General features: G+C 44.8%; 3 protein-coding genes and 1 long non-coding RNA gene across 4 annotated transcripts; 1 reads left to right on the plus strand and 3 right to left on the minus strand.

The window, feature by feature from the left end:
• Window positions 1-10,633: 10,633 nt before the first annotated feature.
• LOC127346862 (hydrophobic protein LTI6B) lies at window positions 10,634-11,379 on the minus strand. The gene is made up of 2 exons (XM_051373116.2): window positions 11,191-11,379; window positions 10,634-10,976 (listed from the first exon to the last, which is right to left on the minus strand). Exons 1-2 carry the CDS (start codon window positions 11,269-11,271, stop codon window positions 10,893-10,895), a joined length of 165 nt encoding a protein of 54 aa, XP_051229076.1. The 5' UTR covers window positions 11,272-11,379; the 3' UTR covers window positions 10,634-10,892.
• A 2,562-nt stretch (window positions 11,380-13,941) lies between these two features.
• LOC127346872 (chromatin structure-remodeling complex protein BSH) lies at window positions 13,942-18,698 on the minus strand. The gene is made up of 11 exons (XM_051373123.1): window positions 18,542-18,698; window positions 18,347-18,435; window positions 18,166-18,260; window positions 17,959-18,030; window positions 17,826-17,873; window positions 17,631-17,714; window positions 15,123-15,161; window positions 14,903-14,982; window positions 14,713-14,775; window positions 14,481-14,574; window positions 13,942-14,235 (listed from the first exon to the last, which is right to left on the minus strand). Exons 1-10 carry the CDS (start codon window positions 18,592-18,594, stop codon window positions 14,481-14,483), a joined length of 717 nt encoding a protein of 238 aa, XP_051229083.1. The 5' UTR covers window positions 18,595-18,698; the 3' UTR covers window positions 13,942-14,235.
• An 11,170-nt stretch (window positions 18,699-29,868) lies between these two features.
• On the plus strand, window positions 29,869-34,883 carry LOC139836285 (uncharacterized). The gene is made up of 3 exons (XR_011752984.1): window positions 29,869-30,858; window positions 31,262-31,346; window positions 34,635-34,883. It is a non-coding gene; the product is annotated as an uncharacterized lncRNA (long non-coding RNA).
• Window positions 34,884-38,091: 3,208 nt separating this feature from the next.
• LOC127346882 (auxin-responsive protein IAA8) lies at window positions 38,092-39,657 on the minus strand. Its single transcript, XM_051373129.2, has 4 exons — window positions 39,327-39,657; window positions 38,988-39,184; window positions 38,779-38,887; window positions 38,092-38,433 (listed from the first exon to the last, which is right to left on the minus strand). Exons 1-4 carry the CDS (start codon window positions 39,533-39,535, stop codon window positions 38,373-38,375), a joined length of 576 nt encoding a protein of 191 aa, XP_051229089.1. The 5' UTR covers window positions 39,536-39,657; the 3' UTR covers window positions 38,092-38,372.
• Between the last annotated feature and the right edge of the window lie 32,131 nt (window positions 39,658-71,788).

Raw genomic sequence — 71,788 nt, forward strand, 5'->3', positions numbered from 1 at the left:
TTGTTTGTCTACATATCACACATGTACTAATGTTTCGGTTAATACAATTCTAGCATGATATATAAACATTTATCATAAACATAAAGATATAAATAATAACCATTTTATTATTGCCTCTAGGGCATATCTCCTTCACTATTTTCACCGGAAGCATCCAGAACACCCGGGAAGGACCAGAGGGGGGGCACTGGGCCCCCAGACCATAGGCCGGCGCGGCCCAGGCCCTGGCCGCGCCGCCCTATGGTGTCGTCGCCCCTTCGACCCTCCTGCGCCGCCTCTTCGCCTATATAATGCCCCTGGATCGAAAACCCTGAGGCGTTGGACGAAAACCACAGAAACCTTCCAGAGCCGCCGCCATCGCGAGGCCAAGATCTGGGGGACAGGAGTCTCTGTTCCGGCACGCTGCCGGAGCGGGGAAGTGCCCCCGGAAGGCTTCTCCATCGACACCGCTGCCATCTCCACCGCCATCTTCATCACCGCTGCTGCTCCCATGAGGAGGGAGTAGTTCTCCATCGAGGCTCGGGGCTGTACCGGTAGCTATGTGGTTCATCTCTCCCATGTACCTCAATACAATAATCTCATGAGCTGCTTTACATGATTGAGATTCATATGAGTTTTGTATCACAATTTATCTATGTGCTACTCTAGCAAAGTTATTAAAGTAGTTCTATTCCTCCTGCACGTGTGTAAAGGTGACAGTGTGTGCACCGTGTTAGTACTTGGTTTATGCTATGATCATGATCTCTTGTAGATTGCGAAGTTAACTATTGCTATGATAATATTGATGTGATCTATTCCTCCTACATATGCATGAAGGTGACAGTGTGCATGCTATGTTAGTACTTGGTTTAGTCTTTTGATCTATCTTACACTATAAGGTTACTTAAATATGAACAAATTGTGGAGCTTGTTAACTCCGGCATTGAGGGTTCGTGTAATCCTACGCAATGCGTTCATCATCCAACAAAAGTGTAGAGTATGCATTTATCTATTCTGTTATGTGATCAATGTTGAGAGTGTCCACTAGTGAAAGTCTGATCCCTAGGCCTTGTTCCTAAATACTGCTGTGTTACTACTGCTGCAATACCACCACCATCAACTACACGCCAGCAAGCTATTTTCTGGCACCGTTGCTACTGCTCATACTTATTTATACCACTTGTATTTCACTATCTCTTCGCCGAACTAGTGCACCTATTAGGTGTGTTGGGGACACAAGAGACTTCTTGCTTTGTGGTTGCAGGGTTGCATGAGAGGGATATCTTTGACCTCTTCCTCCCTGAGTTCGATAAACCTTGGGTGGTCCACTTAAGGGAAAACTTGCTGCTGTTCTACAAACCTCTGCTCTTGGAGGCCCAACACTGTCTACAGGAAAAGGAGGGGGAAGTAGACATCATTCGCCGGATGATACTTCTGAGGGGAGAGGCTCCTCAATCCCCGTAGATTTTCACACTGTCGAGCACACAGGCCCAGAGGACGAATATAATGGTCCGATAGATTTTGAAGTTGCTCACACCGACCTTCCTTCCTCATCCGATGATGCTGGCGTCACAGATGGATCAGTGCGTAATGACGACGCTGATCGTGATACCTTTGTTAATGCAGCTACGGAGGAGGCCAGGGCTTCTCCTGCGAAGAGATCAACCGGCGGCTTTGCCGATGAAGATGATCTCTTCGACATGTAAGCAGTTTCTTTCCTGAAGTTACATTTTGCCCTTTTATTTTTCATACTCCTTTTATAACCATTGTCAATCATCCATCTTTGCAGCGACGAAGGCTTTATCGAGCCTCCGTCTAAAAAAGCCAAATCTGGCGCTGCCCCGCCGGTCGTAGTGGCTTTCGAAGCTTCGGCTCCTAAGGCAGCCCCTGTGGTTCAAGCATCGACAGCTTCTTCCCTTTCCAAGGGGAAAGATGTTCCTCCAACTGCTGCCGCTGCGACTCCTCCTTCTGTAAGTACTTTTCTGATTGTGATGCAAATCTCTTGGAGTGTGCTTTGCTTAACAATTTTTGGTAAATCATCCTTCTTTCTTAAGGACCTGCGAGGCGTTATTTCCTCTTTGGAGGCCTTCGCCTCCCAATTCACTTCTCTGAAAGCTGACAAGGCTCGGCTACAAAAGGAAGTCAAATCTTTCTCTTCGAAATTGGATGGCGCAGTCAAGATAGCTGCTGAAGCTCGCCAAGAGGTCGACTCTTTGAAGGAGGAACTGGGCAAGCTGAAGGAGAAGCTGAAGGAGGAGGAAGCATCCAGGCTGGCTGCCGAAGCTCAGGCAGCCGAAAAGGATGAACTCCTTCGCGAGTCTTCCTTGGCTTTACTTGGTAATCTTTTTTGTGCACCTCTGTCGATTGATGCGTTTATGGATTCGATCCTTTTGCCAATGTATTTTTTTTCTTTCTTTCCTCTCCAGAAGCGGCGAACATCCCTGCTGATGCCCTGGACAGAGTTCCAAATAATTTTCCGGCAAATGCTATGTCGATGACTCTTGCCTCTCACCAGCTTACGCGGGAGCTTCTTGTAAAGAGAAAGGGTGCCCTGGCGCGGATGCACTTGATGATTTTCCCCAAGATTAAGCAGGACAAGACCCTGGGGCAGCTGATCGATGCCTTCGCGGTTGACACCAAGGAGGTTATCGAGGTATTCAAGCGTACATCGCGCACTTATGGTGTTGTCCTTGCCTTCCAGCTTATGATGGGTTACGGCTTTAAGGGTGATATTGAAGAGATGACTAAGGAGCTGCCGAAAGAGCAAGACGGGCAGCTTGTTGACTTAAGCGCCTTTAAAGCGTCTGCCCTTACTTGTGCTCGCCAGCTTCTTGAGCTGGTTTCATCAAGGAAGTCGTCGGCTGGACCCAGTTTATCGACTCAGACCCAAGCCCCTTGATTTTTGTAACAAACTTATGCTCGAGCTGATGTGAAACATTGTTCTGCTACGAAATTTATGCTTGTAATAAAACTCCGTGCTAGCAATGTTGTTAGCACACTTTTGTTATGATATTTCTTCTTGTATTTCTCCCGATGGGAGTTACTTCGGATGCTCAGCTGTACCATATCCATCATCCTTTTTAACGGCGTATCCTGCAGGTCTTCCCAGTGCCCTCATTTGTCGACGACTCTTCGGGTGCTCTTCCTCAAGATGATCGGATCCAGCGTTGATGAATATGTACTTTTACCATGTTGATGCCGTTGGTAAATTTTGAAGGAGCAAATCTTAATTGCCCGTTAGATGTATGTATACTAGTTGGTTAGCAAATCATTATGAGTGATCAGCTCGTGTTGCAGGTTTTGCTAAACCTGTTGTATGCGCAACTTTGCTTTCAACTGATTGTAAGTTTCGACAGTCACTCCCGAATATTTCGGGTACAATGATTCTGCCGATGAGCCCGTTGTTCTTTGATATTTCCATAAGTAAAATATCGAACGTGGGTTGCGTTTATATTTTCCAAACTCTTGCTTTGTGCGGCACTCGTAGAGGCATCTGAAGCAGAGGGAAGTATTAATGTCCTTGTTTTTCTTTGCAGCACTCGTAGAGGCTTTTCCCTTGGGGCGCGATCTTCTGCCGCGCGTTACGTTGTACCGTTGCTTGTAAGCAAGGTTCACGGTGGCGCGGTCATAGATGCTTTAGATTACTGCAATGCTCAACAAGGAATCGAAACTTAAGTTCTCATTAATAGGGTAAATACAAAACTAGAGGGCGAAAAAGGGAGGCCCTGTGTAAAGTAAAGGGAAAAAATTTAAAGGCTAAGGAAGTGCTTAATCAAGGAAGGGGTTCTTCTCATCTTCGACAGCATCTTCTGACTTCTTCGCCATGCTAGTGGTCGCTGCAGCGTTGTTGATTTCGCCAGGGGTCTGGGCAGTGATTGCCAGCGTCTTGCTGTTTCCTGTGCCTTCTATGTCGTCCTCTGCCGAAGCTTTTGTTGCCGAAGCTTCTGCTGCCGAGGCTTCAAGAGCAAGGTTGGCTGGCTTCTTCCTGGTTTCCCTGTCATGTTTTTTCCTCCTTGATTTCTCGTATCGTCAGCTTGGGCGGAGGGTCGACAATTTCTCGTTGTGGCCCAAACTTTGCAGCAATCCTTTGAAAGTCGCGATCACAATTGTCCGAGCGTGAGAAACTTCCATGGACTGTGATGTTCGTCCCGTTGTTCCCAGGCATTTTCAGCTTGAGGTATGCATAGTGCGGCACAGCCATGAACTTGGCATAAGATGGTCTCCCGAGTATGGCGTGATACTGTGATTCCCAGTTCACTACCTCAAACTCGATTTTCTCCTTCCTGAAATTATCGGTTTTGCCGTAGACGACGTTCAGGTACGCTTTGCCAAGAGAGTACGCTGGTGAAGTAGGGAGGATCCCATGGAAGCGGGTGTCTGATTCTTCTAGCATTCTCATGGTGATCCCCATACTTTGGATTGTGTCAAGGAATATCAGGTTGAGTCCACTTCCTCCGTCCATGAAGACTTTGCTCATCTTGAACCCTTCTATCTGTGCTTCGACCACTAGGGCAGCGTGTCCTGGTTTTGGTATAGTCATCGGGTGATCCGCTCGGCTGAACGTGATGTTCTGAGACGACCACTCGACATACTCAGGGATGTTCGCCATGATGCTTTCTGCCAGATTGATTTCTCGGGTGAGCTTCTTCATTTCTCTCCTTGAAACGCCTATCCTGTGGATCATACTCATCTGCCCACGTGGTGGTGGAAATGCCTCGTTTGGTTGATGAGGTTGAGCTTGCTGGACCTGGTGTTGCGATGGGGGTGGTGGTGGTGGTAGGCTGTTTGGCTGCTGTTTGGATGAGTTTATGCATATCGATGAACTGCCGACAGTCCCTGAGCAGGTGGCTAGACTTTATTTTACCATCCTTGGAATCGGTATATGAATGCAGGTAGCAGGGGGCGTTGATCTGCTCAGCGTAGGGTAATTCGGGGGTTCTCTGTTGTCGTGGTTTATAGTTGCCACGGTTTCCAGAGTTGTTCCGATTACCGTCCTGTCGATCATCTCGCCTGTCATCGTACCGATCATCCTGCCGATCAGAGTAGCTGCGGTTCTTCCTTCTCTTGTTGCGATCCCTTCGACCACCCGAATCATGTTTCGGCTGGTCATCTTGTTCGTCGTCGTTGCGCTGTCGTGGCTTTCGAACGTTGTCTTCGCCATCGGCCCAGCTGTTGGCGATTTCCATTAACTTGGTTATGGTTTTCGGCTTCTTGCGTCCAAGTTCTTCTATATAGCTTTCACGTCGGATGCCATCACTGAAGGCGTCGATTGCTCTGTCGACAGATACGTCTTTCGCAGCGTTCAGGAGCTTGGTGAATCTCCCGATGTATGCGCGCATCGACTCCTTCTGCTTTTGCTGACAATGCTGTAACTCTTCAATCCCGACGGGCCTTTTGTAGGTTGCTTGGAAGTTGGCGACGAAGGCTTCTACTAGGTCGTCCCATGACTTGATGGAACCCTTCGGCAGACCTCTTAGCCAGGCTCGCGCTGAGTCCTTTAGGTAAAGCTGCAGGCACTGCATTGCTGCTATCTGGTTCCCTTTTTGCAGAATTACTGTCCGCAGATAATCCTCTATCCAGGATCTCGGCTCCTGCTGCCCATCGTACTTGGCGGCGTCAGTAGGGGTGGGTTTGAACTTCTTGGGTGGCATCGCCTCCCGAATTTTGTAGCTTAAACAATCGGCTCCCCTAAGCTCGCCGTCGTTCTCCTGGGTCTCATCCGAAGAATCGCTGTCGAGTTCCTCTCTGGCGGCGCGTCGCCGCCTTGCTTTGTCGATCCTACTCTGAGTAATTTCGTCCCGAGCATCTCTTGCGTGGTGCTTTGAGCCGCTTGCCTGCAACGTGGTCTTTTCCTTCCGTGGAACTAGATTATCTCCTAATATCGCGAGACTTTCTAAGGCACCACGGTGAGCCTGAGCCATGGATCCTTCAGGACGCTGGTTAATGAGGTATGCTGCAAGGTTGGCTGTTGCTCCCGCAACGGTTTTTGGCCGTGGCATGCCCGCGGTGTCCGTAGTCATAAAGGACTTGGTCAAGTTTGACGTTATCTCCCTTGCATCATCTTCTGAAAGCCTGGACATTCTTGATCGATGTTTGCCTCCTCCGTGGGTACTTCGAGAGGCACTTCCCTGTGAGCCCCTTCGTCGCTCGCTGGATCGGTCTGCCGCAGATAGGCGTCTCTCGAGGGTGGCCTGCTCCTTAGATAGGCGCTCCCGATTTTTCTCCATTATGGAGCGGTAAGCATTGAGAGTGCCAACCGTGGTTCCCGCCGGAAGTGGTGTGTTGTTAAGCACGGCTGCCTTGGCTGCAGCCCACTCCTCCTCTCCGATGGTGTGGTCGCTGTTGTTGTTGCTGGCGCTATTCTCAAAACTAGCTCGCCTGCTGGAACGGGGGGTGCGATCTCCATCTCCCCTGTTAGCAACATAAACTTGGAGGGGCGCCACTCTTCGGGTGTCTCCTTGGGTGATGCTGTCGGTGCTGTCCTCTCTCGACGAATAGTAGGCATTGCAGATAAACGGCGTGTCGCTCGACCCTAGCCCGTGCCTGGTGTCGCAGTTCATGCAGTAGTACGAGGTTAGCTCCGAGGATGCGGGATCATCGGATCCGATCGACATGGAGGATGCTGAACGGGGAGTCGAAGGCGCGGGCGAACTCGACGGGCTTGTCAGGCCAGCCAAAAGGTCGAGTGACGACGATGCGTTTGGACTCATCGACCTGGAGATGGGAGATTCCAGCAGTCGAAGAATTCCTTCTGAGTTGACGTTGTAGTGGACGCTCCCGAAGGTCATCTCCATGTTGCCTTGCAGACCGTAGAAAGTCGAGCGAGACGAATCGCTATGTGGGGTGAACTCGTAGGAGCCAAAACGAATCAGGCTTCCCAGACGAGGCGATGACGGTGTTGATGAAGCTGCCGATGACATGACGGGTTCAGCCGATGTCCGATCTTGTGCCGACAGGGTTCCCACAGACGGCGCCAATTGTCGAGGGTACTCCTCGCCAATGCCCTCCGATAGGGGCTTAGGGTTGATGGAATCCTGCAAGCTGACACGAGACATCGGTTCACAGACAAGCGGGGAGAGCAATTTACCCAGGTTCGGGGCCCTCGATGAGGTAAAACCCTTACGTCCTGCCTGTCTGTTCTTGATTATGATGATAATGGGTTACAATGGGGTGCCGAATAGTTCGGCTGAGATCTCGTCGAGATGGCTAATCGCTAAGGTGACCTAGCTCTAAGCTTTTGTTGGCTAAGATTGCTAAGATTGATCGTGTCCCTCGGCAGCCCCTCTCCTGGCCTTTATATAGGAGGCCAGGTCTCAAGAGGTCTAACCGAATACGACTAGGTTTACAGTAGTTTTAGATCTGATCTTTTCTTGTTCGGCTGCTTCCTTGTCTTGCCCGTCAAGGAACCTTTTGGTGCACCGTCCTAGTGGGCCGCCTTGCTTCCAAGTGTCTTCATGGGCCTACAACTAGATGGTACAGGATAGGGCAACATTGGTTCCCCGAAGGGTAGTGCCCAGTTCACTCATGCATCTTAATTTTCAGAAATTTGGTTAGGACTGGAGGCTCCTAAATCAGGAGCTGCGGGGCTGCTGAAGCTTTTTGCCATCGACAAGAATGGGAGAACTCAGAGTTTTTCAATAAGAGAGATCTCTATATACAGTGGTGTAGCAAAATGGGTGAAGTTTGCCCGCTCATTTAATGGATGATAGCTAAAAGATTGAAGTTCAGGCATGTATCATGTTGGATGAAAATCATATGAAATTGCATATTTTAAGAAAATATTGGACATATTATTGAATTGATTAGTTAAGACGCGCGTGCGCGTGCATAGCTACTAGTAGCTGTAAAGCACCTGTCTCTCTGGACCTGCTGCTAGAAACGTAAGGTTTGGCCGTCCACGTTGTATCATAAGGTCAAGTCACTCGGCCCATGTCCACGAAATCCCTTGTACTATGTTTGGATGCACAGAATTTGGCCATGAAATTGAATTGCAATAAAATTACAAATTCAAAATCGAAAGGAAATGGCCTCCATTTCAACTCTTCTGTTTGGGTGTACATGATATTTGTTGTTGGAATTAAAAGGCAGCACCCGATTCTAACGTGTTTGGATGCGCAAAGTGTGGAATTGAATTGGAGAGAGGCAGGGAGAGGGCAGGAAGAGATCGCCGGCCAGGGAGAGGCCACCTACCGCTGTCGTCCACCGACCGACGCCGCCCGCCGTCCACTGCCCGTTGTTCCCCTACCCAACCAGGGAGAGGCCACCCCCGTTGTTCTCCTACCTGGCCAGGGAGAGGCCACCGTCCGCCGCCACCGCCCGCCGCCGTTCCTCTACCGGCCAGGGAGAGACCACCGCCCGCTACTGTTCCCCTTCCTACCGCCGTTGTTCTAGGGTTAGGGGAGCCGGTTAGACCGAGGTCAGGGAGAGGATTGGGAGAGGTGCGAGATGGGGAGAGGAGGGCGCAGAATGTCGGCAGGCGCGGTGGCTTACCGGAGCCATCGCTGGCGGGCGGAGCCATCGCTCGAGAGCTTCGTGCTCTGTCGTGGGTTGACGAAGGGGCAAAGCAATTCCAGGCCTTTCCGAGGTACAGAGCCCGGAAATCATCCTAGTGAAACGGTACGCGCGGGGGGATGGCTCGGAATTTGCCCACGGTTTACAGGCATCAATTCTAAAGCCATCTAAACAGCCAAATTGGGCCTATTCGCTCCAAATTCCAATTCCATGCCCAAATTATGTGCATCCAAACGCAATGTTATGTTCTTTGCTTGCTGAAACCTTATGTATCATGTAACACCTTTTTTTGTACAAAGAAATAAAATCAACATGTTTTGATGTCCCTTTGCAGAAAATTGCATGGGTATGTTCTCTTAAAACCAAATGTCAATATGGACTGTTTTCGTGTTTCAAGTTTTACATAGCATTTCAATACAATCCGCTTCTTTGCGTGTCCCGCTTCAGCAGGTGGTCCTATAATTTGGACCGACTGGCTGGGCATGGCCTTGCCACCACCTGGTTTGTCCATTCTTTGATCGGCACGATGATATACTAAGTCACATTCTCCTCGATGCATCTAGGCCTTGGTAGTTTGGCACGAGCTATTTAGCATCCTAGGTAGGGTTGAACTGGGTCTCCTCGGTTGTTGCAGGGTACTACTGGATCTCCCCGCCCTTGCCATTCCGGAGCTTTGGGGGATGTGAAAACATCGGAACGGTGCCATCTTAAAAAGATCGGTGTCATCTTTAAAAGATCGGTGGCATTGATCAAATAGCACGATAAGCTCTCCAACATAGAAAATCACTTCTATCAACCCATCCTTTGGACTTGCAACCTGTGTAGCATCAGTAGGAGAGTGATAGCACACTTAGGTGCTTTTCTCATGAACTGATCTGCATCAAATACATTACAAATTATGATTGCGGTCAGGCTTTGTTGACGCATGGATATGCATCCTACTCAGCGTTGTACCCTAAGGAGCATGACATGCTTTCCCACATAGGATAAGTTTAAGAACTTCTAGAAGCCTTGTGGAAAACCACTCCCGGATGCTATATCGCACGTTTGAAAGGCATGGGCAGAAACAAAGGACAGGATATCAACAACTCTTTCTCACACGTACATGATTCTGTTACTTCTTTGATATACCGGATGATATATCCAAAATACATAAGCAATTCATCCACTCGCAAGCATGTCACCATCGCCCTCTACAAGTGTAAAACATATCTAAGGATCGGCAAATGCTCGATTACCCACTATAGTCTCGTCGAGATCAAGCTATTCGACCTCGCGGATGTCGAGCGCCACTATCGTCGCTCTCTTAGTTGGTTTCATCATGCTTGACCTACCAATGTCTTAGGGAGCTCCTAACATCTAGAAATGCACCGGTGCCTGAAGAAACCAATGATTGGACCATCCCGCCATCGTCTTCAGACACCCTGGCACCGGCCCTAGCGACTTGTTACCGCCACCTACGGCCGATGCTGCCCCCGCACCAGCCCTAGCTGCTCAGGCCACCACCGTTGATCCACCATCTCCCCAACCTTTCCTCCAAACTTCTAATCTTCTCTTGCACATGTGAATTGGAACGCAAACCCTGCCAGGATATGATAAAGTCCTTTCTTTGCCGTTGGAATTCCGAGCTACATTGGTGTTTTTTATTTTTCATGTGTAAACCGGGATTCGAAGTATTTTGTCGGGCCTAATATCAGGCTTTCTAAGCGTGTTTTAAGTAAGGCGTGTAATCGACACTTGATGCCGGTTTTGGCGTGAAAGTGGCCACCCAAATGGGCCTTATACTCCCTCTGTTTTTATTTACTCTTCCTTTTATGTCTATAATCAAAGTCAAAAATAGATAAATTTAACCAAATATATAGTAAAATAATCAGCATTTATAATATAAACCCCACATTATTAGAATTGCCATAAAGTTTATTTGCGATTGTGTTCATTGGTATTACAAATATAAATAATTTGTATACACTTAATCAAACTTTGTAAAGTTTAACTTTAACTATGTCAAGAACAGAGGGTAATTGTAAACGGAGGAGTAGATAACTTCACGGTAGAAACCTATGGTTCTTTACTTTTATTATTATTATACACTTGAGTAAAGTTGAGCCAATCAAGTGAGAAACCTGAGCAGATGCATGTCACATATTCCAAACATCACATGGATGCAATGATCAAACTTTAACAAACTCCCAACTGGTAAACCCCATACATAATAATTACATAGAGCCTCATCTTCTTCATCACGGTCCAAGGAAACAGCAGGGAAATTTGCATCATCGCCGGTACGCATGCATGACAGAAAAATGGAGAAGGAAACACAAACAAGAACTGAAGCACACTAGACTCTATGGAGATAACATCCTCATCAACATATATTTTGGAACACATGCGAAGATTTGGTTCTACTTGGTGATGGCGTAGATGGCATAGAGGATGCCGGGGAGGTACCCGAGTAAGGTGAGCAAGAGGCAGATCCAGAACTCATGCTGCAAGAGAAAAAAACTAGAAATCAGTACCGAATGAGAACCTTCTGCTGCTCTCCGAGCAGAGGACTATCTATACATGTACTCCCTCCGTTCGTGTTTAATTGACGCTAGATATGAAGATATGCTCTGCTAACTAGCTTGTATTCCGCGTCGATTAAAGAAGAACAGAGGTAGTACCTGCAAAGAAAGGAAAGAATCTGATTTTTCAGCTTACCCCGCAACCGAACTTGAGGAAGACGCCGAGGGGCGGGAGGATGATGGCGATGATGATGTCGATGCAGGTGGCCGTGCCCATGATCGGTCTCCTTTCTTGATCTTGATGAACTCTTCCTCTCCTTGTCGATGAGGTAGTAAACTAGGCGAAGCAGCAGGCGGATGGAATAGAGAAACGGATCTCCCCTGTGGCTCCCTTTATATAGAGTATAGACGGTAAAGAACTGCAGGGTGGATGGAGGGCGACGGCCAGGTAGTAGAGGGAATGGAAGCGAAGGAGGAGATAATATTGCGCCGCCACGTGTGGGCCTGACGACGGCAACGCGCTCTTGGTTGCTGGACTCACTTCATCCACCGTCCCACGCGGCGACGGTTTGGCAATTTGCGCGTTTCCTTAGCAATTTGTCAACCTTTTTTGCTTCGTTGTTAAGTATTTGTTTTTTTACACAATACAGACGCTCGTATACTCACCACTATGAATGTATCTACCTACTCACACCCTACCCATTTTTTTAAAAAAATCCACCAATCTATTAATAATCATTAATATTAGTACAAATGTCTCCAGAAGTAAAGAAAATTACAAATTGCTACTCGGACCACCTAGCGACGTCTACAACCACTAGCACGAGCCGAAGGCACGCCGCTATCCTCGCCCCTCCATCGCCGGAGCCGGGCAAAGCTTGTCGTAGTAGTGCTTGTTGTAGTAGACATACGGGAAGTTATCGTGCTAAGGTCCCCAATGACCAGCGCACCAGAGCATCAACCATCGTCAATGACGACAACCGTAGATCTGAAGGGAATGACATGAAACCACAGTAATAAACACGAAAATCGACCGGATCCCAGGAGATCCGACGGGCACACAACTTCGCGCGCCCTCCGTCAGCGCTAGATGCACCACCAGAGCGAGGATAGAGCATGGAGGACCTTATTCCGATTCAGGATGTAGCCGTCGCCTCACCATCCAAAAAAGACACTGAAAAACTAACTAAATTAAGAAAGGAAACTCCTCGCCGGTGAGGGAGTGGTCCGCCACACCTCCAAGGCCCCAAGGCCACAGGAGGCGGAGTGAACCGGTGGTATCGCTGGTAAGGAGGATGGAACCCTAGATGGGTTTTGTGGCTTCTGCCGCCTCCTGGTAGTCTCTCTTGGCAGGTACCGATTCGTACCCTCTTTGATAGACTAAGTTCAAGAAATTTGATATAGTTGGTCTTGAAATTAACGAAGTCACCACAGTTGTCTCGCTACCGACAAAACATCCTCACATGGAAGAATATTCCACCATTATGAGACACCAAAGTGTTGAACCTGGGGGTTAAACTCTAGTGGGTTGAGGCTGCCACTACCTCCTAACCATCGAACCACAGGTTGGTTCTCAAGTACCTTGTCTCCTGCTAGAAATGTAGATTGCACTAAGCACTTGCTAGTCGTCTTAGTTGTATCATATGGTCAAGCCACTCGGCCCATGTCGTTGGATGAAAACATTATGAATTTTTCCTGTAACATCGTCACAATACAGATAAATAAAATAGTGGAAATTATATTGTGTGGCCGAGAGGGTTTCGTCCCCATGCACGATGCGATATGGTCCATCGTTTTCGGATCACATGGTTTGGATGGCAACTTTTGATCTCTCCAATCAAAATTACAAAATTGCAGGGCCTATATATACTTTCATCATGGCAACTTCCATGGGCATCGTGCCAACGAACGAGCGACATGAACGTGTCCACAATATTATATTATATTCATAAAATTGACATGCTCATGTGTACACTCGACATGTACCGATGCCGTCGCAGCCGACCACCACCATTACAAGCGATGCCCTACTACCTCTTCATCGGCAACCGTAAGGAATCGCCCAGCAGCCTGGGAATGGCGACGAGAGGGGAGGATGAGGGGGAGGATGGCGGCCGCGTGATCTAGGGTTTCACATTTATCTATTTTGGTCTAGCATTTACGTTTGTTTTATGTTAATACTCCGTACCATCCAGCAGGACACTTAGGGTATGTTTGGTTTCTGGCCTAAGCTTTAAGACCAATTGTTTTCCAGAATTTTCAACAATGGGTATAAGGTTGAATGCATCATCCTGTTAGTTGCTTCACTAATGGGACCGACATTTTAATATTCACATGATCCATGCAATATATACTCTACTTCTTTTCCCCCTCTAGTAGTCAAGTTGCAGGTGTGGAGATGAATTTTTCATGGTACGTTGGTGGCAAGCTCCAGTTTGTCAAAACTTTGTTGTGTCAAAGTTTGCTTTGAACCAAACAAGCGCTTAATACTCTGCCTTGGCCCCACCGCCAACGTCTGGTATATGCTTCTTTTCTGTTCTCCCTTCTGTCATTTATATGCTTCTCTTTTCTGTATTTTCCATTCATCTTTCCAGCAAACATCAAGCTTACAGTAGCTGATGTGAAGTGTAAAGTGTTCCTCTAACATGGCAACATATTCTCCTGCAAGGCTGCAACGCAGCCACGGGAGCTGACAACAAATACAGTACATCTGGAGTGAAAATCCCAACTCAATTTCCAACTACGTGTTACTAGGCTGGTTGGTTACTTGTACAACTTGCACGCTTCTTTCAAAAACAGAAAATTCAGACGTGCCATCTTTGACTCTAAAATGTCGCTTTCAGTACATGATAATCAGGCACTGCGCCAAATCAGAGCGGGCACTATCTAGACGATGGGGAAGCTGGACGCAGTCGACGAACCATGACCAAACACGTCGCCGCCAACATACAGACAAACATGTGAAACATTGGCACAACGTCAGAAATTTTCAACAAGATGTGGCCTCGTTCATGTCGCCATCAGCAGCAGGTATACAGAGCTAGCCTATTCTACCTCAAACCCTCACACTGCCAAGCGGTGTACTCAGTGGAGGTCCTACCTAGAACTCGTTGCCAGACAGAAAAGGACGGTTGCCAGCTGACAAGTTCTTCCAAGCAACTCAGCAACATTCCTCCTCAAGGTTCCCAATTACAGCTGGTCACGGAAACTGAAGGGGATGCTTCCATTTTTCTACAACGACCTGTCAAAATGGTTGTTAGCGAGACTTCCATTAAGATGTATCACTATATTCGGCTCTCCTGCATACAAAGTTACTTCCTATAACACATCCTTAGTATTACGCTATGAGGGACAGTCCATTACAATTGCAGAACCAAGCTCAGGTAGAACGCAGATGAAATCTTGCAGGCAGAAAACATGGAAAGTAGGGCAGTAAATAGAGTTTGATGATGGTAAATGAGCAGTACTATGTCGTAGTTATCTTACCTAGAGCTTAGCTTCATCCTTTGCAACAACTACAGTTTTCTCGTTAGAAATTACATCAACAACAGGTGCATACAGGTACCACTCCTTCCTTTTCCTGATACACAAAACAGAGCAAATTTTAAGTTTAACTCCCAAAGAGTTGCACAACCTACAAGGGGGGAGCAAACGATGCAATAAAATCAAACTATATGATTCAATTATTTAAAAGGCTTTTTAATGGAACAGATCATACCGGATGACGCTCCCTTTGCTTCCAAAATACTTGAACATGTCCACTGCGTTATTCATGGCTTTACTGCAAGAACATATATGACCACCTCAATTTAAAAATAAACATAGTTTGAGAAATTTTGCCAATCCTGCAGTTCCACTCAAAACTAAGACACGGAGCTAAAATAACACCAGTAGAGACTCGTACAAACCTATTTGAAGCAAATTCTGGTGCTCGCCTCTTCTTTGACATTTTAGCTTCTCTCATAGCTGAAACACTCTGACTAGCAATCTGCAAATTCATGTCGTCTGTTTATGTACGTCTTCTGATATGTGATGAAAGACAAAACTTTGCTCCTTTATGGAGAAAGAGACCATCAAATATATTCATGAATTTGTAAGCAGCAAATAAGCTGGAAAGGTATATCTAACCTCATAAAGCTGCTCGCGGATGGAAACAGCTATAGCAGGCTGCACATTAATTGGATTTTGTCAGTGTATAACAAAGTTGCTGAAATCTAACCATATAGGCTAATAGACCAGCTATGTACTATAAAAACATCAATCGCCTGTTCTTTTACATTTTACTTGCAAGTATAATCAGGTATCAACAGAAATTTTAAGTTTCTTGCATAGAAATTATTAGCAAGTATAGATCCAAACGCTCCTGATAAGAAACTGAAGTTCAATGATATTAAAACCATAGTCGCATCTAGGGATGAAAAGGCAGAGGGAACAGAGGAAACTAAGTGTTGTCGTATTTGTGTTTGTATCTTTTAGAGGAAGCGGAAATGACAACGGAAACCCCGGAAACAAAATACAGAAGCAGACACTGCCATGAAATAATACAGAGAGAATACGAATCAGACAAGGATACAAAGCAAAAGTTCACCGGAACTAAAAAATCTCTCTTGAACCATACAGAAAAATAGAACCAAACAAAATTGCTAAGATAACTAAAATTTATTATGATGCCTTGTGTATATATGTATAAGGGTGTGGATTTGCTACCACTGAGGATAGCTACCTCCAATGTGCCTACCATAGTACTGTTGCATGTTATTTTAAGGGGGAAAGTTTGCTGAAACACACTACCCGATTGTGCCTTTGCCGGGTACCATTACAATTTTGTGGCACATTTGCTCAAATACACCGCATGGCCAAAAACGGAAAGTTTGCCAGTTTTGCCTGGGATGACCATGCTGTGACCGGTTTTGAAGAAAATGTGCCAAACTTTCCATTTTTGGCCATGTGGTGTGTTCTGGCAAATGTGCCACAAAATTGTCATGGTACTCGGTAAAGACACAATCGGGTAGTGTGTTCTTGCAAACGACTTTAAGAGAGGCATCGAGCTTAACGCCCCTTGCCCATCTTCACTTTCGAGAGCTGATATACTATTATGTTAGAACAACGAGGGTTGATGACTCTTACAAAGCTCGCGAGAATAACAAATTATTAGACAAGCTGGCATCAGAATCGCCAAGTATGTCTCAGGAATTGACACAGGTGATGTAGTAGTTGTGGATGGCGTGACAGTCTATCTCTGATATAACTAGACATACACAAGTTCTGCTTCCAGGGTACATAGTATGAGATTCCAGCTGAGAGACAAGATGTGTTCTAATTTCTTCCACTTTTTGTAGATTGCAGTCCTCTACTACAAACGTGGTACGCTGTTACCGGCATGGACCAGTGAACATGCACAAGCAGACTCCATGTAATAATACAGCGCCATAGGTAAAAAAGATCTAGTACTTGATGAGCAATTCCTGCCTAGGTCCCTCTGCATGAGGCAACATCTGAAGGCAAAAAGGAGTGTAGGCATGTTGACCGAATATATAGTAAGGTCATGGTTGTAAGTAGCTACTGGTTGGTTCTCAATAAAACTAGCTACTGGTTGTTAAGGTGCACACTTCGTCAGAAGCGTACAGGACACGTGATCACCACAATCTGATATGACCAGAGTTCCATTGGCAGGCTCCCAACATACCATACATAGAGTGAAACAAAACTAATATATTATAGATATATACACATGTATCTAACAAATTAATATAAATAAAGACCGGCGCATCAAACAAAAAAGGGAACAGTGCATGTGTAGAGCATGATCCTCTTGCAGACAAAACCACAAAGCAGGCAGGCACACATCTCTCGATCATATGGTGGACGAGAGGGAGGCAGCTATCCACAGTGGCAGCAAACTATTTTTCATATGTATAATAAGGAATATTATAGTGCATAATTTTCTAACTTTGGCAATACAATAGGTATACTGTTTGAATAGAATGGGGATGACAAGGAGGATCAAGGGAATAGGGTAAAAATTATGTTTACTTGGTAGAGCATGGAGTTGGGCCAGAATTGTATATGGGCTAGGCTAGAGGGACTATATACAGAGGCGGACCTTCATGGAGGCCAACGTGGGGAGGCTAGAGGGGACAGCGCCTGACTATATAGCCAGATAAACAGAAATTTCCGCACTTGCGGAGATACAGAAAATACGCTGCAGACGATGTTCCACAGGAAATCACCGTTGCGTTTCTGTTTCCGCGAGAAATTTTTGCCATTTTCCACTTCTCTTCCTTGAATTTCCGTTTTCGTTTCAATATCTGTGCTCTGTTTCCAGATTTTTTTTCCAGAACAGACCAAAAATTTCTGCTCTATTTTCATCCCTTTGCATCTCTACGTACTATAGTTACGCAGACCAAGCTTAACAAAAAGAGTGACAACAACCCATATACAAAGCATAACAAAAACATCGCAACTTCCCATATCTGGCAACGGATTCAGGAGTACACTAATTGTGGAGGCAGCAACTGGGTGACAAACAAAAGCAACATCCTTAACAAGATAGATGCATTGTTAATTTTTATCATATTAAATCAAGGTTTCCAAAATGAAAATAAACTAAGCTCTTAAGAAAGTAAAGAGTTATACCCCAACTTCAGGATCTGTAATGTTCAAATCATCACATAAGGTCCTTGCAAATTCCTCAGGATCGCTTTCAAGGTTGCCTATATCCTGGTATGTGAAAGTTTATGTGAAAGCGCAGAGTTGACCAAATAGCACATTACAACAGGCCAATAAATCAAACGGGTCTGCATGAAAAATAGTCAAAAATCGTGCACGTACCCACAAGAACTGGTCTCTCACTATAGTGTTGTTCACCCGGAGGTCAATCTGCACATTCAGCATTCAATCATAAAGTTTAAAGCAGATGGTACCGGAACGGTCAGGCAATCCGCAGTTGGGAAAAGAAGCAAACCTTGAGGGGCACAATCTTCTCTTTGACCTGCATATCCTGCCCCTCGTAGGAACGAAAGTCGGCCAATTGCCCCTTTTGCGAACACACAAATAAACCAAAGAATATACAAGTAAGCGACGGAGCTGTGCAATTGCAGAATTACCAACGCAAACATAGTCTCTGTCCTACGAAAGATGAACAACAACTTGAGAACGAGAGGCGGGGTACCTGGATGGAGTGGAACATCTGGGGGACGAAGCTGGTCGGCAGCTTCAGGTCCTTGGCCGTCCTCTTGGCGAAGCTCATGATCTCTGAGTCGGGATCTGCAAGGCGCGAGGAGGACAGGACTGTAAGGAACAGACGAACACAAGGAAAGAAACAAGCGTGGAAGACAGAGGCGGTTCCCTACCGCGAGGGTTCCAGGTGAAGGCGTCCCGGTAGCGCTGGCCGTCCACCTCGACGTCGACGCGTATCGGCACCAGGTTGTCCCTCGTCGGCCTGCGCAGCACGGCGGCGCGGTTAGCTCCTCCCCTTATCCCCAAATCGATCCAAGATTCGACAGAGAGAGAGAGAGGGAGGAGGGGGAGGGAGGGAGAGGGAGTACATGCGGAACTTGACGGTGGAGGACCTGGGGGCGCCCATGCTCACCGTCTTCATCTTACTCGCCGGCGGTCCGTCGCCGCCGTGCCTGCTCAGGTTTCGGGGGCCGATGGCTGTTCTGCAAGCAGCCTACGCATAGGGCTTAATTCAGTTTTTGGAGCCCAGATCTACCGTGGACTCGTATTTGGGCCTGTCGCTGCCAGGTTGTCTTATGGACTGTGGTGAAAAGATAAAGGCCCAATTGAAAAAGGCTGATGCCCAGACATTCGTTGTGGTGTCAAAAAAAATTCTGGGAAGTGATCTCCCTCCTCACCACATGTCGCAAGAGGAAGCAAGATGAGATAATGGAGGAGAGAGAAGATAATGGGGGGCTAGATTGTGGCAGCTTTTTCCTTTTTCCTTTTTTATATTCGTTTTTTTAAATGAAATAAAACCGTAAGTCCAAATTACAAATCGTTTTCACATTAGTGATTCCCTTTTCGAGATCTTCAAAACTGGATCACATGTTGATAGGTTTCAAGATATTTTTTTTCGTACTTCCTATACTACTATGGTTGTCTTTGTGCTGTGTATCTAGGTGTACTCGTGCATTACTCATAAGTACTTTTATTTTAAATATATTTGGTGCATTTTTTCCATTTACTCATGTGCGCGACTGTACATGTACTCGTGACTGTATCTGTTCTCGTTCGTGTGCGTGACTGTACTGACTCGTGTGCGCGACTGTACTGACTCGTGTGCGCGACTGTACGTGTCTCGTGTGCGCGACTGTACATGTACTTGTTCATGTGCGCGACTGTACTTACCCGTGTGCGCAACTGTACCTGTCTCGTGTGCGCAATTGTACATGTACTCGTTCATGTGCACGAGGTACTCAATCGTCTATGTAACTGTACTCGAATGCTCACTAAGTTGTACTCGTCATCCGATGTATCCGTGCTCTGCATGTGGTTCTACGCGCGCGGCCGGCTGTACGCGCGTGGATGTAAGTACTAGAGCTACTCTACTCGCACGGGCGGACGTTTCACGCGGGCCTGACACGCGGAGCTAACACGTGTCAACCATACGTACAGTGTGCGGGATGAAGTTTCCCTTCGCGAAGGTCGATCTCTAGCTAGCGGTACCTCTAGTCGTTGCTCGTTAGCGAGCCGGAACAGCGCATCGCCTGAAGCCGATGCCGGACGGGCCGGCCCATTAGTTTGTTTGAGCGACAAAACAAGTCCTACAGAGTCTTCTTCCATTTCTCTACAACAAATTAGCCGTATCAAAGTGGTGTCAACTCCTCCTTCCAAGCCACACACCAGAGAACAAATCCCCGCTCGATGCTTCCACTTTTTTCGAACATAAACAAAATTCGGAACCGAGAAAAATTTAAATCTGAGCAAATTTTGAAACCGAGTAAAAATTCAATGTGAACAAATTTTGAAACCGATCAACATTTGAATATGAGTTACTTAAACAAAATTCGAAACCGAGCAAAATTTAAATTTGAGTAAATTTTGAAACTGAACAAAATATAAATCTGGGCAAATTTTGAAACCGAGCACAAATTCAATGTGAACAAATTTTGAAACTGAAAATAATATTTGAATTTCAAAACCGAGCAAAATTTGAATGTGAGTAAATTTCAAAACTGAACAAAATTTTGAATTTAAGAAAATTTTGAAGTCAAGCCAAAATTGAACCTGAACAAATTTCAAAACCAAACAAAGTTTAAATATGAGCAAATTTTGAAACTGTACAAAATTTGAATTTTAACAAATTATGAATCTAAACATATTTAGTGAAACTAAAAAAACAGAAAACCACAAATATTTCATATTTCTAACATATTTAAAATTTAAAAGTGTTTCCATTTTTCAATAAAAATAAACAAAAAATATAAACCGAAGAAACTGACAAAGAAAACAGAGTGAGCCGTACCAGAAGAAAACCAATAAAACCCTAACTAGAAACCAGAGGAGTAAAAGAAAAGGAGAAAAATTGTTCTAATGGGCCACGGCCTAACCGCCAGACGCGCGTGTGGAGCGTATTAAGGCGCGGTGCTAAGCGATAAATAGAATTCACCAATAAATTATACCAACGCGGTAGGCGTTTCTCTATTTGCTGCTCCATTGGACCAAAATGCCCACAGAGGGCGTAGGCCCAATAGAAGCTCCTCCGGACGGATTAATGATTTTAGTGGGTTTTATCTGTTTGTTGTTTGGTTTTTTCATTTTTCTTCTCCTCTTTGGTTTCTTCTTTTTTTTGACTTTTTCGTGTTATGTTTCTTATTTTTTTCCTCTTCATTTTTTGTCTTTATGTTTTCTTTTCTTGTTATTATTTTTGGTCTTCTTTTTAATTTTTTAGTTTATATTTTTATGTTAAAAATAAATTAGTAGTGTTTATTATACAAAAGCAAATATTTATATTAAAATATTGTATGAAAAAGTTAAAATATTTTATTTTCAAAACCCTTAGATAATTTAAATTCTATCAATGATAAGAACCGTTTAAATGAGGTAAATGTTCTTATTGAAAACCCATAAAAATGAGGTAAATCTTATTATTAAAACTATTAGCAACTTTTCTTGTTTAAATGACACAAATGTTCATATTTGAAAATTGCTCAAGTGACAAAATACTCATATTACACAATCATTTTAAAAAAGGTAAATCATTATCATTTTAAAACCGTTCAAATCTATTACCTAATAATAAAGGGAGAAGTGTTTCCGTGGTTTGGTCCATGTGGTCGTTTCGTACGTTTCCTATGTTCACGGTGGAGTTTCTGATTAGTACGTCTTGGATCGGGCCCATCCAATCAATGTAACGTGTAGAAATCCATCAAAATTGGCACGTGAAGAGAGTCACCATCGGTTACTACTACCTCGAGCGCTTGTGCTATGTATAAATAGACGTGTTGATCAATTGTGATCAATAATAGAAAATCGTATGCCCTGAATAGAAGTTTTCGTTTCTCGCGATCCGATCGATGGATCCTCTCGTCGACAGGACCTCGGCCTAATCTAGCCGCAACCAGCGATAACATGGAGAACTACTCGGCTACTCCTATCCATGGACTCATTAACTTCGGCGACGTGGATGTTCCAGCTGATAGCACTACCGGACCTCTCCTCGCCAGTCGCCACTGGCAGCGATGGCGTCAAGCTTCAGGGACGAGCTCCTGAACGTGCCAGCAAGTGGATCTCTCGTCGCTATGGCCACATAGTTGACGGCAACAACGCCAATCTGAGCTATCGCAGAACCAGCACCTGTCCTTACAGGAAGGCACCCGATCTGGTCAGGGGTCCTGTTATCGTGAGCTCCAGGGTTCCTATCAAGGACACGTCCTGGGATTTCTCTCATTGGCTGCTGAAGCTCTGATTGATTGAAGAAGAAATTTTATTGTTTGTGTTGTTATGCTCCAGTAAAGCTTCGTGCCTCAACAAGTAAAATCACCTGCAGTTCATGTGATCTATACTGATTGTGCTAAATATGCTGCCTGATGCACACCAGGTGGCCATCCATCGTTTATTTAATTGACCAAACAGGACAAGAATCCCCTATGCTACTTTGCCTCATCGTTCACCGTCTCCTCAGGTGTCTCGAGGTACTACTAGGTGCTCATGGTCATGTTCGTTACAGTAATTGTGTCTTAGTCTACTAATTTTTCTCTGAAGAGGACATGGGTTATTCTGATCATAGTTGCCGGAAATTCGGCTCGTCCGGGTCAAGGTACCGGGTCGAGCTTTGAGGGTCAACATCCCAGCGAACGAGGATCGACATCCCAGCGAACGAGGATCGACGAGGGGTATACATATCCGGTACAACTAATTTGGGACGTGCATCGGGATCCACTTAATTTTGAATCGATGAACCCATGTCGATAAAATGATTTGTGGTATGTGATCCAAATGAACGAAGAGAGGAAGAGGAAGATACACAAAATTCTAGATTCCAGATTTCAGAATTGTGTCTACGCTGCCGAGAACAACGAAGAGAGGAAGAGACCCATGAGTGCAGAACGTGTAGAGAGGAAGAGGCGCATGAGCTTATGAGGAAAATAGGTGGCATCAAGAAAATTAAGACGCCATACGCTAGGACCAACGCTATGGAATCATCATTTTTCTCATTTAATTGGGCGCTTAGAATTTGACGTTAGAAGCGAACAAACGGGATCGTGACCTGGCGCCCCACCAGGTGGATCTGCTCGTGTTCTCGACCCGTTTCCGGGTCGATCCGGGAACACGTCCTCAACCCCGTTCCCGACAACTATGATTCTGATGTTTGCCTTGAACGAATATTTTCTATACTCCTTCCTGCATTTTGAACTATAACAGAAACTCAAATTTCTAAATGGTCAGTTAAGCTAAATTGATAATGTCCAAAGCGCTTATATTCTGAATTGGTTATTTTGTAAGATGTATTTGAGGTTAGGGTCCCTCCACGGTGCGTCGTCAATGCTTTTACTTACTGACTTGGTATTTTGCAGTAGCACACTAACAGTACTACGAAAGTAAGAAATATGTTCATGTCTTCAAGATTTCTTTAGAATAGTTGTCTATGCCAGTACCAACCACAACTTAATTTGTGTGCGACGTGATACTAATTTGTTGTCTGCCGTTGCAACGCACGGGCACATTTACTAGTAATATCAAAAGGAAAAGGGAAACAAAAATAAAAATAAAAAATTGGAAATGGGAGAAAAGGGAAACATAAACTAAAATAATATCGATTGCCCTTTCTTTCTCGTTTGTTTTAATACTGTTAGATGTATATATTTGTATATTGTAGTTTCCCCATATGTTAGGGGGCTTCCTGCATATTTGCACATGTACCTGTACTATATATTGTGGCTTTTGACCCCTTGGTAATACAAGCTGTCTATTACCCTAACATGGTATCAGAGCAAAATTCGATCTGTCAGTGACAGTTCCTCCTCCCGGCCGTCGCCCGGCTCTCCGGCCGCCGCTCCTTCTCCGGTCGCCGCCCGGGCGCTGCTCCTTCTTCGGCTACCGCCGCCTCCCGGTCGCCGCCCGCCCATCCGCCCCCGTCCGCCTCCACGCGTGCTTGCCAGTCTACGTCGCGTCGTGCGCCCGCCAGTTTCCGTCGCGTGATCTGATTCAGTTTTCAGTTTCTTCCCAAAAAACAAAAATTATGTCTTCCTCATCGGGCTATCTTGCGATTCCTTGCTTCCCGGTGATTTTTGATGGCGCGAATTACCCTGATTTCGATGCCTTTATGCGCCACATGCGCGGTCTTCGTCTTTGGGGTGTGCTTTCTGGCGAGGCTCCCTGTCCGCCGCGCCCCACTGCTTCTACGGCGCCTATTCCACCGACGCCCGTTGCCCTTGCCCCCGATGCTACTCAGGAGGAGTACGCCCAAGAGTGTTGATGATACTGCTCTGGCTAAGTATGACCAGAAGGTCCAGGAGTATTCTACCGCTGTTGCGACGTACCGCTTGATCTGACTGACTACACTCAGTGGATAGATGAGGATGTTTGTGGTGCTGTTGTTCTCACTTCCAGTGTTCTGCCTCAGTATGCTGCTGAGTTTATGGGTCTTCCCACTGTTGTTGTGAAAGGACACAGATGTCGCCTAGAGGGGGGGTGAATAGGCGATTTAAAACTTTTACGAGATGGGCTTAACAAATGCGGAATAAAACTAGCGTTTACTTTGTCAAGCCCAAAGCCTATATACTATTGTTCACCTATGTGCACCAACAACTTATTCTAAGCAATGGTTCACCTATGTGCACCAACAACTTATGCTAAGCAATACAAGCAAGTATGTGATAGCAAGATATATATAACTTCAAGCACGATGGCTATCACAAGGTAAAGTGCATAAGTAAAGAGCTCGGGTATAGAGATAACCGAGGCACGCGGGAGACGATGATTTATCCCGGAGTTCACACTCTTGCGAGTGCTAATCTCCGGTGGAGAGGTGCGGTTGCTTAGTGCTCCCGAACGCCACAAGAGGCTCATCTTGAGGTGTGGTTGCTCGATGCACACCAACGCCACAAAGGCCTCACCCCAAGATGCGGTACTCACACCACACACCGAACGCCACGAAGGCGCCTCACCTAAATCTCCGGTGACCCTCGCCACAAAGGCCTAGGTCACGGTTCCACTAAGGGATTTCCTTCGAGGCGGAAACCGGGCCTTACACAAAGATTGGGGCACACATCCACAACTTAATTGGAGGCTCCCAACAAATCGCCACAAAGGCGTAGAATCCGTCTAGGGTTCCAAGAACCCAAGAGTAACAATCTTCTTGCTTTCACCACCACGAATCACCGTGGAGAACTCAAATCGATGCACCAAATGCAATGGCAAGAACACCACAAAGATGCTCAAGTCCTTCTCTCTCAAATTCCAACAAAGCTACAAAAGCTATTGGGGAAATAGGAGAGGAAGAACAAAGAGGAGAACACAAAATTCTCCAAGATCTAGATCCCAAAGATTCACTCACAAAGAGATGATTTGGTTTGGTCAAAGTGTGGATCTAGATCTCCTCTCTCTTTTCCCTCAAAATGGGGCAAGAATCATGGAGGGATAGAGAGAAAGGGCAAGCTTCTCAAGAACAACAATGGAGGAGAGAGAGAGTAGAAGAAGCAACAGCCCAAGGAGGAAGAAGGGGGGTATTTATACCCCCCAAGAAAATCGAGCCGTTGGGCAAAACCAGGGCCGGATAATCCAGCCTAAGTAAGGGCCGGATAATCCGGCCTAAGTAAGGGCCGGATAATCCGCCCCCCCCCCCCCCCCCGGATAATCCGGCCTCCGGGACAAAACCTGGTCAAAATCCGGGCAAATGTCCGGCCCCTATACTGAGCAGCAATTCCTGAGGTCCTTAGCCGATTTCGAGCGGGCCGGATATTTCCCAAATATCCGGCCCGGATAATCCGGCCCGGATATTTCCGAAATATCCGGCCTAAGCAAACTGCAGAAACACCAAAACTAAAACGGGCATAACTTTTGCATCCGGACTCCGATTTCGATGATCTTGGGCTCGTTGAAATCACAACAACAAGCTCTACAACAATATGCATAGAAACATCATAGTCCAGCAAAGGAGGATAGAAACAAATGATGAAAGGTTTGACCTATCTCAAAAAGACATACCGGTAAAACCTCCAATCTTGAAAATGCAACAAGTTGCCCATGGAAAAACCATTCTCAATGAACTAGAGCTTGTCATGAGAATAAGCACAAGCTCTAAAACATCACATGGATAAGGTCCAAATAACAACCAAGAAAGATGATGCAAGGATGCAAAGGTTTGAGCTCTCTCCGAACGATACGATCGAGATACTCACTCGAGAGCCCTCTTGATAGTACGGCAACTAAACTATAAACCGGTCTCTAACTACACTATGAGACCGGTGAGAAAGAAACCCTATCAAGAGCAAACCTTATACTTGCGCATTCCACTTGAGCTCGATGACGACGATCTTGACCTCAACAAGATGGAACGCCTTTCTTGCTTGTGCTTGCTTGACGAAGTCTTGTGGATTGCTCCCCCATAATCCACCATGGGAGAGCTTCTTCTTCGGCGCATCTTCACATAACCATGACCACCATGTGGATGGCAAGACTCAAGCAAAGGATCTCTTCGAGATGGCTCATCTTGAACTTGCACTTCATTCTTCATTCTTCATCATATTGATGTCTTGAAGTAACTTGAGGGCTCACTTCATCTTCATCTTCAAGACATACTTGACACTTGATCTCCTTCATCAATTTCTTCTTATTGCAACCTTGAAGCCAACAAATGGTTCAAGAATTGCCTATGGACAACTCCTACAAATATAACTCAATGCAAACATTAGTCCATAGGGATTATCATTAATTACCAAAACCACACATGGGGGCTCCATGCACTTTCATATTGCTTAGTAGGCTTTTCTTCGTCAGCGCTATCAGCCGTCTGGGGATGCTCTTCAGCAGGGTGATTCTACTATTGATGAGTTCTATACTCAGAGTGCAGCTATCTGGCATCAGCTTGATTCTCTTCGTACAGCTGTGTGTGCCACATGTCCCTGTTGTCTGACTGTGCGCGTGTATCTTGAGTTTCAGCACGTATTTGAGTTCTTGTCGCGGCTCCGCAAGGAGTTTGAGCCTCGTCGTGCCCAACTGCTTGCTCGTGGTCGTTTTCCGCTCTCTGAGGTATTGTCTGAGCTTCGTGCTGAGGAGACTCGTCTTCGTGGTGCTGGTCTTCTTGAGGTTCCCTCTGTACTTGCTGCTTGTGGTCCTCTTGTGTCGTCTGTTCGTGGTCCTCCTGTGTCGTCGACTTCGTTGCGGTCTCCAGTACCGCCGATACTCTCTACTCCTCCGGTCTAGGGCCAGAGTCAGCCTCAGCAGCCTCGTGGTCAGATCCGCCCTCCTCGTCCTCCTTGCTCCTACTGTGGCAAGCCTGGCCACGATTTCTCTAGCTGCTGGAGGAGGGATCCCAGTTTATGTCAGCAGTACCATGCTCGTTAGCAGGCTGGTTCTTCAGGATCTTCTGCAGTTGCACTCTCTGAGCAGGATATTATCCGTGGTCTTCGTGGTCTGCTCGCTGCTACAGACTCTTCCTCGTCGGGTACTACTGGTTTTGTGCCTAGCTCTTCTGGCACTGCGCGACCACCATCTTCTACACAGTCAGGTACGTCATCCCCGTGGTATCTGGATTCTGGAGCTTCTTTTCATATGACGTATGCGTCTTCTATTCTTTCTGCTCTTCGTTCTCTTATTTCTCATGTCCATGTTATCACGGCTGATGGTACCTCTCTTCCTGTTTCCAGTCGAGGCACCCTCTCTACTCGCTCTTTTTCTGTTCCTGACGTTTCTCATGTTCCTAGTCTTAAGATGAATCTTTTTCTGCTAGTCAGCTTACTGATTCTGGTTGTCGCGTCATTCTTGACGCTGATTCTTGTGCTGTTCAGGACCGTCGTACATAGGCCCTGGTTGGAGCTGGCCCTCGCAGCCGCGAGTCTCCGGGGCCATCGGAGGGGGAGGCAAATTTGCAGTAGTACTAGGAAATTTCGTGCAACTATAGACAACTTATAAATATCGTTAGACAACTTATAACAACTTATCGACACAGTAAGCACCTTTACAACAACAGTAGGGTACTTCCAAAGTTGAACCGCCAGGTACCAAAGTTGTGTCATCATGCACAAAATGCTTCGCCGGACACCAATATTGTGTTGCCATGCACCAATGTTGCGCTATCATGCACCATTGTTGCGACGTGAGGCACCTAATTTTCTCCGGTGGGCACCAAAGTTGCTCTTTCGGACACCAAAATTGTGCCACCATGCACAAAAGTTGCTCTGTATGTCACCAAAGTTGGGCTCCAAAGTTGCTCCGTAGGGTTCCAAAGTTGCGCTGTCAGGCACCATAATTGCATCGTTAGACACCGAAGTTGCTCCTTTGGGTATCGGAATTGCTTCGGCGGGAACCAAAGTTGCTTCGTAAGGCACCAAAGTTAGTATGTCGGAAACCAAAATTGTGTCGTTAGCCGTTAGGTACCAAAGTTGCTCTATCGGAAACCAAAATTGTGCTATTAGGTACCAAAGTTGCTCTGTCGGGGTCTAAAGTTGCACCGTGAGGCATCAAATTTGCTCTGTCGGAAAACCATGATAATTGCTCAATTCTGGCTAAAAAAACCATGATAATTGCTCAATTCTGGCTATTTGTTAGTACTATTTCGTACTAGCTAATCCTCTTGTGTTGCCTATTTATGCCAATAATTGCCTAACCTCACATAATAGTTTCCTAGATAATACTCTTGTGTTGTATATTTATGCCAATATTTTTGTCCAAAGTTGCTCTGTCGTGGAGCAAGGTTGCTCCGTTGGGTTCAGAAGTTGCTCCATCGTGTTCCGAAGTTGCTTCGTTGAATTCCGAAGTTGCTCTGTCAGACATCAAGTATATTGCATACTTGTAACTTTCAAATAAAAACTTGCTCAACTGGGCACTAAAGTGTTGTGTTGTCGGGCACCAAAATTGCAATATCAGCACCAATTTTTCTATGGTGGGCACCAAAGTTGTGTTTTCGGGCACCAAAATTGTGTCATCGGACACCAAAGTTGTGTCATCGAACATCAAAATTGCCATATTGGGCATTGTCGAACACTAGAGTTGCGCCGTAAGTCACTAAAGTTGCTCTATCGGACACAAGAATGTGCCGCAAGAACCAACGTTGCTTTGGCGTGAGGCATGCGACGGGCGGGGATACAGGGATTGGCCGCTCGTTGGGGAGGAAGAGGATGGGAGAAAAAAGCAAAAAAAAAAAAATCATGACATGCCCATGATTTGTCGGCTACAAAGTTGTGCACTAGAATTGCCCCGCCGGGTATAAAAGCTGCTTTGTCACATACATGCGTTCGCACATGCCTTCGAGAACTCAAGTGCATCAAAGTTGCGTCATTGGGCACAAAGTAGTGTTGTCGGCACCAAATTTTCTTTATTGAGCACAAAATTTGCTTTTTTAGGCACCAAAGTTACGCTTTCTACTACCATATTTATGTTGTCGGGTATCAAAGGTGCTCTGACGGATGCTAAAAGTTGATTGTCGCTCACTAGAATCATAATGTTGGTGTCAAAATTGCCCTGGGCACCAAAGTTGCCCTATCGACCCCAAAGTTGCTCCGACTGACACCAACGTTGCTCTAACATGTATTAGAGTTGCTCTGTCAGGGTTCGAACTTGCTCTGCAGGGTACCGGAAATTGCATCGTCGGACACCAAAGTTGCTCTAGCGGGCACCAATATTGTTTTGTCACACATTAGAGTTGCTCTGCAGGGTACCAAAAATTACGTCTTAAGGCACCAATATATTTTAGCACCTTTAAAACTGCGGTGTGCAACTTTTGCTGTGGCGGGCAACTTCGATGCAGCGGTCTTCAACTGCAGTGGAGCTGCTACTGGAGTAGGAGGTTGGAAACACGACGGACGGAGCTGCTGGAGATCGGCGGCGCAGTATCCGGAGCAACTGTTCCGCGAGGAGGTCAGCGTCGCGGCAGCCGAAGCAGCTGCTAGACGAGATCGTCCGGAACGCACCGGCCGATGTTGCGGCTGGAGGAGGAGGTCAGCGAGGCGGCGGCCGGAGCAGCTGCTGGAGGACATGGCGGCCGGAGCAGGAGCGACGCGACCGTGTGGATCCGGTCGAACTAAGTGGGGATTCGCCGCCAGGACGAACAGAGCAGGACCCCAAGCTCCGGTCGCTCGCTGGCCTAGCTCGTTTTGTCGTATAGCGCGTGCGCTGAGGACGTCTATCTGGCAGGCGCCCGCCCGGGATAATTTGGGTCTTTTCTTTCCCCCTTGTCTTTTTCTTATTCCTGATCCGGTCCTCCCACCAACCACCCAGACTCTCTTCCTCTCTCTGCACCGAACCCGTCCCCGACGCCGCTCCTCCCGCTCGCCTGCAGCAGCTGGCCGCCGCGTCTCCTCCCTCTGCTCACCCGCTCGACCCGAGCCCCCCGTCCGGCGCTCCCTGCTACGCCTCCTCTCCTCCAAGGTCCAGCCGCCGCCGCGCCTCCCTTCCCCTGCTCGACCCCGGGCGTCCCGGCCAGAGCCGCACGACCTCGCCGTCGCGGTTCCTCTCCGCCTCAGACGCGAGCGCCGTCGCGCACCCCGGCCATCTCGACGCCCTTCTCCATCTCGCGCGCATGGGCCCTGCATCGCCCTTGCCCCTGCGCGGTCGACGCCCCTTTCCCCTGCAGCGCCAAGCTCCACCACAGCGTCTTCCCCGCTCTGCTCCTCTTGGCCCCCCGCCGAACCCGCGTCGCCATCTCCCTACCCAACCCCAGCGCCACCTCTTCATGCCTCGTTCGGCAACAGTAGCGCTGCAGTTTTCTGTATCAAAGACCCCAGATCCCGTCGCCATCTTCACTTGGGCAAACTCCAGTCGACGCCACTGCATCTCCTTGTTCCCCACGCCGCCCTTGCTGCCAGGAGATGTTGCTACGCGCAGCCGTGGTGGTGTTGCCAAGTCCAATTGGACCTCTTCGTTGCTGCTCGTGTCGCTGCACAAGCCAGTACTAGTGGCTTATGTTGCGTTGTGTTCGGTGCTTCGTCTGTTTCCTTATTCCTGATGTGCACACATGATGGTGTTTCTGTCCATCGACAAGTCTGCCAAGTTCATCGGAAGACTACCGGCAGCAATTCAAGTTCTTCCTCCCTGATGTGAAGATCGTTCCCGAACCCGGAGGCCATCGGCTCCTACTCAAGTTTGCCATCGACCCCGAAGCCGGACAACCCAAGTTCTTCTTCACCGATTCAAAGTCCGAGACCTCGGCTTCCTCTTCTTCCTCTTCGAACCCGAATCCGGCGACCATCCTTGTTCCGATAATGTGAGAACCCAACCATAAGCCCTATATTTTCTAAATGTGACATACATCTTGTGTGCATTGAAAAATCATCCATACATGTTGCATCGCATCTCATATCTTGTGGGTTCGGGTAATAGCGAATCACCTAATATTAAATATGGAATTGTGCGGGATTGCTTATCTCTTATCCCGGTTCCATTTAAATTGTGTAGCTCACCCATGCCATGTGTTGCCATGCTAATCAACATTTAATATGCAGGGTAGAAAAACAACTTGAACCTAATATATAATTTTCGGGATTCCGATTTCGTTCAAATTGGATAAGTTGCACTGCACCATATATGCCATGTCATGCATATCATCTTGATCATGCTGGATCTTCTTTATCCGTAGTAGTAAGACTTGTATGCGTTGTGTGTTCCAGTATTTGCTTCTTCCCGGATAGGATCGTGAAGTGGTGCGGTGAGATACGCCAAGTTCTCCGGATGTCCCTCGGCAAGCTTTAACAGGCAAGCATTTCCCTTATACTCCTGCCCCTGCAGAAGTCGCTTATCTATTTTATTTTGCCTTCTCCCTCATGCTATCCTTAAGTTGCGTTCTTGTCACGTGTCCCTTCCACTTTTACCTCAAGCAGCCCATATTGCCACCACCAACCACCAACCTCCTACAGCTGTTGCTTGGTTATCGGGTCTACCTTGCGAGTCGTAGTGCATGCTAGTGCTGTTTATATCTCGTTACCGTTACCGCTATCTTATCGGATTATCTGTTGGGGATCATTGACACATGGTTTATGGATATGAGTGTGGATTTGTTGCCACCGGGTGGCAATGCCCCCCCTTTGGCTGCGGTCCGATGAATTGATGGAGATTCGTTTTCGCGCTGCCAGATATCCACAGCGATGCAGTTACAACTCATTGGTCATGTGCTAAACTGGTTTATAACCTAATTATATGCTTGAAGTGTCAGGGCCTGCAGAGCCATGCAGCGCAAGACCCGGCTAGCTGATCGCTTATTTCAGCTTTTTGCAGATGCAAAAATGCACCGAATAAATGCATGCATAGCCCGTACTGCTGCTCTACGTGCATGTCAGACTATGCTAACATACTGAGTGCTTCGTGCATGCATACGCTGTTTATTTCCCCAAAACTTGGCATATATTGTTTGATTTGGGTTGAATGCGGCTGGCCATGAAGAAGTCCAGGTCAAAGTGTATGTCTACCCGGGCCATGCTCACACGGGCGGTGGCGACACGAGCGTGAAGGCAGACGGCACATCGAGCTCTAGGCCTCCACCCCGCAGTAACAGCAGCAGAGGTTGCCAAGTGAGCAGTACGACGCACCCAAGTAGCCGCAGCGTCACCAGCCTTTCTGCGTCGGGCGGCGGCATCAGTGAAGCATGGGCCGTCAAGGTGCTGCGCGCGGACTTGGAGACTGTAGCAGTAGCACTCTGGCGGGGAGCCATGGACGTGTGTTGAGGCTAACCTTGCAGCTCTATCTTCTTCTTCTACCTCTCACAATCTCTCTTCTACAGTAACTACTGTACAAGAGAAATGGCGACCAACCAACTAAAAAACCCGGCGACCATGGACTGGCCTCCAAGCTCCAACTCCAGTCGATGCACTCACACGTACGGTCAAAACCAATCAGCAATTGCATCTAATAAGCAAACCAAAGAGAGAAACTGAGAATAGAACAACGGATCGAGGGTGGAGCATACAACAGAAGATATGCTTCAGGTGAATTAATAAGGAATTAGCTAGCGGGGGTAGAATCAACAGTAGCCTCTTCTACGTCTCCTATATGTGCGGCCTCACCGGCCCACCTCCTACAGCACACAGGCCATCCTGTTCCTCGAGTCCCTCGGCGTCGATTCTCAAGGACGGCGCGGGCGGCAGGCTCCCTGACTATCTTCACCAAAGACTGCGGCGGCGCCTACCTGCAGGAAGCCCCGAGCCGTGGCGTTCGCCGAGGCATAAGACACACGTGCGAAGGCAGCCAATGTGCTGCCGTTCTCGTCGTGCTGCATCGTGCGTAGTAGACTGAACATAGCGAGCGGCCACCGCCATGCTTCATATATGGTTCAGGTGGTCTCGTGGCAGACGCTGTTGGAAGATACGCTGGTCGGGGCGCTGGTCGGTGCGCGCCCGGTGTCGGCAGCGCTACATGCGGCCACTATGAATATGTGCTTTTCGCCTCCAGCCCCCCCAAACGTAGTTTTCCTTAAACATGTTTAACAAAAGAAACTAACTAAAATTAGTTTTGCTAAAAACCCTCCTTAAACTTGTTTTGCAAAAAACTAACTCGAAATCGTGCTAATCCAAACAACCACTTAAGTATGGAGCGAGCCTGCCACCCAACTGCACACATAAAAATCATGACAACTACTCTAAAGCAATCGACCGAATTCAGCTTGTTTATAAATTTCTAGTGGATAGCAGCACTTGCCATCAACCACATGTTTGTGGCATGCAAATTTATTAAATGAAGACAACAACCATATGTCGTGCCAGGACATTTGCAGAGCATCTATTCACATTTGACTGTGCACTGCTATTCTAGGGTCTGACGATATGACTATATGATGACTGCTCTTAGCCTGCCGTGTGTCAGGTAATTTGCAAAAGCTACACTAATCAAGAAATGAGAGACAGAGATCGATCCGAATCTTGATGATCAATCCCACGGCAATGAGAGGGGTGGCATTGCCACCGGGTGGCAACAACACATTTACCTTATGGATATATCTGTTGAGGGTATCATGGTTACTTGTTAATAGTTGTTAAGCGGAGGCATCGGTGAGTCAGTTGCTCGTTTTATGACGGCTCACTTGTGTTTCCATGAAATCTAGGACCCCGAGTTCTTGTTATCTGTTCCGAGACTGAGCGCTCTAACCACACGTGGGTATGCTTATGGGTCTCCCCTTGACCACTGCCGGAATCTACAGCTTTGTCCAGTGGCCACAACTAGTTTGCAATGTTTTACCATTTGTTGTTGCGTGCATGCCAGCTTGTTACTTATTTACTTTGGGAAGCCTCTGGGTGCCTTGTATCCCTTGTTTCTGGTATGCACGTATAGGTTTGCGGCCTGAGCGTTTATCGCATGCTGAAGCGGGTCATTCGCCCCTGTGTGTGTTCTGACCCTCGGAAGCCGTGCACGCAATAGCTAGGTCCGTTTCGGAGATACGGCCGGACTTCGATTCGGGTTCAACTTGGTTAGGTGGCTTCCTAGACATTGTTGTCGTGAAGGAGAGTGCAAGCCGTGATATCCACCTGTCGTAAGTGGATCGAGCGGTGCGTGTGGGTACATTTGGGCAACCCCTGCAGGGTGTACATCTTATCGATAAGCCGTGTCCGCGGTTATGGACGAATTGGAGCTGTATGACTCGACCATAGACAACTTACACCTGCTGTTTCAATCATAATAACTTGCGTAGTAAGTTAGCACAACTCTAATAATAAATGGTTAAAACTTGACAACCGTGTGAGTGCCTTTGCCAGTACTTCTTGGCGAAGGGGGAACACATTGGCTGTGTTATGTTTGCAGAGTATAGAACTGTTAGTTACGCTCTCTCACCTTCTCTGATAGACGACTGTTGTAGAGTGTCTCTATAGGTTTTTAGTGCTTGCGCGCTGCCGCTTAACCCCACCATATTGCCTATGACGTTCCTCTTGCGTCCTCTAAGTCCCCTGCGTGCCTCAAGTACAAAGGACGACCGGTTGACGAATGCTTATACGTCTTGAAGTCTTGTTAAGTACGAACCCGTACTTATTGCTGCTTCTACGGGATATAACCGGGCAGGTATGAAGATATGTTCGATGAAGATGACGCTAGCAAGGTTACCCTTCCGGCTTGGCCTGGGCAGGGTTATGGACGCCACTTGGTTATCTTCAGGACTCTTAGTCCCATTTGTATCTTGTCCGTACTCGGACATATTTGATCTTCTGTATGATTTGGATCTTATGTTGTATATTTGTCTCTTGACTCGTCGGAGTCGTTGTTGTAATATATGTTTCTTGTGGGCTCTATTGTAAACCTGTTGCAATGTTACCTCTCGTGATTGATTCCACCCGCATCGCGTGCATGCTTCGGCGTGTACGAGGCGCTTGGTGGTGCGTCTCCTAAAATCGATATCGTGCGGATTTCGGCGGATTCGCTGGGATCCTCATGGTACCGGTTCTGGGGCGTCACACCCTTCCTCTGCTGTTCCTTCTTCCTCTTCTTCCGAAGAGTCATCTTCCGCCGATGAGCTTTCCTCTTCACGGCATGTTCGTCAGCGTGGTGCGCCAGACTGTTACTCTCCTAGTCAGTATGGTCTCTCTGTTGCCTTCGAGCCGACTTCTTATCGGGATGCCGGGCATCATCCTGAATGGCATCTTGCCATGGCTGAGGAGATTGCTGCGCTTGATCGCACTGGCACCTAGGATCTTGTTTCTCCCCCTCCTGGTGTTCGCCTATCACGTGTAAGTGGGTCTATAAAATTAAGACCCGCTCTGATGGATCTCTTGAGCGCTATAAAGCGCGTCTTGTGGCTCGTGCATTTCAGCAGGAGCACGACCGTGACTATGATGAGACTTTTTCCCATGTGGCTCATATGACCAATGTGCGTACTCTTCTTGTTGTTTCTTCTGTTCTACGATGGTCTGTGTCTCAGCTTGATGTTCAGAGCGCTTTTCTTAATGGCAAGTTGAGTGAGGAGGTTTACATGCAGCCTCCTCCTGGGTATTCTGTTCCCGATGGGATGGTTTGTCGTCTTCGACGTTCTCTTTATGGCCCGAAACAGGCCCCTCGTGCCTGGTTTGAGCGCTTTGCCTCTGTGGTGACTGCTGCTGATTTCTCTCCTAGCGTTCACGATCCAATGCTCTTCTCCTCGTGGACGCATTCGTCTCCTTCTCTATGTTGATGATATGATCATTGCTGGTGATGATCCTGAGTATATTGTCTTTGTCAAGGCTCGTCTTCGTGATCAGTTTCTTATGACTGATCTTGGTCCTCGTCGCTACTTTCCTGGGATTGAGGTCTCCTCCACTTCTGATGGCTTTTCTATCTCTCAGGAAAAGTATATTCAATGTGAACAAATTTTTAAACTGAAAATAACATTTGAATTTCAAAACCGAGCAAAAATTCAATGTGAACAAATTTTGAAACTGAAAATAATATTTGAATTTTGAAACCGAGCAAAATTTGAATATGAGTAAATTTCAAAACCGAACAAAATTTTGAATTTAAGAAAATTTTGAAGTCAAGCGAAAATTGAACCTGAACAAATTTCAAAACCAAACAAAGTTTAAATATGAGCAAATTTCGAAACTGTACAAAATTTGAATTTAAACAAATTATGAATCTAAACATATTTAATGAAACTATAAAAACAGAAAACCACAAAAAAGTTCATATCTCTAACATATTTAAAATTAAAAGTGTTTCCATTTTTCAATAAAAAGAAACGAAAAAAAATAAAAACCGAAGAAACTGACAAAGAAAACAGAGTGAGCCGTACCGGAAGAAAACCAATAAAAACCTAACTAGAAGCCCGAGGAGAGAAAAGGAGAAAAATTGTTCTAATGGGCCACGGCCTAATCGCCAGACGCCGCGTGTGTAGCGTATTAAGGCGCGGTGCTAAGCGATAAATAGAATTCACTAATAAATTATACCAATGCGGTAGGCGTTTCTCTATTTGCTGCTCCATTGGACCAAAATGCCCGCAGAGGGCGTAGGCCCAATAGAAGCTACTACGGACGGATTAATGATTTTAGTGGGTTTTATCTGTTTGTTGTTTGTTTTTTCATTTTTCTTCTCCTCTTTGGTTTTTTTTTTAACTTTTTCGTGTTATGTTTCTTATTTTTTTCCTCTTCATTTTTTGTATTTATGTTTTCTTTTCTTGTTGTTATTTTTGTTCTTCTTTTTAATTTTTTAGTTTCTATTTTAATTTTAAACATAAATTAGTAGTGTTTTTTATTCAAAAGCCAATATTTATATTAAAATATTGTATGAAAAAGTTAAAATATTTTATTTTCAAAACCCTTAGATAATTTAAATTCTATCAATGATAAGAACCGTTTAAATGAGGTAAATGTTCTTATTGAAAAACCATGAAAATGAGGTAAATATTATTATTAAAACTAATAGCAACTTTTCTTGTTTAAATGACACAAATGTTCATATTTTAAAATTGCTCAAGTGACAAAATACTCACATTACACAATCATTTAAAAAATGTAAATCATTATCATTTTAAAACGGTTCAAATAATATCAAAAGGAAAAGGGAAACAAAAATAAAAATAAAAAATTGGAAATGGGAGAAAAGGAAAAAATGGGAGAAAAGGGAAACATAAACTAAAATAATATCGAGTGCCCTTTCTTTCTCGTTTGTTTTAATACTATATATATTCCACTAACGAATGAGCCACGAATGTATAAGCCCTTTCTTTCTCTTTGGTTATATGGGACTATAATGTAGAATGACGAGCCCCTCCATTCGATAGCCGGCAGTGCATTAGGCCATGATGTATTTTTGATAAACGGAAGGATAAAGTCACGGATTCCCTCAAACAAAAGGACCAAGGCATGATTAGCAGCTAAGTCATATAGGATAATGGATGAAAGAAGCTTTGGGATATCTAAACTAGGTTAGCTCCCAAGGCATGGAACTCCTGATGTAGTCAACCATGGCGCTTCAACAAATTCAATTCAATGATGTCCATCTTCAGCAGTCGTGATCCTCACCCACGGTGACTATGTTCAATGCAAGATGCCATAACATAGACATCTAGTGGGATAATACTAGATTATGGGCCTAACTATATATGGCTACATGTTCGCATTTATAACCTAATTACACATCTAATCTCAATAAATTTTAGCCAAACAATGAATCGATGAAATCACCCTTTTAAAGCTTTTAAGAGAGTGTACCGACACACCTCTCTAATATCGTAAAGAAAACATGAAAACATCTCTCTCCTTATTAATTATTCCGCCACATCAATTTTTTGCCAACATGGTATGCATGAGACAACTTATGATACTAACAGTATTGCTAGTCTGAAAGGTATTTGCCCATTATGACTTAGAATATATGAATGGCTGAAGTTATTCCACAAACTCGTGCCTTGTACTAGCTTTATTTCATATTTTCATAGTTATAGAAAATCCTACTAGTATTTACTATACTCTATATGCAGGCTTTACATAGTTTGGACATGCAATTCATAGTGCCAACCTCATAAGAGCAAAGGAAACAATGACTACAGAAAAACAATAGAAGAAAATGTATTGCAAGCATGTGTCTCTTCTTTCTTTACCATATTGTGTATATCCTGACCAATAATCTCTAGCTATTTCTTTGAAAGATATGTCTAAGCTCTAGCTAATACTCCTACCATATCGAAAAAATACTCCTACTATATATTTGCCACAAAGAATTAACCATCTTATCATAGTATAAAAAAATCCACCAAAAGGCTTGTCTCCAGTGAAATGGATAAATAGTATCCCCAGGAATAGCTATTTGCATCCTTCCATCGTGATCAGTGCATCAATGAAAGCAGCTATCCGCACATGCGATCCTCAGTTTCTTCACGCTCGCCAGGAACAGCCTGTCCAAAGTGAATTAATTGAAGGAAAGTAATGGATCAGAATTTTCACAAAGTGTATACTTTGGAAAATATAAATTGTACATTTTTGTTTCTCTGAGAAAAATAAGGGAACTATTTCTCTTAGAAAAATTATAATATGGGAACTATGTTCCATCATCATATGATAGTAGAACCCGATCTTTCGTTGTCTTATGGAAAAATTTGTCAACAAAAATCACTAGCTAGGTGGTCCACACGTCATGCTCACGTTTATGGCTCTTTCTAGTTGCCCGATGCTAATTCTACAAATTTATTTCGAGAGGGGAGAAAGAATAAGTGAGAAATTAAGAATGAAGCATTACGTACTCCCACGGTACGTCCCCGGCCATCAACCAGTCATCTTCCTGGTCTTGATACGTGAGAACATGGCGACCCTGCGTCTCCCCTTGATGATCGCCACCGACAATATCATGATCTGGCAATTAAACAAACCAAACATCACAAGAAAATAGTAGCTATGTGAACAGAGAAGAGTTTGGTGTGATGATTTATACGAATTTTAGTCTCAGACGTACGTATGATGGAGGCCTTGAACATGCGAGCTAGAAGAGCAAGGAGGCCGTCGTAGCCGTCCAGCAGCAGCAGATCCAGTTTCCGGCCGATGGGAACGCCCTCCATGTAAACCTTCACAAACAGCGACTGCTGCCCATGGCCGCCGCCGCCCCTCTTGTACGCCGGAATATCTGTGGCCGTTGTTGTGGTTAGCGCGCTCCTGTGAAATGATTTGATCGATCGGTTGATGGTTGATATGCAGAAAGCCAGAGATCGAACAATGAAAATGATGAATACCATACCCGCAAAAAAAAAAGAAAATGATGAATACCAGTTAAGCTTGATTTCTGAGAGAATTAAACCTTGGAGTGGAAGGGGAGCTGTTGTGAGCTGTATGGGTGGAGGAGGAACATGCCTGCCGGCTGAGACCGAGGTGAAGATCAGTGCTGATCGGCGGCGGCCGGTAACGGGACGACGCCGTGGAGATCGCCGGCGGCGGTTCGCCGACCCCACAACTATCCATGGAAGAAGAGGGAGGAGACTTGGTAGCCGCTTTGGCCTTGCACTTCATCTGGTGTGGGAACCAGCTAACTCCACTTCTCTTGTTCTTTAAATCTCAAATACAAACGAGTGAGTGAGTTAGACTGACATTAATTTTCTTCTTCTTATCGTTTCGTTTCTTTGTATCCGTGATCTAGGCAGGACTTCCCGTGACGGTGGGAGAATGTCGGGTCGTTATGGTGTGCACTCGAGTGCAGGGCAACGTGACCGGCCACCACCGAGATCTCCTGTGACCCCATTGCCGGTGCCATTCGTCAACTGATCCGCATCCTGGCTCCACCAACCAACACGTACGTGCCCTGTACTCGACTACGCGCGCTTTTTTCACCATTTGCACTCATGCCTCTCAAAACTTGCTCTTGTTGAGTAATTGCATCTCCAGTCGATCCCTTAAATCAGTTAGAGGAGTAAAAGTTATGTTTTATTTCTTTAAATCGGATCTAGCAGAGCATTCAAACGGTTTAGAGGATTTACTCCTCGGCCGCCCCGATCTGTAAGTATAATTGGCAGCGGTCCTAAGAGCTTGTACAATAGAACCAACTGTAGTTAGCTAGCTCCAAGAAATTAAATATTATATTTTGGCTGAGTTGAATGAGAGAGAAGAAGCGAGAGAAGGGAAGTGGGCTTCTAGGCATGTTATGAGAGTGAATGGTGGGTCATGTACCACTAAAACAGTACTTTTTTGTAGCTCACTATTGTACATATTGGCAATAAGATTAGCTATATGTGATATGGCAATGTGGTAGATCGAGCGATTGACTCTACTATTGTTCTTGCTATGACAGAGTAAAACTTGGCTCTCCACCCAACGTTGATGTTTGCCCTGCCCACACTGCAACATTAGCATCGACGCCTCACCCAAAAAAATTATCCGCAGCCTAAGTCGCCCTCCCATCCACTAAGAATCGATCGACGTCATCAGAATCAATCTGTAGCTCCGGTGCCCCCGCGTCGACTTGTTAAAAAGGGATCAGCGTCGAGCTCGATTTGTAGAATCAAGGGAGGCCGGTGAAATCCGGCCAACCATCGACCAACGACCAAGGTCGGAGTCGAACCCTCGTTCTCCAATCCCCATCGTCTGACGTGCAGCTTTGGCACTACCTCAACACAGCCAGCCAACACTGTCACCTCCACCATCCGCCAAGTGTTCCCTGATTTGACCTGGAGTTTAACTTTTGCTATTTTGATATTTTTCAATAAAAATTAACATAGACAATTGCATAATGTAGATGAATAGGTCGACCGAGTTTATCTTCAAAGACTTTTCATCATTATCGTCGGAAGACGATGATGACTTTGAGATGGCCATGACCGTGAACTTGAACAATGATATTCACTGGCCAAGACTAGGATCACAGTTCGGCCATTTGTACATTTACAGAGATAGAGCGGAGGGCCACACCAGCTTATGAGATCACAGTCATACTATTCACTTCATTTGAACCATGCTATTCATTTCATTTAAAACCTGACATGTGTTTGTCGTTAAATAATTTGGTTAGTAAACTAAATTTTTATTCTTTCATAATATTTTAATCTAATTTATTGATTGGTTTCGGGGCGTTTTGGTTTTGAATAGTTTGATTATGGAAAAAAAGAGTCAATTACAGAAACTGTTATGAACTGCTTTTCTTTAGAGTAGTAAATATATATAAGGAACTAAAAGATACTTAGCCCAGATAGTGACCTAAATTAGAAGAGATCCCCTAGCTAACACCAAGAACAAAATTATGGAGACGTCCTTGAATAATCCTACTACCTACGTTCCAGGTCATAAGGCTTGCGCTTACTTCTAGGTTATTAATTTGGTCAATATAATATCGATTATACATCATAGAATTTGTATCATTAGAAAGTAAAACATCTGATAATAATGCTTTGTAATATACGTCTTGTATTATCATGTTTAAATTTACAACCTAGGATACACACAAATCCTATAAACCGGGACAGAGGAAGTAACAATCTTAGCATGACATTTTATTAATCCGGTTTCACCCTTCACATCAGCAGCAGGACCTATCGACTCTGCACACTTGCTAGCTATTGCTAGTTAGTTGGGCCGTCAACAAAGCACAAAGCAGCAAGATTGCTAATTAGCCGCACAGTTGCTAGCTAGTAGATCAGATCAAGATCGGAGGAGATGGTGAGCATATCCTGCATGTTGCTGTAGTAAAACGACGCGTGAATGGAATGTCGATATGCATCGTCGACTATTCGTCAAGATCATTCTTCTTCTTCGATCAATTATTGTCTAACTGACAGAATTGACCTGACATATTTATCTTTAATTCGCAAAAGACGTTTTTGTTCCATCCCGAAGTATATTCAAGGCTTTTTGGCTGAACGTGCCGCGAGCTTTGGCTTAAAATGGCCCGCGCAAATGTGTGCGCTATCTCAATAAATTTCAAATATCTTGTTAGACGTATGATATTGTTTTCATGTAGTTGACAATTTTGTGCTTTCTGAAAAGTAAATAAGTTTTGGTAATATAAATGGTTTTTACAGAAATGAGATTTCTTTTTTGGATAACATGTAAAATTTTGAATTTGCATATGTGGACTCAAGAATTTACCCTGATAGGTGTTTCACGTGTTATTATATATTTATATTTTATTACTTTTGAGATATTAGGAGGTCATTCAATTGAAGCTCAAAATTAGGGAACAACTTATAAGCAAAGTGCTACCAAAAAAAATTATTTGCAGTGGCAAGTTTTCTTAGGTAATTTCAAATTGTGCTTCTCTTATCTATTCTCTTTTTTATGTTTTTTGTTGCGGTTTTGCTTAGTTCTCAGAAAACTAATTTAGTTCTCGGTAGAGTTCTACACCATCAGATTTATATATATCGTGATTCGCGCACTGGCGTTACAAGTTGGTTGACAACTGAGATTTTTACAGTTACAAATTAAGTTGCACATGTATTTCTTGTAGTTGCAAATAAGATTGCAACTAGAAAATATCTATAGACCGTTAGATTTGCTTCTTGATTCGTACTAATGTAACTTGCAACATAGGTGGCAACTCAGATTCAGGAACGACATTGGCTTACTATGTAAACATAAGCATGGGCAAAACAATTGTACACATATATTCCCTCTGGAGATTTAAAATAAAGACAAAGTCACGCCCTACATCAGTACATCATGTGCTAGTCCGTGTATAATCTTCAGGTGATCCACCATATTCTGAACAAGATCAACTGAACTAAATCGCTCAAGTAGGTTGGTCTGGATGGGTTCATGCATTGAACTTCAAGCAGCAGAACGTAAATCCAGAGCATCCTCTATTAAGAGAAATGCTTCGCCTAATAAAAAGGCTAAGGCGAATAAATCCTCTATTGTTTCTAAATAAATGGCATGTTTAAGAATAGCAGAGGTCTAAAATACTTGGCTAAACACATGCACATCCTGATTGCATTAGGGAACATGTTTTAGATTTTGTTGCCCACGGGCAAGTGAAACTACTCAACAAGTTTTCTAAATCGCCTTTCAGGCGGGGAAGACTTTGCTTGGGTATCCCGCCCACCCCGAGGGCGTTCGGGAGGTCTTTTAGTCGGAGTCCGAACTTCTACTATGAAAATTTTCGAAAATTCTGGAGGTGACTTTCATATAAAGCTCCACATCGGGAACAAATCTGATAATTTCATATGGAGCTTGGTTTCCTTCTATGGGGCTGCTCAGGATATGGAAAACCCGGCTTTTCTTCGTGAATTGGTTAATCTAGCAAAGGAAAATCCGCACCCAATCATTATTGGGGGGATTTCAATTTGCTACGATACCCACAGGAGAAGAGCAGGGGTAGGTTCGATACACATTGGCCTTTTTTATTCAATGCCGTCGTTGATAGCTTGGATTTAAGAGAGGTTTCAATGGTTGGGAGACAATTTACATGGGAAAATAGCCTCCCAGATCCTACTTATGAGAAGTTAGACCGTGTACTGATGGACTCAGATTTGGAAGTAAAATACCCTCTTGCCTCGGTACGGGTCCTACCTCGCATAGAAGCTTTGTCGGATCATGCCCCTATTTTAATTTCAACCGGTACACCATCGCCTCCGCATAGACGTCCGTTCAAATTCGAACTTGGATGATTACAACGGGATGGTTTCTCGGATATGATTAAGTTTATATGGGACAAGCCTGTTGCTGGGAACACTCCAATACAAAGGTGGAATAATAAGTTACGCTCCACGCGTAGATACCTTGGAGGATGGTCTAAGCACATGACTGACCAACTTAAAAAGGAGAAACTCGGCCAATCATCAAAAATAGATGATCTAGAGGCACTCGCTGAAGTACGACTATTAACTACACATGTATGCAAAGTTAGCTGGTATACTCAGTGACATAGGTGATGTCTACTTACGCTTCTTTTCCTGTAGACAGTGTTGGGCCTCCAAGAGCAGAGGTTTGTAGAACATCAACAAGTTTCCCTTAAGTGGATCACCCAAGGTTTATCGAACTCAGGGAGGAAGAGGTCAAAGATATCCCTCTCATGCAACCCTGCAACCACAAAGTAAGAAGTCTCTTGTGTCCCCAACACACCTAATACACTTGTCAGATGTATAGGTGCACTAGTTCGGCGAAGAGATAGTGAGATGCAAGTAATATGGATGTATATGAGTGGTAATAGCAATCTGAATAAAATATGGCAGCGAGTAAACATGCAACAAAACAGTAAACAAACGGAGATTCGATGCTTGGAAGCAAGGCCTAGGGATTCTGCTTTCACTAGTGGACACTCTCAACAATGATCACATAATAGAACCACTCTACGCTCTCTTGTTGGATGATGATCACCACTAATTGTGTAGGATTACACGAACCCTCAATGCCGGAGTTAACAAGCTCCACAATATTCGATATTCATATTTAAATAACCTTAGAGTGCATGATAGATCAACACAATTATACCGAGTACTAACATAGCATGCACACTGTCAACATCAGCTATGAAAGGGGGAATAAATCACATCAATACCATCATAGTAATAGTTAACTTCATAATCTACAAGAGATCACAATCATAGCTTATACCAAGTACTACATGATGCACACACTGTCAACATTACATCATGGAGGAGGAATAATCTACTTTAATAACATCACTAGAGTAGCACATAGATGATATTCAACTAGATCACAAAGAGAGAGAGATGAACCACATAGCTACAGCGGAGCCCTCAGCCCCGGGGGTGAATTACTCCCTCCTCATCATGGAGACAGCGATGGCGGTGAAGATGGCGGTGGAGATGGCGGTTGAGATGACTCCGGGGGCAATTCCCCGTCCCGGCGGCGTGCCGGAACAGAGACTTCTGTCCCCCGAATTGGAGTTTCGCGATGGCGGCGGCTCTGGAAGGTTTTCTCGGGTTTCGTCAATCGGTGTCGAGGATTTAGGTCAGGAGGCTTCAAATAGGCGAAGAGGCGGAGTCGGAGGGGCCACGGGGGACCCACACACTAGGGGGCGCGCCCCCCCCCTTGGCCGCGCAGCCCTGTGGGGTCGGGCCCCCCTGGCTCCCCTCTGGCCTCTCTTCGGTGCTCTGGAAGCTTCCGGGAATTTTAAGATCTTGGGCATTGATTTCGTCCGATTCCGAGAATATTTCCTTTGTAGGATTTCTGAAACCAAAAACAGCAGAAAACAGCAACTGGCCCTTCGGCATCTCGTCAATAGGTTAGTTCCGGAAAACGCATCAAAACGATATAAAGTGTGAACAAAACATGTAGGTATCATCAATAAAGTGGCATGGAACATAAGAAATTATCGATACGTTGGAGACGTATCAACATCCCCAAGCTTAGTTCCTGCTCGTCCCGAGTAGGTAAACGATAACAAAGATAATTTCTGGAGTGACATGCCATCATAATCTTGATCAATACTATTGTAAGCACATGTAATGAATGCAGCGATCAAAGCAATGGTAATGCAACGAGTAAACAAATGAATCATATAGCAAAGACTTTTCATGAATAGTACTTTCAAGACAAGCATCAATAAGTCTTGCATAAGAGTTAACTCATAAAGCAATAAATTCAAAGTAAAGGCATTGAAGCAACACAAAGGAAGATTAAGTTTCAGCGGTTGCTTTCAACTTGTAACATGTATATCTCATGGATATTGTCAACATAAAGTAATATAACAAGTGCAATATGCAATTATGTAGGAATCAATGCACAGTTCACACAAGTGTTTGCTTCTTGAGGTGGAGAGAGATAGGTGAACTGACTCAACATAAAAGTAAAAGAAAGGCCCTTCGCAGAGGGAAGCATTGATTGCTATATTTGTGCTAGAGCTTTGGTTTTGAAAACATAAAGAGAGCATAAAAGTAAAGTTTTGAGAGGTGTTTGTTGTTGTCAACGAATGGTAGTGGGCACTTTAACCCCCTTGCCAGACAAACCTTCAAAGAGCGGCTCCCATTATTTATTTTTGGGTGGCACTCCTTCCAACCTTTACTTTCTCAAACCATGGCTAACCGAATCCTCGGGTGCCTGCCAACAATCTCATACCATGAAGGAGTGACTTTTTATTTTAGTTTTATTTAGATGACACTCCTCCCCACCTTTGCTTTCTCAAGCCATGGCTAACCGAATCCTCGGGTGCCGTCCAACAATCACATACCATGGAGGAGTGTCTATTAAGGTTAATTAATTTGGAACTGGGAATCCCATTGCCAGCTCTTTTTGCAAAATTATTGGATAAGCGGATGAAGCCACTAGTCCATTGGTGAAAGTTGCCCAACAAGATTGAAAGATAAACACCACATACTTCCTCATGAGCTATAAAACATTGACACAAATAAGAGGTAATAACTTTTGAATTGTTTAAAGATAGCACTCAAGCAATTTACTTTGGAATGGCAGAGAAACACCATGTAGTAGGTAGGTATGGTGGACACAAGTGGCATAGTTTTTGGCTCAAGGATTTTGAATGCATGAGAAGTATTCCCTCTCGATACAAGGTTTAGGCTAGCAAGGTTATTTGAAACAAACACAAGTATGAACCGGTGCAGCAAAACTCACATAAAAGACATATTGTAAACATTATAAGACTCTACACCATCTTCCTTGTTGTTCAAACACCTTTACCAGAAAATATCTAGACTCTAGAGAGACCAATCATGCAAACCAAATTTTAGCAAGCTCTATGTATTTCTTCACTAATAGGTGCAAAGTATATGATGCAAGAGCTTAATCATGAGCACAACAATTGCCAAGTATCACATTATTCAAGACATTATACCAATTACTACATGTAGCATTTTCTGTTTCCAACCATATAACAATTAACGAAGCAGTTTCAACCTTCGCCATGAACATTAGAAGCTAAGAACACATGTGTTCATATGAACTAGTGGAGCGTGTCTCTCTCCCACACAAGCATTTATTCAAACAAAAACAGAAACGAAAGCAAACAGACGCTCCAAGTAAAGTACATAAGATGTGACCGAATAAAAATATAGTTTCAAGAGAAGTGACCTGATAATTTTGTCGATGAAGAAGGGGATGCCTTGGGCATCCCCAAGCTTAGATGCTTGAGTCTTCTTGAAATATGCAGGGGTGAACCACCGGGGCATCCCCAAGCTTAGAGCTTTCACTCTTCTTGATCATATTGTATCATCCTCCTCTCTTGACCCTTGAAAACTTCCTCCACACCAAACTCGAAATAAACTCATTAGAGGGTTAGTGCATAATCGAAAACTCACATGTTCAGAGGTGACACAATCATTCTTAACACTTCTGGACATTGCTCAAAGCTACTGGAAGTTAATGAAATAGAAAAATCCATCAAGCATAGCAAAAGAGGCAATGCGATATAAAAGGCAGAATCTGTCAAAACAGAACAGTTCGTAAAGACGAATTTCTAAGAGGCACCAGAATTGCTCAAATGAAAATGCTCAAATTGAATGAAAGTTTCGTACATATCTGAGGATCACTCACGTAAATTGGCATAATTTTCTGAGTTACCTACAGAGAATTAGGCCCAGATTCGTTACAGCAAGAAGTCTGTTTCTGCGCAGTAATCCAAATCTAGTATGAACCTTACTATCAAAGACTTTACTTGGCACAACAATGCAACAAAACTAAGATAAGGAGAGGTTGCTACAGTAGTAACAACTTCCAAGACTCAAATATAAAATAAAATTACTGTAGTAAAATAAACACATGGGTTATCTCCCAAGAAGTGCTTTCTTTACAGCCATTAAGATGGGCTCAGCAGTTTTAATGATGCACTCCCAAGAAATAGTATTTGAAGCAAAAGAGAGCATCAAGAAGCAAATTCAAAACACATTTAAGTCTAACCCACTTCCTATGCAAAGGAATCTTGTACACAAATGAATTCATGAAGAACAGAGTGACAACCATAAGAGGATAAAACACGAGTAACTTCAAGATTCTCAACATAAAGAGGGGAAACTTAATATTATTAAGATGCATATAACCATGTTTCCCTCTCTCATAATAACTTTCAGTAGCATCATTGATGTCCACAATATACCCATCACTTAAAACATTCTTATCATGGTTCATATGCATAGAAGTATCATTAATTTTGGCATAAGAAGAGTTCTTCTCATTAATAGTAATTGGAGCAAGATTATTATCAAGAATTTGAACATGGTAAACAAGTTGCATATTAAGGGAATTGTTTTTGGCAATCCAATCATAACTATGACAAGTTTCATAAGGATAGTTATAACCTATATCATAGCATTCTTTATAATAATCATTAAAGGTCGGAGGCACAGTGTCATCATAAGAAATAGAATAGTTATCTTTCACAGTCGGTTTGTCTGTGACCATACCATCATTGTTATTAGAAGGAGATTATCAAACACATAACGATCAGTAGCAAAATGATTTTCAAACACCTCTTCCCCAAGCTTAGAGCTTTCTATATCATTATGGGAGGAAGCATGGATAGTACTGATACTATGGCAATTATTATCATCATCATTTTCAGAATTAGTTTCCCAGAGATTTGCAATATCAAAAGTAGTGTGCTCTTTCAAATCATGATCACTAATGTATGTAAAGGGCATAGGAAGATCATCGTATTCAGATTCATTATCATAATAATCTTTAGGAGCAACATACTTACGGTTACCTAGCGTTATCTCATTCACGCGGGGATATGCCGTTACCTCTTTCTCTTTATTCTCCTTCTTCTTCTTCTTCGTTCCCTTCTTCTTCTTCTTCTTCTTCTTCTTCTTCTTCTTCTTCTTCTTCTTCTCTTCCTTCTCCTCGTTCCCTTCTTTAGGAGGAAGAGGCTTGAAGGGTGGCTTGTCCGCATAACCTGATTTACTTTCAGAAACAATAGAAGAAACTTGGGAGGATTCCTCCTTTTCATTAATTAGTTCAAAACACACAGCGGTCCTATCATATTTTGGTAAGGTGTCATCTTCTAAAATATTTTGTATGTAAGTATTTGTATGGCTATTATCAATGCAATAAGAAAAACACCCATGCAGGACGTCATCAATATCAAGATCACTCATATGTAACAAAGAAATTTTTCTTGAGAGCTCTTCACACCACAAAAATAAAGTAAGTTCATCATGCTGATTAGGAGTAATTTCATCATCACAATACAAATTTGTAGCACTCATGGGGTTCAAATTATCATTGGAGGAGCATTGAAAATTAAAATGTCCCACTCCATGGCAAAGTTCACAAATAAAAGGATAGAGGGCACAAACTTTTTTACCAAGATCATCTAGAGCCCTAAACCACTTTCTAGTTTTTTCATTAATATGATGGATACAATATTCATCTTTGATTTTGCTGATGCGCGTGGTTGACGTATTGTCTTTCCGTTCGACACGCGTCCGTTGGGAACCCCAAGAGGAAGGTGTGATGCGCACAGCGGCAAGTTTCCCTCAGTAAGAAACCAAGGTTTATCGAACCAGTAGGAGTCAAGAAGCACGTGAAGGTTGATGGCGGCGAGATGTAGTGCGGCGCAACACCAGAGATTCCGGCGCCAACATGAAACCTGCACAACACAAACCAAGTACTTTGCCCCAACGAAACAGCGAGGTTGTCAATCTCACCGGCTTGTTGTAACAAAGGATTAGATGTATAGTGTGGAAGATGATTGTTTGCAGAAAACTGTAGAATAAGTATTGCAGTAGATTGTATTTCAGTATAGAGAATTGGACCGGGGTCCACAGTTCACTAGAGGTGTCTCTCCCATAAGATAAATAGCATGTTGGGTGAACAAATTACAGTTGGGCAATTGACAAATAGAGAGGGCATGACCATGCACATACATATTATGATGAGTATTGTGAGATTTAATTGGGCATTACGACAAAGTACATAGACCGCTATCTAGCATGCATCTATGCCTAAAAAGTCCACCTTCAGATTATCATCCTAACCCCTTCCAGTATTAAGTTGCTAACAACAGACAATTGCATTAAGTAGTGCGCGTAATGTAATCAATAACTACATCCTCGGACATAGCATCAATGTTTTATCCCTAGTGGCAACAGCACATCCATAACCTTAGAGGTTTCTGTCACTCCCCCAGATTCACGGAGACATGAACCCACTATCGAGCATAAATACCCCCTCTTGGAGTTACTAGCAAAAACTTGGCCAGAGCCTCTACTAATAACGGAGAGCATGCAAGATCATAAACAACACATAGATATAAATTGATAATCAACATAACATAGTATTCTCTATCCATCGGATCCCAACAAACACAACATATAGCATTACAGATAGATGATCTTGATCATGTTCGGCAGCTCACAAGATCCGACAATGAAGCATAATGAGGAGAAGACTACCATATAGCTACTGCTATGGACCCATAGTCCAGGGGTGAACTACTCACACATCACTCCGGAGGCGACCATGGCGGCGTAGAGTCCTCCGGGAGATGAATCCCCTCTCCGGCAGGGTGCCGGAGGCGATCTCCTGAATCCCCCGAGATGGGATTGGCGGCGGCGGCGTCTCTGGAAGGTTTTCCGTATCGTGGCTCTCGGTACTGGGGGTTTCGCGACGAAGGCTATAAGTAGGCGGAAGGGCAGGTCAAGGGGCGTCACGAGGGGCCCAGGAGACAGGGTGGCGCGGCCAGGACCTGGGCCGCGCCGCCCTATCATCTGGCCGCCTCGTGGCCCCACTTCGTTGACTCTCCGGTCTTCTGGAAGCTTCGTGGCAAAATAGGCCCCTGGGCGTTGATTTCGTCCAATTCCGAGAATATTTCCTTACTAGGATTTCTGAAACCAAAAACAGCAGAAAACAAAGAATCGGCTCTTCAGCATCTTGTTAATAGGTTAGTTCCAGAAAATGCATAAATATGACATAAAGTATGCATAAAACATGTAGATATCATCAATAATGTGGCATGGAACATAAGAAATTATCGATACGTCGGAGACGTATCAGCATCCCCAAGCTTAGTTTCTGCTCGTCCCGAGCAGGTAAACGATAAACAAAGATAATTTCTGGAGTGACATGCCATCATAACCTTGATCATACTATTGTAAAGCATATGAGCTGAGATCAAATCATTCAAAGCAAGTATCTATATTGATATAAGAGATGATAATGCAAGAGTTAGACAAGCTAGAAGTTTTCATGAACTATTGCTTTAAAGACTTGCAACCGTACAAAGTTCATTAAAGATGTATTAAGTATTCAACATAGAAGTTCTATCCTTCATTCCAAGCATCAAGTAAATTTTCACAACATAAGAAGGATTCAGTCAAGTAAATATAAACATGAACGTCATGAATCAACTGTTTCGAAGTCTACTCAACCGGTGAGCGCAAGCATTTGGTATTAGCACCAGGATGTTATGGCATAAAGAACGTTAATGGGGGTTTGGAAGGCCAAATGGAAGAAAGGCTTGCAAAGCTGTAAATGACCATTAGACAAGAGGAAGCCTTATGATCGAAGCTATGCAAGGAGTAGTGATTGCCATGCAATGGATGCACATAGAGCTATATGTGTATGAAAGCTCTCCAATGGAACTAGTGGGGGTGCATCCAACTTGGTTGCTCACGAAGACCTAGAGCACTTTTGAGGAGGCTCATCATTGGAATATACAACCCAAGTTCTATAGTGTAAATTCCCCACATAGTTATACTAGTAAAACATGAAAACTCTCTCATATGAAGTGTAGGTGCTAAACATGAGCACAAATGATGACTATGAATAATGCGGGTGCTAAAACATGAGCACAAGTGTGGATAAAAGATAGTAATGCTGCCCCCTTTTTCTTTATTCTCTTTTTTTTCTTTTTTCTTTTTTTCTTTTTTTCTTTCTTTTCATCATTTTTTTTTCTTTCTCTTTCTTTTCTTTTTGATGGCCTCCACGGCTCTTTTCATTTTTAGGGGCAACATCCTAATATGACAACACACTTTTTGGTACAAATAACTCATAATGAATGAAACATGATGTATGAAACTGTATGCCTCTGCCAGTGTAGCAGGATGTGCAATGATCTAGCGTAACATGGGTAAACCACACATCAGCTGTATATGATCATGCAAAGCAATATATAAATAATAAATGACAACATGGCATGTAATGTAAAATGGATGTTGCATGGCAATATATCTCGGAACAGCTATGAAAATGCTGTGATAGGTAGGTATGGTGGCTGTTTTGAGGAGATGTATGGGCTTATGTGTAGGAGAACAAGAGAAAGTTCTCCCACGGGTTTGGATGTACCGGCGAAGTATGCACAATTCTCAATGTGAGCAAAAGGCAATGCACAGTACCGAAGAGGCTAGCAAATTTGGATGGTGGAAGTGCCAAAAACCGTAGCTTAACATTAGTCAAAAAGAACTCACAAGCTTATTGCAAACAACTAGCAGGTTTATCATTAAGAGCATGATTAAAATTTACTCCAAGGAGGGCCGTTCACGGTGGCACAAGTACCCCGCTAGCTCCCTCGACCTTCAGCACAACTTATTTATTACGATGAACTCTCAGACATGGAAAGCTATCAAGTCCAACTACGCCTTCAACTATTTAAATAGAGTTTGTAGTACGTCACAAGCTTAAAGACAACAATCCACTACTAATTTTAACTTATTTATCCAGCAAGCCTTACCATCTAAATACCTCAAAACATTTGCAATGAATCAAGTTATCAAAGCTCAATGTTCTACAAGTATTTTATTATACACTACCACATGCAACATTTCCCGTTTCCAACCATACAACAATTTAACGAAGAAGAAACTTCGCCATGAATACTATGAGTAAAGCCTAAGGACATATTTGTCCATATGCAACAGCGGAGCGTGTCTCTCTCCCACACAAAGAATGCTAGGATCCATTTTATTCAAACAAAACAAAAACAAAAACAAACCGACGCTCCAAGCAAAGCACATAAGATGTGATGGAATAAAAATATAGTTTCAGGGGAGGAACCTGATAATGTTGTCGATGAAGAAGGGGATGCCTTGGGCATCTCCAAGCTTAGACGCTTGAGTCTTCTTGATATATGCAGGGGTGAACCACCGGGGCATCCCCAAGCTTAGAGCTTTCACTTTCCTTGATCATGTTGTATCATCTCCCTCTCTTGATCCTTGAAAACTTCCTCCACACCAAACTCAAAACAACTCATTAGAGGGTTAGTGCACAATCAAAATATAAATGTTCAGAGGTGACATAATCATTCTTAACACTTCTGGACATTGCAAAAAGCTACTGAAAGTCAATGGAATCGAAATATCCATCGAGCATATCAAAACAGGCAATGCGAAATAAAAGGCAGAATCTGTCAAAACAGAACAGTTCGTAATGACGAATTTTATTGAGGCACCAGACTTGCTCAAATGAAAATGCTCAAATTGAATGAAAGTTGCGTACATATCTGAGGATCACTCACGTAAATTGGCATAATTTTCTGAGTTACCTACAGAGAATTTTGCCCAGATTCGTGACAGCAAAGAAATCTGTTTCTGCGCAGTAATCCAAATCTAGTATGAACCTTACTATCAACGACTTTACTTGGCACAACAAAACACTAAACTAAGATAAGGAGAGGTTGCTACAGTAGTAAACAACTTCCAAGACACAAAATAAAAACAAAGGTACTGTAGTAAAAAACATGGGTTGTCTCCCATAAGCGCTTTTCTTTAACGCCTTTCAGCTAGGCACAGAAAGTGTATATCAAGTATTATCGAAGGATGGTGCATCTACAGCGGGGTTTGGAGTTTTCTCAACCATGCATAGTATATTGGATACATAAGTTTTAGCGGCTCCCTTTTCATTAGTCTTGGGCTTGCTACTCTCATCAAACAAAATTTCAGGAACAAGCCAAGCATAGTTATTTTCTAGTGCGTCATTCATCGCTAGGAGCTTACATGGTATTGGTGCTTTGATCTCCCCACCATCATTAATATTATTAGTGTACCTTATTCTCTCCATGTCCATCTTTTCAAGGAGACTAACAAAATTGGTATAAGAACCAAGCATCTTATATTCAATAAAGACCTTTCTAGCCTCCCTTGCTATACCACCAAATTCTCTAAGAAGGGTTTCTAAAACAAAATCTTTCTTTTCCCCTTCTTCCATATCACCGAGTGTAAGAAACATGTGTTGGATTATAGGATTGAGATTAACAAATTTAGTTTCCAACATGCGAACTAAAGCAGCAGCAGCAATTTCATAAGTAGGAGCAAGTTCTACCAAGTGTCTATCTTCAAAATCTTCAACGGTACTAACATGATTGAAAAATGCTTCTATATTATTTCTTCCAATTATAGACTCACGTCCTACCGGCATGTCTTTTACGGTAAAATTAAAAGGAAACATGTTGAAACAAGTAAAGCAAATATAAGTAACTATTTTTTTTTTTGTGTTTTGATTTAGTGCAGCAAACAAAGTAGTAAATAAAATAAAGCAAGGCAAAAACAAAGTAAAGAAATTGGATTGTGGAGACTCCCCTTGCAGCGTGTCTTGATCTCCCCGGCAACGGCGCCAGAAATTTGCTTGATGCGCGTGGTTGACGTATTGTCTTTCCGTTCGACACGCGTCCATTGGGAACCCCAAGAGGAAGGTGTGATGCGCACAGCGGCAAGTTTCCCTCGGTAAGAAACCAAGGTTTATCGAACCAGTAGGAGTCAAGAAGCACGTGAAGGTTGACGGCGGCGAGATATAGTGCGGCGCAACACCAGGGATTCCGGCGCCAATGTGGAACCTGCACAACACAAACCAAGTACTTTGCCCCAACGAAACAGCGAGGTTGTCAATCTCACCGGCTTGCTGTAACAAAGGATTAGATGTATAGTGTGGAAGATGATTGTTTGCAGAAAACAGTAGAATAAGTATTGCAGTAGATTGTATTTCAGTATAGAGAATTGGACCGGGGTCCACAGTTCACTAGAGGTGTCTCTCCCATAAGATAAATAGCATGTTGGGTGAACAAATTATAGTTGGGCAATTGACAAATAGAGAGGGCATGACCATGCACATACATGTTATGATGAGTATTGTGAGATTTAATTGGGCATTACGACAAAGTACATAGACCGCTATCCAGCATGCATCTATGCCTAAAAAGTCTACCTTCAGGTTATCATCCGAACCCCTTCCAGTATTAAGTTGCTAACAACAGACAATTGCATTAAGTATTGCGCGTAATGTAATCAATAACTACATCCTCGGACATAGCATCAATGTTTTATCCCTAGTGGCAACAGCACATCCATAACCTTAGAGGTTTCTGTCACTCCCCCAGAATCACGGAGACATGAACCCACTATCGAGCATAAATACCCCCTCTTGGAGTTACTAGCAAAAACTTGGCCAGAGCCTCTACTAATAACGGAGAGCATGCAAGATCATAAACAACACATAGATATAAATTGATAATCAACATAACATAGTATTCTCTATCCATCGGATCCCAACAAACACAACATATAGCATTACAGATAGATGATCTTGATCATGTTCGGCAGCTCACAAGATCCGACAATGAAGCATAATGAGGAGAAAACAACCATCTAGCTACTGCTATGGACCCATAGTCCAGGGGTGAACTACTCACACATCACTCCGGAGGCGACCATGGCGGCGTAGAGTCCTCCGGGAGATGAATCCCCTCTCCGGCAGGGTGCCGGAGGCGATCTCCTAAATCCCCCGAGATGGGATTGGCGGCGGCGACGTCTCTGGAAGGTTTTCCGTATCGTGGCTCTCGGTACTGGGGGTTTCACGACGAAGGCTATAAGTAGGCGGAAGGGCAGGTCAAGGGGCGTCACGAGGGGCCCAGGAGACAGGGTGGCGCGGCCAGGACCTGGGCCGCGCCGCCCTATCATCTGGCCGCCTCGTGGCCCCACTTCGTTGACTCTCCGGTCTTCTGGAAGCTTCGTGGCAAAATAGGCCCCTGGGCGTTGATTTCGTCCAATTCCGAGAATATTTCCTTACTAGGATTTCTGAAACCAAAAACAGCAGAAAACAAAGAATCGGCTCTTCGGCATCTTGTTAATAGGTTAGTTCCAGAAAATGCATAAATATGACATAAAGTATGCATAAAACATGTAGATATCATCAATAATGTGGCATGGAACATAAGAAATTATCGATACGTCGGAGACGTATCAGTCGCCCACAGGAGGAGACATCGGAGAATTTCGACGATGCGGGAAATCCGTATGTCGATCCCGCAGATCTCACGCGAGGTTTGGGAACAAAATATATCGGACCCGGCACACGAGAGATGGTGCAATTTTCGCAGGCAGTGTGGGATCGAGTTGCAAGAGCTATCAATGGCACATAGCCAATAACCATAACAGCGACACATGAAGAGTTACAAGCATACCAATATAGACTTGCACGCACCAGGCGAGAGCTCGAGAAACAGAAAATCGAGTTGGATAGGAGGCAAGAAGCAGCTTCTGCGTCAAGCAGGCGAAGAGCACATTTGAGTCAACAATCTGGCACTTCAGGAGATAGTCACCGAGCAGCTCGAAATAGAGCGAGATCTCGGCTGCAAAATATACCTGAGGCAGATAGGGAGAATTTGGTTCAAAACCTCGACATGTCCTTTATGTCGATCGACACAAGGGGGAACATTATTCCCAAAACACCAGAAGCTGGATACATGGCGATGCAAGCCTTCAACCTCGCATCCAGGCCACCTCCCGGAGATCCAAGAGAAGCATTGTACAATATGGCCCTGGCAGGAGTTGGAGCCATGGGAACGGCATTTGCGAATTCGCCTCCCGAAGGATCAGCAAGGCAAAATAGTCCACGGCCTACTGCAGCAGCACCAGGTCCCGAGAGAACAAGTGGGGCAAGAGACGCAGCAACTCAAGCACGGGAGGACAGAGCGCGACAAAATAGAAGGGAACATCGGCATTCCCCGGAAATAGATGAGGAGGATATGTGTGGGTTACCGTGCTTTACAAGGCGGGTCCGAAAAACTCGTGTTCCTTCAGGGTTTAAGTTACCCGATAATTTCAAAAAATTTGATGGTCTGCAAGATCCTGAGGACTGGTTAGTTGATTACCTCGAGACAGTAAAGTTGATAGGCGGAACCAGAGCAACAGCTATGCAAAGTGTCCAAGTGCACTTGAGCGGAGCCGCACGATCGTGGATAAAAAAGTTACCTCCAGGGTCTATCGACAGCTGGGACAGCTTCGAGGATATCTTTGTGAAGAATTTCCGATCCACATGTAAAAAGCCTGCATCACTAGAGGAGCTGAGGGCTTGTAGGCAGAAGTATGATGAATCAATGAGAAAGTACATCCAGAGGTGGAATATTATCAAAAACTCGGTAGAAAAGATATCTGACGAGAGAGCAATAGATGCGTTTGTGGCTGGAATTCGAAGGGGGGATCTTGTTGAGGATTTAGGGAGAACCAACCCAAAGACAATATCAACATTGATGGAAATAGCGAATAGGTGGGTAGACGGAGAAGACGCCGTTCACAGCAAACGGCACAGGTCGCCTGACGAGGAGCGTAGTCGAAACTTCCAAAATAGACGATGTTTTCCTCGACAGTTCTCAAATAGTGATGCTCCTGGCCAAATATCTGCTGGATTTCGAGGAAACAATGGAGGAAACAATCGAGATGATTATCAGAGGAGCAGCGAGCAGCGAGGCGACAATAGAGACGATTCCCGTAATAACAGACAAAATAATGGACCAAGGTTCCAGAAACCATATGTATCTCCCGAGGATATGATGAACGGACCTTGTCAGATGCACTTCTATCTCGACAATAATGGAAAGAGCCAGTCAGGTCATCTGCAGAAGGACTGTCGGAATTTTCAAGCAATGCTGAGGTTTGCAGGGCAAGCTAACACGCAAGCAATGAATAGAAACCCCCAAGGGCCAAGGAGTGAGATCCACCTTCCGCCTCCTCCCGCAATTACGGATGCAAATCGACACCAGTTACAAATAGCGGCAGCTCCAAACCCGCCTCCTTATATCGACACCAACGACGTGGTCTCGATGATTAAGAAAGCTAGGCCGTCTAACAGAGCTCAGAAGGTAATTTCGCGGCAAGTGTTCATGGCAGAAAAGATGCCTCCACCAACAATTGATTACCTAAATTGGTCGGGACAAGATATCGGCTTCACGATAGCAGACCATCCACAGCAAGTCCCTCGGCCTGGGCAATCAGCATTGATTTTACCAGCAGTAATCGCGGGGTTCGATGTTTCACGAGTATTCATAGATGGAGGCAGCAGCTTAAACCTTATGTATGCAGATACATTGAGGAAAATAAACATATCCCTGGCAAATCTCAAATCAACTGACACGCGTTTCCATGGTATCACACCAGACAAGCCGAGTTATCCGCTTGGAAAGATCAATCTAGATGTTCAGTTTGGGACCCGAGAGAATTACAGAATAGAAAGATTGGAATTCGAAGTTGTGGATTTCCCGTCGCAATATCACTCTTTGTTGGGACGACCAGCATACGCCAGGTTTATGGAGGTACAACACTATACATACTTGTTGTGGAGGCTACCTGGACCCAAGGGACCAATTACAGTCAAAGACAGTTTCGCGTTAGCTGATAAATGCTTGATACGCGTACAGCACGCGTCCGTTGGGAACCCCAAGAGGAAGGTGTGATGCGTATAGCGGCAAATTTTCCCTCAGTAAGAAATCAAGGTTTATCGAACCAGTAGGAGCCAAGAAGCACGTTGAAGGTTGATGGCGGCGAGATGTAGTGCGGCGCAACACCAGGGATTCCGGCGCCAACGTGGAACCTGCACAACACAACCAAAGTACTTTGCCCCAACGAAACAGTGAGGTTGTCAATCTCACCGGCTTGCTGTAACAAAGGATTAGATGTATAGTGTGGATGATGATTGTTTGCAGAAAACAGTAGAACAAGTATTGCAGTAGATTGTATTCGATTAAAAGAATGGACCGGGGTCCACAGTTCACTAGAGGTGTCTCTCCCATAAGATAAATAGCATGTTGGGTGAACAAATTACAGTTGGGCAATTTACAAATAGAGAGGGCATGACAATGCACATACATGATATGATGAGTATTGTGAGATTTAATTGGGCATTACGACAAAGTACATAGACCGCTATCCAGCATGCATATATGCCTAAAAAGTCCACCTTCAGGTTATCATCCGAACCCCTTCCAGTATTAAGTTGCAAACAACAGACAATTGCATTAAGTATGGTGCGTAATGTAATCAATAACTACATCCTCGGACATAGCATCGATGTTTTATCCCTAGTGGCAACAGCACATCCACAACCTTAGAACTTTCTGTCACTGTCCCAGATTTAATGGAGGCATGAACCCACTATCGAGCATAAATACTCCCTCTTGGAGTTAAGAGTAAAAACTTGGCCAGAGCCTCTACTAATAACGGAGAGCATGCAAGATCATAAACAACGCATAGGTGATAGATTGATAATCAACATAACATAGTATTCTCTATCCATCGGATCCCAACAAACACAACATATAGCATTACACATAGATGATCTTGATCATGTTAGGCAGCTCACAAGACCCGACAATGAAGCATAATTAGGAGAAGACGACCATCTAGCTACTGCTATGGACCCATAGTCCAAGGGTGAACTACTCACTCATCACTCCGGAGGCGACCATGGCTGTGAAGAGTCCTCCGGGAGATGATTCCCCTCTCCGGCAGGGTGCCGGAGGCGATCTCCTGAATCCCCCGAGATGGGATTGGCGGCGGCGGTGTCTCTGGAAGGTTTTCTGTATCGTGGCTCTCGGTACTGGGGCTATTGTCGACGAAGACTTAAGTAGGCGGAAGGGCAGGTCAGGAGGCGTCACGGGGGCCCCACACCCTAGTGTGGCGGCGCCCCGTGGCCCCACTTCGTCTCTCTCTCGGACTTCTGGAAGCTTCGTGTGAAAATAGGCCCCTGGGCGTTGATTTCGTCCAATTCCGAGAATATTTCCTTACTAGGATTTCTGAAACCAAAAACAGCAGAAAACAGCAACTGGCTCTTCGGCATCTCGTTAATAGGTTAGTGCCAGAAAATGCATAAATATGACATAAAGTATGCATAAAACATGTAGATATCATCAATAATGTGGCATGGAACATAAGAAATTATCGATACGTCGGAGACGTATCAATGCTACAAGGATTTTCATCGACTCTCAGAAACCTTCGGGATGCAAGCGGAGTATATGGCGTCAAGGCTAACAACAAACTATGATGTGTTGCCAGATGTAGGAAGGCCACTCAGGGAACCAACATTCAACACCACTAAGGATTATAAGGAGGTGCAGATTCACCCGACAGATCCAAAGAAAACGACGTCCATTGCAGCAAACATGGACCTCGCATAGGAAAGCGCGCTCGTCGAGTTCCTCCGTGAGCACTGGAAAATCTTCGCATGGTGTCCAGCTGACATGTCAGGAGTACCCAGGGAACTTGCCGAGCAGCACCTAAACTTGGATCCAATAGCGAGACCAATTAAACAACCTTTGCGGCGTTTTTCAGAACCAAACCGCAAAGCTATGCTATCAGAGATTGATCGACTCAGAGAGGCTGGTTTTATCAAAGAGTTACATACAGAGGCCACGTGGGTAGCTAACCCAGTTTTGGTCCCGAAGAAAAACACAAAAGTCCTTCGCATGTGCGTCGACTTCACAAGTCTCAATAAACATTGTCCAAAGGATCACTTCCCCCTCCAAAGGATCGATCAAATTATCGACTCCACGGCAGGCTGTGAACGTCTTTCCTTCCTGGATGCATACTCTGGTTATAACCAGATCAGATTGAATGAAAATGACAAGGTCAAAACCGCTTTTATAACACCTCATGGTGTGTTCTGCTACAGAACAATGCCTTTTGGCCTGAAAAACGCGGGAGCAACATATCAGCGGATGATGCAAAAGTGTCTTGCAACACAGATTGGCAAAAACGTACAAGTGTACATCGACGATGTCGTCATAACAACAAAAAAGGGATCAACATTGATCGAGGATCTAAAGGAAACTTTCGACAACTTCGACAAGTTCTGCCTCAAGCTGAACCCGACAAAGTGCTCCTTTGGCGTTCCTGTGGGAGAACTTCTCGGGTTCCTAGTTTCAGCAAGAGGAATCGAAGCCAATCCAGAGAAAATTCAAGCTATCGTAACAATGAGGAAGCCAACAAAGTTGAAGGAAATATAACAGCTGACTGGGCGAGTCGCAGCTTTAAGCAGATTCGTCGCCAGGCTGGGAGAAAAAGCGTTGCCATTTTACGCTTTGATCAAACAAGGAGAGAAGTTTCAGTGGAGCGAAGAAGTAGACAAAGCTTTTGAAGATCTTAAGCGAGCAATTTCGACACCACCAATCCTGGTAGCACCTAACGAGAAGGAGCCTCTTTTGTTATATGTTGCAGCCACACCTCAGGTGGTCAGCACAGTTCTAGTGGTTGAAAGAGAGGAAGAAGGAAAACTCCATGGAGTCGAGAGGCCGGTATATTTCATCAGTGAAGTTTTGTCGCCCTCAAAACAGCGGTACCCGCAGTACCAAAAATTAGCATATGGAGTGTTTACAACTGCAAGAAAACTGCGACACTATTTTTCGACGCATCCGATAATAGTGGTCAATGAAGCACCTCTATCCAATATATCAAACAATCCAGAAGCTACGGGTCGTGTCTCCCTTTGGGGAATAGAGCTTTCCCCTCGGGACATCACATACGAAAAAAGAAAAGCAATAAAATCGCAGATCTTACCAGACTTTATCGCAGAGTGGATGGAGCTGCAAAGCACGGGACCGCCAGATTTATTAGAAGGAGCTGGAGCAGGCGTGATATTAATATCACCTCAAGGCGACAAGTTGAAATATGTCTTACGGATGACGTTCCCAAACGCGTCTAATAATGAAGCAGAATACGTAGCACTTATACATGGGATGAAGATGGCAAAGGCTTGCGGCGCAACTCGATTAAAAATCTTCGGCGACTCATGTAACATCCATGTTTTAATAAAACCTAATTAGGGTTGATTGTGCATCATTTGCATCATAATTTTCCTAAGAAAATTTGCATCAATGAATTGTTTTGAAAACCCTAATGTTATGCAAATCTCCCTCTCAAACTCAAATGCTCATTATGTTTAAATTGTTCAAACCAAACCTACGTGGCACTTCTCTTTTAAGAAGTCCATGTGATATTTGAAAAGTTTAGAAAGTTTGAAAATACAAAACAATTTCAAAATTTGCAAAAGAATTTTGGAAACCAAATGAAAACAAAATTCAGAAAAAGGAGAGAGAACTCTCCTCTCTCTCTCCCCTGGGCCAGCAGCCCAATTTCCCCCTTTCCCCTCTCCTTGCGCAGCCCAGCAAGCGGCCCAGCTCGGCCTAGCTAGAGCCACCTCAGCCCGACAGAAGTTGCAGGGGGTTTTCTGCAAAAACTCCTTCTTCCCCGCGCCTCCAAGCACCTGCCTGGCAGCGCCACGGCCACCCGATGCTCCTCTTCGCCGTCGTGATGCCCGCCGTCGCCCCCTGTGCCTATAAATCCATTTAGCCGCCGCAGACCAACCCTAGCAAGCCCCATTTCCCCTCTCGCGCGCTCCCGAGTGGACACCCTAACCCTAATGGCTTACAGTAGCCGCTCGGCCTCCGGCTATCGCCGCCGTTTGGAGCCCCGGCGAGCTCCGGCGAGGCCACCTCTGGGTCCGCCTCGTCCTCATCTACTTCCCTGCCAAGGGAATCGTCCTGGGAAGCCCCCAGTCAGCCTCCCCGACTCCGTCTTCCTCGTCACCAGCCGCCGGCAACCGGCCCGATGCCGGCGCTGCAGGCCTCCTCCGCCCTCGCCGACCCCTCCTCCACGCTCGCGGTGAGCTTCTCGTCCTCCAGGACCACTCGGTCGTCTCCATTCCCCTCTGTAGCGTCGCCTCCACGAGCGCCCGTGTGCGCCGCCGTCGGTCGTCGTCGCCGGCCAAGCTCCGGCGGCCATAATAGGGCGGCGCCACCACGAGGCGACTCAGCGCGGAGCTGCGCACCTAACGCGCCCCTCGGCGCCTCTAGGGGAGCCCCGTAGCTCCTCCTGCGGTTTCTCACCGGCGCGGTCCGCCGGAGTTGACCACCGGCGGTTGACCCCGTGGGGCCCGCCCCCCTTTTTCTTTTGTTTAAATGTTTTCTTTAATTCATAAATCCATGACATGTGGGGCCCGTTGTCAGATTTTTAATAATTTCCGTAAATATTTAGAAAAAGAATAAAACCCTGACATGTGGGTCCAACCTGTCAGGCTTTTAATAATTTCTGGAATTTTCAGAAATGATTTAAAATGAATAAAACTTGTAAAATTCATAACTTATTCATTTTAAATCAGAAAAATATGTATAATATATCAAAATTTTCAGAAAAATGAGATCTACAATTTGGTTACACAATCATGCATTGTTAAACAACTTGAACCCTAGTTGTTTTAGAAGAACTAAAATGAACCCCTCTGAGGTTTCCGGAACTGCTAACCCTAGTTCACCGAAACCCAGTTAAATTGATGATGTCTTAGGGTTAACTTGAATACCTAATTAACATATCATATCATCATTCTTGTCTGCGCATTGCATCAATGCCATGTGTTGATTGTTGTTCTACCTTTCCGGTGTTTGCTTCTTCGCGATCGATAGAGCAAGTGCCCGAGACGATGAAGATCGACAACGACGCAACTCAATACTTGTCCATCGAAGAACAAGTAAAGCATGGGATCTCCGAAGATCCACATTGGTTTGTCAGGGACAAAGGCAAGCCCTAGCCTGGTTCATATTATGATTTCGAAATGCTTTTACTTCTGGTTCCTACATATTGCATTCGTTTCCAATATGTTTTATCGGCAGGGATAGTTATCCTATGTGTGTTGCATTTACCATCCTTGTAACCTAAATACTCTGATCCACTGCTCCCATCAAGACTAGGTTTGAGCTTGTGTGCATCGCTAGAGCCGTTGTATCGAATATGCTTAGCCATGCTTAGTTGACGAATTCTGATCCATCCGGTTGATGAATCAGAAATGCGAATGAACCTAGTATGGTAGGATGACGTGGTAAGATCAGTGATGATAATAAACTTGTCAAAGGCTTGGATGGGCCGCCACATGGGGATGTGGTGATTTGACTCGTTCTCGCCGATACTAGGACCTGAGTTCTCGCCTTCGGAACCAAGACTGAGCGTACAGCCACACGGGGCCCATGGGAACCCCTTGGCCCGAACTTGTCTAGCTTACCCATGAGTCAATTAGTTTGCGAGTTCCATTTGGCATTCTGCATGGCGAAGGCGTGGAAAAGGTTTTCAAAGGTGCATCATACAGGGACGTGGCTAGGGTGAAGGATGCTGGAGGCATTGAACTGGATCCCCTGCACACAATGATCGGGACCGCCTCGGAGAATGGCTACCTACGATGACGGAGCTCCCCAGTTAGATTGACTCATGGAATAGGCGAAGCAAGGGAAAGGTTTTGGTCGACCACCCTCTGCCGGCACACCAAGGAAGTGTGTTAATCATGTGGCGTTAAGAGTCGGTCGGCGCATGTGGGTAAAGTTGCACACCCCTGCAGGGTAAATCTTTTCGAAAAGTCGTGTCCACGGTTACGGACGACTTGGTGTTGGATTCTGTGATCATAGACAACATGAACCTAATCGTAAAACTTGGAATCAATGTGTGATAAGGATCCCTCCTCAGGGTATCGAGGGGGTGCTCCTAGTTGATAGGTTCAACATATGATGAAGATTTCGGTGGATTCAATATGATGATCAGTAGAGCTAGAGATATCGCTCTCTTATCCCCTTTTAAAGTGATCTGAATAGACGAGCTTCTGCTCTCTTGTTTATAAAGGAAAACTGGCTTTCCGCAAAATAAGCTCCACATAAAGCCTCGCATAACCGCTTTGCTAACAGGTTGTACTAAGTCTTGCTGAGTCCCTGTACTCAGCTTTGCATGCTTTGTTTCAGACGAAGTCGCTCCAACAAATGAAGGTCTCTAGGTCGACATCGACGAGTAGCTTGGGATTCCCAGGTGGCAGCCTGGAATCTATCAGCTGGGATGTCGCCGTTATGCTCCTGGCCTCTTAGGCCTTTTGCTATCTTGCTATTTAGAATAGCATAACTTTGCTTCCGTTGATTGATGAAATGTCAGGTCAGTGACCTCTGCTTGTAATACTTTGGTTTTTCGCTCAGCTATGAGCTTGAATTACTCTTTGAGTCGTAGAGTCACTGATGTGTTACCGATTCTCACCCTGTAGGCCCTAGAGATCTAGGTTAGGCTTATGCCAGATGCGGATCTGGGTTTGTCTAGCCTACGACCTCCCGGGGTCGCAACAGGTTTTGGTATCAGAGCAGGACTGCCTGTAGGAAACCGTTTCTATTGGTCGATGTTGAGTCTAGTAGTTGTGAAAACTATTTGAAAGCTAAAAGTATTTGCAAAAATCTGATTAGGATTCTTTTACTCCTTATCTGGTATCGCTCTAATTCAGAGTCACCTTACCTTGTGTTGATTTGAAAAAGTTTTACCATCTCTTCTGGTCTTTCAAAACTTAGGTGCTTGAAGAGCAGGCCGTTTCTTAACCAGTTGACCTAGAGTTGAGTATTCTAAAGTCTTGTGTGTTCTTTAATCTATCTTTGTTGTGTTTCAATCGAGAGATTCATTTCCATCATGATCTCTCTACTTTATGGGTTCCACATCATTCTGTTCTAGGCTTCGAGGTTTCCATTCACCTTGGATGCCTTCTTTCCTTTTTATTGGATACTTTTGAAGCTATGGCTTCTTAAAAGTTACCTTGTGATTACTGCCTCGAAGTGTCCTCCGTGTCACTCAGATAGTAGTTACTTCTTTCTTTATGTTTTAACCCTTGGACTTGAACCGAAGGTCCCGGATTGTGCTGGGTTGTTTTGAACCTCAGTACATGATGCTGACCTTTAACCCAAGATCCATTCCGTTGGACACTGTTGTTAATGGTCAAACATTACATCAGGATGGCTAACTTCAAATCAAGCTATCCTTCAAGCTTGGTGTCATTGTCGCGATTGAATTGCGGCAACAAAGTTCTTTCCTAACGGTAGCTTTGGTAGAGGTTCTTTCATGGAACCAAATGGATCACGACAAGAGTGCTCTTTGGGAGTCCCACATCTATGTTCATGACTCTGCCACACCTCCGTTTCCTGCATGAGTTTTGCAAGACTGTTATCTTGTGCTTCTACATCTCAGAATTTCTAATCCTGATCGTGTTCCTTCTCTTTAGTTACTTTCTGACCTTTGCCTGCGAGTTAGCAGCCAAGTGGTAATTGTGCATTGGTGTTTTCCAGTGCATGGTACCTTGTGGTCTTTCAAGACATTTCACTTCAAGATGGCAGGAGACACAAACTCCAGTACCTCATCCATTTCTAGGACCCGGTCAAAGTGTTGTAATCCGCAGATTAAAAGGTTTATGCACCTTATTTTATGTTCTACCTTAGAGTATCACACTCTTTTATATCTATAGGTCGTGCTGAGTATCATGGCCTTACTGATGAAGTGATGCTCTTACATATCTTTACTCGCCCTTCCTCCGAGCTGCCCGTGCTTGGGAATGTTGGGGTGTTTGTATTGATGTGGCCATCCGAGATTCTTTGCAATTCTCATTGCTTTGAAATCCAAGGACGTTTGTGTCATTCTTAGCATGATTGTTTAACCAATCACTAAGCGAAGTTTGACTGTGCTCCCAAGTCCGTTATTCATGTGCACCTTCTTCGGTCAAAAAGTTAGGTTCACGCCGAAGCTCTCAAGACCACATCCTTTGCTTTGTAAAGCAAGCTTTCCTCTCGAACTAAGTGATATATCGGTGGTACGTGATGTTCTGGATGTCTTTCTAGAAGTATCGCCATGTTATCACATGACCGTGTTGTCAGGTTCGTGAGTAAGTTGGTTCTCTGAATCGCTATTTTTCTCCAAGAAACCGTACTGGATATCCTGTACTAGTTGGTTGAGATTCAACGACAACTTGGAGAGTTGAAAGATAAGAGCTCTATCAGACTTGTTCCTTCTTAAAGGGATATCTAGTTTTGTTTGTGTTGAAGTCAGGAAGTATCTCCTTTATGGATATGCTGCAGGAAAATGGGATCACCTATTAAGAATAGAAAGATTTGATTTGAGTTTGGGCTATCATCAAATCAAACCCAGTTCCAAGGACTGTCTTGACGGTGTTTTACTCATGGTGTTTCGCTTGAGTACATCTTCATGCCCTTCTGGTCTGACCAATCCTTTTGCCTCATTCATTCAACATATGAGACCATCTCATTGGAGTATCCTGATAAGTTTTTTTTTGAGCCCATTGATGACATTCTTATTTTCTCCATGTCCAAAGAGGTTCATGTTGCACAGTTGGCACTAATGTTGGAAACTTTTAAGAACCATCTTTGTCTCATTACGAAGTATGTGTTCTGGATGTTAGAAGTGACCTTCTCTGATTCACGTGCATTTGCTGCAAGATGTCGACGTGGATCCGAGTCGAGTTCCCTTTCCTTTCCCCGGGAATCATCGCAAGTCAGTTATGCATGTGCGGAATATTCTTGAGATGGCAGGTTGTTACCTCCATTCCTCGAAATGTTCCTCTATGCACACTAAGCCACTGTCTGGTTTGTTCAAGAAAGAGAAGAAGGTTAAGAACTTCAATATCTTCTATGATGTCCCCACCAGGACTCAGTTGTGTTACCTTGCAAGTTCATGTGCAGTCGCAACCACATGTATTACGCAATCTAGCTCAAATCTTTTGGAGCTTGACATTGTAGTCTATAACTTGAGAATCTAGTGACTTTACCTTTGTGGTAACTGTTGCAAATTTCTATTCGAATATGTTCAGTCACCTAACCTAAGCTGAATCTCAAGCAACAACGATGGTTAGTGTTTCTCAAGGATTCATGACATAGGTCCCTTTGTAAATCCGGCAAGATTGATGTAGTGTTTAACACAATTAGTCGGAAGGTCTAGTGTCATAATCTCTTCAAGAATAACCACTCTCCATAAGGATCTTATGTGACTTATTCTAGGAGTTACCCTTATGATGCTTTTCAATTCCGAAGAATGACCTTCACTTGATGACCTATTGAAGACTATTCTGAAGCCTGATATTGGTGTCTAGAACATCAAGGAGAACATTAGAAGCAGTGTTGCTAAATGTCTCTCGGTCAATCCATATAAATCATTTCTCCGGTGACAACAACTCCGTCAGGAGAAATTTCACTCCCCGATGATCCTTACTACGTCGTTCGAGAATGCATTTCCCCTTCCTTTGGATTTTTACTTGAAGCTCTCTTAAATTCACACGTTGTGTGAATTCGTCAACCATATGGGACCCCAGTACTTCTGAGCAAGCTTTAGCCAAATGACAATCCTGTTGTCATATTCAAATTTCAAAGCCTCATGGAAGTATCTTTTCATAGGGTGACAAATAACCGTTGTCTATTCGTTCAAGTAACATGAAGTAATATCATGAACCTTGGCACTTCTGTAGCCATTGTTCCTCCCCTTCCTGTTGTTTGTACCTGAAGTTCTAATCAATTCACACGTTGTGTGAATTCGTCAGTCATCCAGGGCCCAGCCTTTTTAGTAGGCAACAATCGTTTCATGTATCTTTACCAAAGAGTGACTATGATTTTGAAATCCAAAGTTACTCTGGTTGCTTAATCATTTGTGCTTCCACGAGTCACCCTCTCTAAGAGTGCCTCGTTATGGTATCAAAGGCAGTTTAACTCCTCACTACCTTGTCCCTTTGTATTTTTGTTAAGCTTGGAGCAATTGCCTACCAAAAGTTGAAACTTTTTCTGTCTCCTCCGTTACCTTGATGTGTTTCATGTTGTCAGCTCAAGAGTTGTTTTTAAGCACTCCTTCCATGAGTTGACTATGAGATACTCGATCTTCTAGAGATCCTTCGTTTTAGAGTTATTCCCTCTTTCCTTTAGGTGATGTTGTGCAACAACTTCCAAGAAAGCAAAGTGAAGAGTTCTTCATGGTCTTGTGGATCAACTTCATTCATGACGTCGTGAATCAACCTCTTCAAGAAGGAAGACCGTCGTGGTATCGACAAGATCGTTGAAGACCGGTGTAGTTCTTGTTACCTTCTCTATTTCTACCTTGGAATCTCGGGACGAGATTCTTTTAAGGGGGATAGATTTGTAACATCCCTGTTTTAATAAAACCTAATTAGGGTTGATTGTGCATCATTTGCATCATAATTTTCCTAAGAAAATTTGCATCAATGAATTGTTTTGAAAACCCTAATGTTATGCAAATCTCCCTCTCAAACTCAAATGCTCATTATGTTTAAATTGTTCAAACCAAACCTACGTGGCACTTCTCTTTTAAGAAGTCCATGTGATATTTGAAAAGTTTAGAAAGTTTGAAAATACAAAACAATTTCAAAATTTGCAAAAGAATTTTGGAAACCAAATGAAAACAAAATTCAGAAAAAGGAGAGAGAACTCTCCTCTCTCTCTCTCCCCTGGGCCAGCAGCCCAATTTCCCCCTTTCCCCTCTCCTTGCGCAGCCCAGCAAGCGGCCCAGCTCGGCCTAGCCAGAGCCACCTCAGCCCGACAGAAGTTGCAGGGGGTTTTCTGCAAAAACTCCTTCTTCCCCGCGCCTCCAAGCACCTGCCTGGCAGCGCCACGGCCACCCGATGCTCCTCTTTGCCGTCGTGATGCCCGCCGCCGCCCCCTGTGCCTATAAATCCATCTAGCCGCCGCAGACCAACCCTAGCAAGCCCCATTTCCCCTCTCGCGCGCTCCCGAGTGGACACCCTAACCCTAATGGCTTACAGTAGCCGCTCGGCCTCCGGCTATCGCCGCCGTTTGGAGCCCCGGCGAGCTCCGGCGAGGCCACCTCTGGGTCCGCCTCGTCCTCATCTACTTCCCTGCCAAGGGAATCATCCTGGGAAGCCCCCAATCGGCCGCCCCGACTTCGTCTTCCTCATCACCGGCCGCCGGCAACCGGCCCGATGCCGGCGCTGCAGGCCTCCTCCACCCTCGCCGACCCCTCCTCCACGCTCGCGGTGAGCTTCTCGTCCTCCAGGACCACTCGGCCGTCTCCATTCCCCTCTGTAGCGTCGCCTCCACGAGCGCCCGTGTGCGCCGCCGTCGGTCGTCGTCGCTGGCCAAGCTCCGGCGGCCATAATAGGGCGGCGCCACCACGAGGCGGCTCAGCGCGGAGCTGCGCACCTAACGCGCCCCTCGGCGCCTCCAGGGGAGCCCCGTAGCTCCTCCTGCGGTTGCTCACCGGCGCGGTCCGCCGGAGTTGACCACCGGCGGTTGACCCCGTGGGGCCCGCCCCCCTTTTTCTTTTGTTTAAATGTTTTCTTTAATTCATAAATCCATGACATGTGGGGCCCGTTGTCAGATTTTTAATAATTTCCGTAAATATTTAGAAAAAGAATAAAACCCTGACATGTGGGTCCAACCTGTCAGGCTTTTAATAATTTCTGGAATTTTCAGAAATGATTTAAAATGAATAAAACTTGTAAAATTCATAACTTATTCATTTTAAATCAGAAAAATATGTATAATATATCAAAATTTTCAGAAAAATGAGATCTACAATTTGGTTACACAATCATGCATTGTTAAACAACTTGAACCCTAGTTGTTTTAGAAGAACTAAAATGAACCCCTCTGAGGTTTCCGGAACTGCTAACCCTAGTTCGCCGAAACCCAGTTAAATTGATGATGTCTTAGGGTTAACTTGAATACCTAATTAACATGTCATATCATCATTCTTATCTGCGCATTGCATCAATGCCATGTGTTGATTGTTGTTCTACCTTTCCGGTGTTTGCTTCTTCGCGATCGATTGAGCAAGTGCCCGAGACGATGAAGATCGACAACGACGCAACTCAATACTTGTCCATCGAAGAACAAGTCAAGCATGGGATCTCCGAAGATCCACATTGGTTTGTCAGGGACAAAGGCAAGCCCTAGCCTGGTTCATATTATGATTTCGAAATGCTTTTACTTCTGGTTCCTACATATTGCATTCGTTTCCAATATGTTTTATCGGCAGGGATAGTTATCCTATGTGTGTTGCATTTACCATCCTTGTAACCTAAATACTCTGATCCACTGCTCCCATCAAGACTAGGTTTGAGCTTGTGTGCATCGCTAGAGCCGTTGTATCGAATATGCTTAGCCATGCTTAGTTGACGAATTCTGATCCATCCGGTTGATGAATCAGAAATGCGAATGAACCTAGTATGGTAGGATGACGTGGTAAGATCAGTGATGATAATAAACTTGTCAAAGGCTTGGATGGGCCGCCACATGGGGATGTGGTGATTTGACTCGTTCTCGCCGATACTAGGACCCGAGTTCTCGCCTTCGGAACCAAGACTGAGCGTACAGCCACACGGGGCCCATGGGAACCCCTTGGCCCGAACTTGTCTAGCTTACCCATGAGTCAATTAGTTTGCGAGTTCCATTTGGCATTCTGCATGGCGAAGGCGTGGAAAAGGTTTTCAAAGGTGCATCATACAGGGACGTGGCTAGGGTGAAGGATGCTGGAGGCATTGAACTGGATCCCCTGCACACAATGACCGGGACTGCCTCGGAGAATGGCTACCTACGATGACGGAGCTCCCTAGTTAGATTGACTCATGGAATAGGCGAAGCAAGGGAAAGGTTTTGCTCGACCACCCTCTGCCGGCACACCAAGGAAGTGTGTTAATCATGTGGCGTTAAGAGTCGGTCGGCGCATGTGGGTAAAGTTGTACACCCCTGCAGGGTAAATCTTTTCGAAAAGCCGTGTCCACGGTTACGGACGACTTGGTGATGGATTCTGTGATCATAGTAAACATGAACCTAATCGTAAAACTTGGAATCAA

The sequence above is a fragment of the Lolium perenne genome, chromosome 1 (genome assembly GCF_019359855.2).
Source record: "Lolium perenne isolate Kyuss_39 chromosome 1, Kyuss_2.0, whole genome shotgun sequence".
Taxonomy (NCBI): domain Eukaryota; kingdom Viridiplantae; phylum Streptophyta; class Magnoliopsida; order Poales; family Poaceae; genus Lolium; species Lolium perenne.

Excerpts from the sequence above, each read along its gene's own strand:
- LOC127346862 (XM_051373116.2), bottom strand. The coding sequence starts at position 11,271 with ATGGGCACGGCCACCTGCATCGACATCATCATCGCCATCATCCTCCCG. Across the intron at positions 10,977-11,190 it reads TCCTCAAGTTCGGTTGCGGG|CATGAGTTCTGGATCTGCCT; the intron begins GTAAGCTGAAAA and ends TTTCTCTTGCAG.
- LOC127346872 (XM_051373123.1), bottom strand. The coding sequence starts at position 18,594 with ATGAAGACGGTGAGCATGGGCGCCCCCAGGTCCTCCACCGTCAAGTTC. Across the intron at positions 14,983-15,122 it reads TCCGCGAGCAGCTTTATGAG|ATTGCTAGTCAGAGTGTTTC; the intron begins GTTAGATATACC and ends ATGAATTTGCAG. Across the intron at positions 14,776-14,902 it reads CCAGAATTTGCTTCAAATAG|TAAAGCCATGAATAACGCAG; the intron begins GTTTGTACGAGT and ends ATGTTCTTGCAG.
- LOC127346882 (XM_051373129.2), bottom strand. The coding sequence starts at position 39,535 with ATGAAGTGCAAGGCCAAAGCGGCTACCAAGTCTCCTCCCTCTTCTTCC. Across the intron at positions 39,185-39,326 it reads AGCTCCCCTTCCACTCCAAG|GAGCGCGCTAACCACAACAA; the intron begins GTTTAATTCTCT and ends ATCATTTCACAG. Across the intron at positions 38,888-38,987 it reads GTTCAAGGCCTCCATCATAC|ATCATGATATTGTCGGTGGC; the intron begins GTACGTCTGAGA and ends TTTAATTGCCAG.